Consider the following 72,089-nt stretch of genomic DNA (forward strand, 5'->3'; position numbering starts at 1 on the left):
TCCTCAAATGTATGGGTATCTTAATGGCATTGCTTTTACAACCTTCTTTGTATGGAAAAGTGCCACAGTCTAATGATAAATAACTTCACTTAATAAGGACATATTTTCTCTCTTGTTATAGTATACTCTTCGTGAGCTTCCAAATCACTAAAAAGGAGGCACTCAATTCTAGGGATAACACTCGTATAACATGTTCACTAAAAGCAATCTCTCAACATGAATACAATATGTGAAAAGAAAAATAAGCCCATTCTTAGTCAACACGATAAAGCATTCAATAAGAAATATGCATCTAGTGTACTTGCTCGCGGCATCCCTTTTATAACACATCTACCAACATGAGGTGAGTAATGTGAGGTGAGTACATCAAATGTTTTCATTTATGCAATCTAGATAATAAGTGTACAAAGAAGATTCTTTAATGAAGGTTTATTCAACACAATATGAGAGCTAAAAAGAAGGATGCTTTTGGGTTCTCTCTGTTTTTTGAGGGACATCATTACAATGCATTATAAAAAGATGGTTCAAAGTGAGTTTTCCCTACATAACCTTTAGAAAAATTAGAATTCACTTGAAATCTATCAAAATTACTTTGATATGTATAAAACTCTCATTTATCTACCCTACAAAAGTAAAACCATCAACATTTTGAAGCACCAAAAGTTAGGGTATAGAGAAAATAGTGCTCACTTTTGTGGTTTCTTCATAATGTTGAAATCAATCAAATGTATTAAAAAAAATTCAAGCATATTTAAAATCGTGGCTATGTGTTTAAATCAATCAATATCATAACTTTTTCATAGTGCATATTGAAGCTACTACAAAATTAGTGAATCACTAAAATCTTATCAAAATCTTGATATAGCCACTTTTGTGTCTTGAGGCCGATTTTGTGGACAAGACTGGTGCTAACATCTATCACACAAGAAGAGTTGGATTCTTTGCCAAAATAATAAAACCAAACCAATGGCAGTTTTTTCCATTCGAATCATGTTTTCTAATTGTGTTTTATTTTGGAAAGCCATATCAACCATGTCATCTTACCTTTTTTTAAAATGGAAATGTCAAGTTCTATAATATAGAAAGGGAAAAAGCTAAATAGTGATAATGTTGTCATGCGAGCTTTTTAATTAATATAGCCTAACCCTTTACCTATTGTGCCTATTTCAACATATTAAACCTTTCCTAACTTTCTCAAAAGGTAAAAAGTCCCATTTCTAAGCACAAAGGTTTACTTTAATGTAGTTTGCTTCTAATATCTAGGAAGCATAGCTTCAACGTCTACATTCTAGGTTGTATGGAGGTTGTCAACGGCTTCATTCTTCCCCAATTCTCTAGTTTTTGTCTCTTTTTTCATATTAGTTTACGAGTATTTTTTCATGAATATCAATTTGCAACAACATCTCATTTCTTACTAATTGTGTAGGTTCATCTATATTGGAGTAGAAGATTTTGGTGGTATCAACTCTTGCAAAGACTACAACACCTTGACGTTAGCTCTATAATACACCTTGGGTGTAGCCTTGAACCCATCCCACCTCTATGGGATCTTTCATTTTTCCATAAAGTCTTGTTTAATCTTAACTATAAAAGCCTGACATTTTTTGTTGGATGGGTTGGGAGACAAATATGTACAAAGTTGTTTTGCCATTGTTGGAGTTCTAGCTCAAATGTCAACTTCTATTGAGCTTGTTGAATTGTATTTTGTGGGGCTAGGTGGGTTGTTTGGGAATGAGGGGATTGTCTATGGTTGCATATTAAGGAGATGGAGGAGTGATTCCTTAGGGGTAATCCTCTTGGATTGAATTGGCCTTAAATATTGATATGTTGTTTCAATAGATGGCTTGAGAGGTTTGTTCTTCCTTTGATCAAATGGATTTCTCAATATTTTGGATTTTACTTTTGTTTAAGTTGCTGATATATGAAACAATCTTTGGTATCCCATCCCATATGTATTTCAATATTTCATTCCTTTCTAGTGATCTTGTAGGCCTAATTCAATAACTATTGATCTATGTTATTATGAGAGATTCTAAATGAGATTAAGTCCTCTCTACACTAGTGTCAAATAAAAGTATGGTTGGTGCTAAGTGTTATCTCATCCTTGTAGTGAAACCAAGCTCTAGAGGCCTTTGGCCAATATGCTGTAGCCTTGGCGGTCTGAACCTAAATGTTGTTGAATCCTGCAATGATTACTATGTGGCCCTTCAAGCTATGAAATCCTACCAATCAAAAATTGGAGGAGCATGTAGAAGTACAGCTCAATCCCCCTCCTTATGGAAAAATCTCCTAACAATCCAATTGGCAACATAAGGGGGGGAGGGATTGTCTATGGTCTCATATGAAGGAGATGGAGGAGTGATTCCTTCCTTAGGAGTAATCCTCTTGGATTAAATTGACCTTAAATCTTAATGCATTGTTTCAATGGATGACTTGAGAGGTTTGCTCTTTATGAGATCAAATGCATTTCTTAATCTTTGGGATTTTACTTCTATTTAAGTTGTTAATCTATGAGACAATCTTTGGTATCCCCATCCCATATGTATTTCTATTTTTTCATTGCTTTCTAGTGATCTTTTAGGCCTAGTTCAATAACTATTTATCTATGTTATTATGAGAGGTTCCAAACAAGATTAAGTCCTCTCTACACTAGTGTAAAATAGAAGCATGGTTGGTGTGCTTAGTGTTATCTCATCCTTGTAGAGAAACCAACCTCTTTAGAGGTTTTTGGCCAACATGGTGTAGCCTTGGTCTTAACCTAAATGTTTTTGATTCCTAAACTAGTTACTATGTGCGGCCTTTCCACCTATGAAAGCCTATCAATTGGAAATTGGACATCATTGTTGCCAGAGACTATCTCGCCAAGTAGGTGGAAGCTCAAGCAACGCACAAAAATGATGCTAGGACCATGGCCAAGTTCCTTTGGGAGCAAGTAATCTCACGGTCTAGTTGTCCCATAGAGTTGGTTAGTGACCAAGGCACGCACTTCATCAATGAAGTGATCGCTCACTTACTATCCACCTTCTTGATAATCCACAAAAGGTCCTCATCATATAATCCTCAAGAAGCTAACGATCAAGCAAAGTCCATGAGCAAGATCTTGGTGAATGTCCTAACAAAGAATGTCACTGCTTCACACGTTGACTCTAGGACAACAAGCTCATGATAGCTTTATGGGCATATAGGACGGCCTACAAAACAACCATAGAATAGAATCCATTCAAATTTACTTACAGAACTAAAGTGATTCTACTAGTAGAATTCTTTGTTCTAAGCTTGAGAATAGCAATCCAAGAGAGATGAGAGAGCAAGGAAGCATGGGCAAATCATTTGGTAGAGCTAGAATGCTTTTCTGAGACTTGTCTCATTACAACCCATGTCCTAATCTATGAGAAGGTGTTATGCAAGAGTTGGTTTGACAAGCATGTCAAACAGTGGGACTTTGAGAAAGGAGACCTAATCTTGTTGTACTCTCTTAAGGGACACAAGAAAAATATGAAATTCAAGGGATTGGGATCTTTCAAGGTTCACAATATCATTGGGATTTTGAGCAAGAAGACCTAGTCTTGTTGTACTCTATTAAGGCACACAAGCAAAAGATGAAATTCAAGGGATTCGGACCTTTCAAGGTTCACAATATCAGTAGAACAAGCAATGTCAAACTTGAAACCTTAGATGGGGAAGGCATAGGCTTTTTCAATAGAAGTTGCATAAAAAAGTATTACCCTCCATTAATCTTCTCCATGAACTTCCAACAATAGAACCACCAATGAATGTGAGAGTTGCAATCATCATTGAAATAGAGGATGAGAATGAGGAAGAAATAGCACCAGCCTACCTATATATAACAGTGACTGTTCAAAAGGCATGCACCTTTGATGTGGAAATTGATGAGAGAGATGACTCTAACATCTTAACATATGTTCACTAGACTGCCATGGGTCAGCCACAATTGCAACCAACCAATGCAAAACTTAGCCTGTTTGGGGGGGCAACCCTATTCACTCTTGGGAAAATGCAAACTAATGGTTTCTATCAACACTAAGAGTCTACCCATCATCTTTTATGTGCTACCTAACCAACAAAGTGTTGGTAAGGAACCACTCTTAGGTCACGTGTTCAAAAAACAAGTTGATTGTAATGTTGACTACCACACTCGCAGGGCATCCACCTTGCCATAGGCAATGTTAGAATAGTAGCAACTTACAACAAGGGTGTTGGAAGAAATGAAAAATGATGTATGCTCCAAGAAGAGATGTCATGAATCCCATATGCACAGTGAGGAGAGTAGAACAACCCAACTACTATAAAGCATTGTACTTGACTATCACTTTCAAGATGAGTAATGCAATATCATGATGCTTTGTACTTTCAGTTAGTGTCATTTTCATTGTCAGTCTGTTACACAAGATTGTGTTTATGGCAGCCATAGCCAAAAACTGGACTAGTAGCACTTGGAGCAATCCAATCTCCTTATACAAGCCATATCTCAACTAACTTGCTTCTGAGGATTTGTCCCTCTGCTTAGGGCGCAACTACCTGACACGTCACAATCTGTTGCTCTATGCACCAACATTACAAAAATTGGAGATTGATGCCTATTCTGCATCGTTTTCAGTCCGTACAACTGTTCTCCATGCACGCGACGTGATCCTCCCTGCAACTATAGGGCTTTTAAAGCTCCATATCCAAGCTCTCTCCCCATAAAATATATTCGAGAAATTCTTCTCCTACAAGCTGCACCAGAAGGAAAACCAATCGCTGCCTGCAAACCCTAATAGGGAAGCCATAGCTTCCTCATTTCAAGCTAAAACATTTCTTCAATTTCTCACCTCTCTTAGCTCAAAGAAGTTCATGCTACTTTGATCCACTGAGTCACTGAAGTTCCCAGCAATATTTGCCCTCCAAGTCAGCAAGAAAAAGATTCAAGAGAAGACCAAGTATCCATAGCCACCAAACTCAAGCTCTTCTCCCACTTCAAGTCAGTTGGAGTTTCTATCACTTAGATTTGATCATTTCTAGCAAGTGCAAACTTCAAGAAGAAGATTTGAAGCAACCTACCTGAAGATTAAGCATAATCAAGATCGACGTCAAGATAGTATCTCTTGATACTTATCTAGTGCTTCTTGGTACTTGTGTTTCTTAACACATCCAAGAACAATTCATTTGCTAGTTTTACTTTAGTTCTTGCAATGACAAACATGAATATTTTTAATGTGGAATGCCCAATTGATTGAATCCCTTGTAATCTTCAATATCATTGTAAAAGGATAGACACTGCCTGAGTATACTTGAGGTAATATCTCCTTCAAAATGTCTAAACTTGAACAAATAGCCAAATTCAATGGTGAAAGATTTCACACCTGGAAAGAAAAGACAATGTACCATCTCATGAGGAAAGACCTCTAGGATCTATTTAAGGAGGAGGATGTAGGAGATAGAGATAGCAAGAAGGAAGATGATGAAGATGGGTTCATTGAAGAAGTCCAGCTCAAGACAAAAGAGTGGAAAAAGATGAACAACAAGGCTCTAGACATCATTGCCTAGGGAATATCTGATGATGTATTGCACCATATCTCCAATATCAAAGATGCAAAAAAGGCATGGGATGAGCTTGATAGGATCTTTGGAACTCAAACTAAAAACTCCAAGGTAAAACTACTCATGCAATTCTACAAACTAAATGTAAAAGATAGTTCTTTTATGACCATGCACATTAATAAGTTTAAGAGCTTAAGAACTCAACTTGCTACTCTAAAGAAGAACATTGATGAAGATGAAGCCATAGTAGTATTACTAGCAATTGTAAATCAAGAGCCACATGAGAATCTTGTATCTACCTTAAGTAATGTTCCAAATCTGTCACTTAAGGACATTAAGCACTCTCTACTTGATGAAGAAACTAAACATAAAGACAAAGACACAAAGGGAGTTGTCTCAACACAGAAAGACAATCTGTTTGTACGCCAAAGGAAATTATGGAGAAAAAGGCCAAGGCCAAGGATTCAACTCTGACAACAAAGATCATATGACATGTCATTATTGTGGTAAGACTAGCCATATAGCCAGTGAATGTTTCCATCGTAAAAGAGCACAACAGGTGCAAAATGGTAACTATCATCAAAATCAGTTCATCAAAATTATCTTTCCCATAGTGGATCTTATGTTTTGCCATAGTGGATTTTGTTTCCTTAGTGGATTTTTCTTGTAAAACAAAACCCTTGCCAAAGATGTAAAGTTTCAAGCTTTAACTTGACTAGGCCAACAAGTATGTAGGAACTCATCGTTTGAGGGTGGGTGTTGAAAGAAATGACAAATGATGTATGCTCCAAGAAGAGATGTCCTAAATCCCATATGCACAGTGAGGAGAGTGTAACAACCCAACTACTAAATAAAGCATTGTACTTGACTATCACTTTCAAGATGAGTAAGTCAATATCATGGGGTGCTTTGTACTTTCAGTTTAGTGTTCATTGTCAGTCTCTTACACAAGATTGTGTTTATGAGTCCAAGCTTCCATCTTGGAACCTAAGTTACTTGTGTAACAGTTGGTCTATTCATTGTCCATGTCACTATGAATCTAGTTTTCATCTTTCAACCTCCATAGCTACCATTCTCTAGATCCGTCTTTATAACAAAGGGTACCATAGATGTCCAAAAACTTAGAGTTCCACCGATAGTTAACCTTAGTGTCAAGCCTAAGGAAGGGAGTAGTACACCACAACATACACCCATTGTGAAGTCCCACCACCATCTAAAAACCATAACCAAAGCAATGGGCCAAACACTCAAGTGAGTCCCCAAGTGTAGGCCAGAGCCTTACAAATGCTAATCATTTGGAACTCATAGTCTTCATGCCTCAACTTTAGACCTAAATGGAGGAGTTGGCACTCTCGTGTTTTGCAAGTGACTAGGCAGTGCTGGGTCTCAAAAACCCTATTGCGTGCCCAAGGTTACTACGAAGGTAACACCTTGGTGTGGTTGCCTAAACTCAAAAGTGGCATATATGATCCTTAATATCATGCTCTAAAAATAAGGCCTAGAAACATAAATCAAAACAAGATAGGAGAAAAATCAAGAGGAAGGGTGCTCAATCTATGAGTGCTCTAATGGTCTCTTGATTAAAAGCTCAACGTAGCAGCACTAAAAGTAACCACTCATTAATGAGCTTCCATATAATAATTCTAATGCGATCACCACTACAAAATCTAACAACAAAGCATCAACTGAACCCCAAACCCAATCAATTGCTCAAAACATGCCTCACCAAACCCAATGAGAATCCCAAAGTGGAAACACCACATACCAACTTATCTAGTCCAACTAAACGAAAGCCACCAATAGGCATGAAGCCATTGCAGCAACAAGCAATGAGCTGTTCTTGAAGTGGCTTCCAACATGGCTATGGATATGGGGGATGACTTAGTAATGTGCATCCAACAGTTAGAATCAAATTTCACATTGTTTACTAGAAGTTATGAATGCTTGGATACCTAGACCTACTTGATAAACACATAGCAAACAAGGTACATTCCTTGCTATGTTCTTGGGAAGAATACAAACTCATCTTCATAAAGGCCTCCACCATTGTAGAAGAGTTGATTCCTAATGAAATTTTCAGAGAATATGCCTTAAGCCAATGATTGATCACATTCTTCAAGAATTTTTTTTTTCATGCCACCACAGGAACTTGCTAAGCTCAAATGATTAGTTGAATCTTAGTCCAATTTCTTATGCAAGTGGTATAGTCTGTGCAATTCAATGGACACAAGAGGATTATCATCTCATGACCAATGGTAAGAAACAACATGCCATCAAAAGGCTATGAGTATGACCTTACATATATGGCCCCAACTTCATTTAGGGTATTAGCCATGATCATGGCTAAGAAATCATCCATTAGACGACCATATCATACTACATCCATATTTGGATAGGATCCTAATGGAGGAAGAACTCCACATTGCAAGCTGAATCAACTCATGTGACCTCTTAACTAATTTATTGAGTTATATCACACAAGTGGGCATTCTTCCATAGGATATGGATTGTCATGCGATATTAGAATATAGCCCAAAGTTTTACAACTGGCTCTTGAAACAGTAAGGCACACCAAGGATGTACTAAAGGCCCTTCAACCTTTACTTTCACAATCCTAGGAAGGGTTTTCATTGTTTCCAAGGGGAAGGGGATAAAGTGAAAGGTGAATGAAAAATTGAAATAGGAGTTGAACTTCAAAAGAAAATGATGAATGAAATTTTCTTCTTCTTTTAGTAAAAAACTATTCATGAAGTTCTTGCATGGAATGTATGGATTAGTTGATGTGAAAATTGTCATTTTGTGATTTACACATTTCATAATCTAGTAGTGTTTCTTCCTAATCACTTTACCTTCTATGCAAGAAATGTCCTTTAAGGAGAACTTATTGTAGACTATTGTGAGGTGATAGGAACCCAAATGGTAGGGCAATAGAATAAAACCAACAAGCTCCCATTCTCAGAGGAGGAACACAGGAAATATGGCTTAGCCATGGAGATATGCGCCTTCAACCAGCTAAAATACTACAGCATCCATAATATGGGGGAGCTGATGACATCAAAAGAGGCATTCAGACGGATAATAGAACAATGCAATCTTGCCAAGTACTTGGAGAAGGTGGGACAAGACATAGACCATAGCAAATGCACATAATTTCTAAAGATCTTTAATGCCCAAAAGAACAGTGGCATGGTAACAATCACATAAGAAGATGCCACTAGAACAATGGAAGTTGAACTTAGCTCTAAAATCATGGAGAAGGCCTCAAGGCTAGTGGACAAGAATTTAGAGAAGAGGCCGAAGAGAGACGTCTACGCGAAACTGGGAATGGGCAAGAAGAAAATATACACGAATGACAAAAGCAGCTTTGTTGATATTCCCGAGCCCACCATTAGACTACAAGTGAAGATGGTCCACACCCTCTTCTCAAGTCAAATATATAATGCCCTCATGACCAAAATAGGAGTGCCCTTGCTTGAAAGCCATGTAGTAAATGCATTGGATGAGGTGAACTGGAATGCCTACATCCAAAAAACAATCCAAGCATCAGCAAAGGTCCTAACAATAGCACTAAGGGTAGCGAAGGGGAGAGTCTTTGGCTACAACATCAGAATTAGGGAGGAAAAAACTAGCATCCAAAGTGTCAATCGTAGGGTTTAGAGGTGTGCTAATAGCTATAATCCAAGAAGCCTTGGGGGAGATGGAAATAGAAAAATTAGAAGAGGAGACCCCTAAACAATCATTGATCCAAGAAGAGCATCGCTCCCCCACTCCATTGAGCCCTCTCGCTTCATTCTCAATATAGGGAATGAGGGGGAGTAAGAATTCAACAGAGATTAGCAAGAGAAGGAAAAACAAGCTAGTAAGCACAGAGAAGCTAATCGTGCCACTCAACAATAAGGAATGTCTAGTGAAAAGATGATCAGAGAACAACAAAACTTAGAGCCATCAAGTTAGGGAGAAAGAAGAAGAATCACGTTGAAAATTCCTATTAGAAGAACTAGGTCCACCACAAAAGAAAATAGAGAACTGTAGAGGGTGGAAGAGGAATCCAAGAAACTTGAAGAGAAGCACAAGAAGAAATAAGAGGAAGAGGAAGAAGGATTGAAACAAGAGGAGGAGGAGCAGATAGCTTTGGCCATTAGAAGATCAGTGGAGCAACCCTCTTGATCTCATGAGTTAGCTGTGACAAGCTCCACACATGAGGATGTGTAAAGCACAAGTGCTGCTACAAAAGAGATGGAAAAAAAACTAGGGATAGCGGAAGGCAAAAGAAAGGCTCCTCTGCATGCAATCCTACCAGCCATGGTCACCCCAACAATCACTCCAATGGAGGGAGCCACTGAAGGGGAAGTCAGTGAAAGTAATGTCATTGCTTGGATGCAATATCTCATGAGAAAAGTGTAAGAACTTGCACCTGCACCAAACAAAGGAGCCTCAGTCTTGCAAGAATTAAAAGGCCGCAACAACCAGCCTGATGCAGATCACACCAAGGGCCGAAGGTATCCCACCTTGAAGTATCTACTATTTAGGTGCCCTCGGCAGTGTGCAACACAAAAGAGTACAATAAGCTAATAGAAGAACTACAGATCCAACTTGACAAGATGATTGAAGAAAAAAAGATAGCACTTGTTGAGTTGGAAGAAAAGAATGCCTTCGTAACCTACTACTTAGAAAAAACAAGGCAAATGACCATAGTAACTAGAGATGTGATGGCATTAAAAGAAACTTTAAAGGCAGGGTAGGGCAAAGAAAGTCTAAAAGACTTGTATGATGAAGAAAGAGAGAGCCACATTGCTCTAGAGGCACAATGTTCTCTTGTATCTCAGGATAGGTAACGCCTTGAAGGCCCTGAAGAAGCAGTCAATAGGTTGAATAAAAAAGAGAACATCTATCAAAATAACTACAAGAAGAAAACGCATAAAGTGAGTAAGAAGTAAGGAAAAAGATGGAAAAATTGCATAACCAACTCCCTGCAGCTCTCCATGAGCAAGGAATCCTAAAGGAACAAGCAGAGCATCATAACTAAAAAAAAGAACAAATGAATATATTATGGAAAGAACAAGACTATAGGCACCACCCTAGCCCAGTACCAGAACCAAGGTTTGGACCAGATGAAAGAGAAGATAGAAGAATGGGCAACCAAGAATAAGGATAGAATTAAATATTTAGCTTACTGACTAGCCCATTCAGAGAGTGAGCACATTATGGTGGAAAGAAAAGTTGTAGCATTGGAGACAGGGATGCTAGAGTAGCAAAAAGCCTTCTTAAACACAATACTAAATGTAAACTAGTCAAGAGAGGAAGAGACCATTGAGGAAGTCTAAAGGAAACTAGAGCTAGCAAGGAGAGTGCTTAAACATGGACTCTATGCCAACATGCGCAAACCTAGCACTAGCTTAGGAGTGGAGGAGCAAAGACCCCATTTGATCATAGCTGGATTTAGGGTTTGGGGATTCGGAGCAACGAGCACAGTCTCTCCTTGAATATCCAAGAGAGCTAATCCATGAAGAGGGATCACACTTTGAGCATGATCACGTTAAGGAATAGCGATTGCATGAACCAATCTTCCCTCTGCAAACACAAGCACAACTAGAAGAGCAAGGGGAGGAAGCCATATCCCTTGAGAGAATGGTAGAAATGAGGCACAAGCAGAGGGATCAAGTAGAGCTAGCACAAAAAAGAAAACTCCAAGCCACACTACTATAAGTTTCACATGTGGCCATCCCTCAAGGAGGAGAGTGTGATATTGTAAGCTAGAGCCATGAGCTTGTAGTATGGGAGCAATGGAAAAATCACACCCGCCCCTTCAAATTCACCTTCACCTTCCCTCAAACAGTGGGATAGGGTATTATCTCTTAGGGTAGTGGAGGATGTGATAAAGCTCTTGGTGAGGTTGTGGTTGGAGGAGAGAATTAGACACTCCACAAGGTGGCATTGGGAAGACAAGGTGGTGGAGGTGCCCAAGAAAGTGGAGGCATATGAAACACAACCTACGTGGTGCAAAAACATGTGCGACTCTAACTTAGATGCTTGGATGGCTTTCTATAGCACCATACCATACAAGAGGAATGATCCTACCCACATGCCCCATCCACGAAGAATTAGAGTTGATTTCAACTAGGAGGTGCATGGTAGGTATGATTTTCCTATTATCTATAACATGAATGCCACGTCTCCATAGGAATGCTTAACCTTCACTGAGAGGGACCTCTACCCATCCATAGCAAGGTTCCTCAGAGAATTCTCTTCTTGTCTCGATCATACCTTCATCATCACTTGTAATTATCTCTGCCTTTTGCAAATACTACTAGAAAAAATGCCTCTACAAAGGAAGGGTGGTTATCTCCCCTCTTTTTTGACATTAATGCAGGGATAGATAGCTCCATAATGACTTGCCTCATGATGAGAGCTACCCTCTTGCCAACATTTTGTATGAGCTTATTAGAAGATATGAGTGATAGTACGTTCATTGGTGGCTGCAACCACCCGTTTTTGTCCACCATGCCTCTCAATGTAAGAATTAACTTGAAGAGCTATATGCAAAGTAGGGCCTTCCTAAGCAAATCCCTTAAGCCTTCCCGCAAGCTTGGTCCTTGCCCATGAATGGGATGCCACTTAACATGCTCCCTTGTAATTTACAAAAAAAAGAAGAAAAATTTGAGAAAAAGAAAATGAAAAAATAAAGAAAAAAGAAGTGCAACAATAAAGAAAAGAGAAATGAAATCCCTCCATTTGTGCTCTATGAGTATCACAACCACTGCATCTAGGGAAATCCCTAGCCCCTCCCTCACCTCACAACTTAGGGCACATCAAGAGCATGATACTTTAATAGACATGTCTCTCTAACTCACTCACAACACCTTCCTTTACACGAACTAGGTCCTCAAGTGTGGACAATACCTTAGGGCGGTGGTTTGACCCATCTCCTAGTTTCATCATCACTTGTACATTGCACTGTATGGTAGGGAGACACACCCTCTAGGAAGTGCACTCTTCTTCTTTTCAAGTACATTGTGTAGTGGCACGGTAAGCCAACAACTATGGAAGCCTTCTTCAACCACCCAACTATCTTCAACATTGGCAATCTTCAAGACTTGCTTCACAGAGCATCTCTAACATGATCTACCTCCCTAAAGGCCCTAAGAACCATTCCAAACCACCCCTCAACATCTTCGGCCCATACTATCAAGTGCCATGGGATTGGCATAGGAGGGGGATAATGTTAACCCTTAGAAAACCAATATGAAAAAGTCTGAAAATTTCAAAAAATCAGAAGTGAAAGAAAGTCCCAATCCAAGAGGAAGATGGAGGACAAAGACACAATAAGGAAAATTTGAAGACATAAAGCATAGAAAATAATCTAAACGTAAGAGGAATGTGCACAAGAATAAGTGCACCTTAATATTTTTGCAAAAAGAGTGTTAGATACCTTGTAATTTATCTTGTAAAAGAGCACCGAGCTCTCTCTCATGCAACTTGGATGCGAGGAGGCATATTCCACAGTGGATTCCGTGAGGTTTTGCGGTGGATTCCATAAAACTATATTTATTGGCTGGGGCTCCTACACAAGGTGGATTCCTTGTGTGAGAAGTTGATGTTGATACCTGTGTTTTTTGGGCGTCACGTTAATTTAATGTGCATGTGGGTGATTCCACAAAATACATATTTAAATTAATGGACTTTTATGAGTTTAGAGTGCACACTCGTATTAAATTAAGGTTAGGACAGAGTTCCAACCTATTTATTTATTTTGTAGCTGAAGACTACTAGGTATTCACTTTTGTCGATTTAATTTTATTATTTTCTAACAATTGTGAATGCTTCAGTTGATGTGTAAAGCAAGTGGCATTGGCATTAGGAAGCACTGGGCGATAGCGTATATTCAAATTACTTAGAAGAAATTATCATTTTTGATGGACGCACGTCTTATCATTAAAGGCGGGGTGCTAATATTTATTTAGGTGCACTTATTTATTGAAGCACTTGACAAATGTTTATTATTTTGTATGTGCATGGGCGCACGGTTTAAATATTCATTATTGGACATTGTATTTGGGCATAGCCCAACTCTTGAGTTGCCCAACCACTTTATTCTTTATTCAGACAAAAGCAAACACAAAAGCTAAAGCATGGTAATTGTAAAATTGGGCTATTTTTGAGCTTTGAGATGAATAAATTTATAAATACATGCCTTGTGGAGCGCTCACACAAGGCATGGGGGGAGATTGTACCCAATTGTTCTTTTTGCCTCATGTTGTGCAAGTCTATTTTCTTCATTTTTGAGCTTAAGAAGAGTTCTTTTGTTCTTGGGGACCTTCTGGCGCTCACTATGTACGCATTCCGCATCCAATTTGCGCAGCAGTGGTATCAAAACAAGGTTGAGATCAAGGGCTTCCAATCACTTACCATCTTGCGCGAAGGCGAAGCTCTTGGAACAAATGGGCTCTATAGTCAGCAATCCGTCAATACCAGCATGTTCCTGGCGGTGAAGAACCCCCAGCTGTGCTGTTGAATCACGAAGGACTAGTCTTTGTTGATGGAGGACCATCCGAGAAGCTTCTTCATCAACATGTTTTTTTTTTCTTAGAGCAGAGAAGAGAGATAAGTGAATTTAAGATTAAAATCTTAATAAGATTTAAAAAGAAGCTTAATCTCATCAATCCAAGCAATCGTGGTGGCAGCATGTACTCTTTGGCGGCGATGTCCACGTCAACATCCTCTTGTCCCGTCACAGTAATTCGATTTGATTCAAGTTTTTTTTTTCTTCAAAGCTAAAGCTTAAAGTCTCTAAGCTTTTTAAAGCTTTAAAATTTCAATCTTTAACCTTTCCATAGTCGGTGTTCACACGGAGTACTTCTACAAATCAAACCCGAACCGGTTCTATAACTTCTTGCAAGCCTCTGTTCACACTTGTGCTGTGACAGAGATAATTTCCAACAAGCAGATTGCTATATGCAGTCTACACGGGCAAAGTATTCATTGAAGAAGGGTTTCATCAATTTCGGTATCCGCAAAATGAGAAAGATCGCAAAAAAAAAAGCCATTAAAAAAAAGAACAAGCCTTGTAAACTTGACTTTGAGCTACGCTCATCCTGCTAACAAGATTTCGAGTGTGTGAGGTTGTTTGAAATTTTGCAAGATGACCGATCACAATATCGAAGATTTTATGACCGAAGGTGATTTATCAGAACCAATGATGGAGCAAAAATTGGATCTAATTATGATGTAGCTCCAAGAGGAATGAAGAGCACGTCAAACTTTGCAAGCTCAATTGGCCACTCTTCAACGATCTACTGCCGATCAAGATGGACCGCAACCCCAAGATGTTATACGAGTACGATCGATGTGACACTCAAAGCACAATCTATTCGGAAAGAAGCCACGATAAGTAAAAGAAATATCAAATTCCATACTTTTAATGGGTTACACAATGAAAAAACTGTTCTCACTTTTATCAGTCAGTTTGATGATTATTTCCATGAAGAACAGTATGCCGAAAAAGACAAAGTCAAGTGTGTCACTAATCATTTAGTGGACAGAGCATCACTATGGTGGTGGAGTGTTGTCTGCAAGAGTATTTATTGTCTTACTAATTGGGAGACTTTTCAAAAGATTTTTTTGCAGAATTTTCTTCCACCTCAATTCCACGAAAAAGCAATAAAAGAGTGGGATCTTCTACAACAAAGAGATCGCAAGCCTATTTTACAATATATCGAGCATTTTTGGAATGCCTTATTGCAACTTCGAATGCTCAAAGATGTAATTGAGGTGACCCATAAGCACAATTTTATGTTTGGTTTGCTTGGCCACTTCTATGCGGAAGTGAACATGTTCAAGCCAACGACTCTCGAGGATGCGATTTCTTTGGCCCATGACGTTGAAGACAAAATTCGAGGATGAGAGAAGTGACCACAACAATTCCCAACTAATGGTAACTTCGGTACAAAGCAATTCAATTCTAACTTTCGAAGATTCAATCAAACGGCTTTGTTCTATCTTCATTTCATAAATCTGGGACATGACCCCTGCTTTACAATTAAACACAGATCCAAATCCTAAGCCATCTTTCCAGCAAAATCCCAACATTCCTAAACTCCTTGCTATTACCAATAATGTTTCCAAAGCCAAATCCATGGTTTGCTATAAGTGCCATCAACCTGGACATCTAGCGGTGAATTGTCAATCGAAAAAGTCAACTGTTCACATCAACTACTTGGGAGCGACTAAAGATGAAGACCATGAAGAAATGCCAGATTTCACAGAAGACGATGACGATATCGGTATTACTTCAGATACTTTACTAGGTATGCCAAATCCTCATTCTTTATTAATGATGAAATGTCTTGTGCATGGTAGAGAAAAGATTGTTTTACATGATGACGGGAGCATACACGATTTTATTTCTACAAAGTTGGTCAAAGGATTGAATTTATATATTGTTTCAACTCATTATCAAGGCTGCATTCTTAGGCAGTAGATACAATGGAACACAAGAAGTGAATGACTTAGAAATTAAAATTGGTGATTATGTTGAGCGCAAAAATTTCTTAGTTGTGCCTTTGCAATCTAGTGACATTATCCTAGGAATGCCTTGGCGTCATAAATATAATCCCGATATAGATTATTCCATGCATTCAATGAAGATTCATTCTAATGGGAAACAAATCACATTGCATGGTACGCACACCCTTGATAATTTTCCATTACTTAGTCATACATAGACTAAACGTGCATTAAGAAAAGGTAGCAAATCATACTTAATATGGGTGAATGAAATTGAAGCAAAGGAAAACCAAATGTATCCTAGGCATGCACAATTTCTTTCACAATTTAAAGATTGTTTTGCTGCTGATTTACCACCTAGCTTACCACCTACACGTCTTGAAGATCATAAAATAGACTTAATTCTAGGTTCTCAACCACCATGTAAAGCACCTTATTGACATAATCAAATTGAACAGGAAGAAATTCAAACCCAAGTTGAAGAATTGTTAACATGAGGACTCATTAGGCCCAGGAGTTCTCCTTTTGGTGCACCTGTCCTGTTAGTCAAGAAGAAAAATAACACCTATAGGATGTGCATTGACTATCGTGCCCTAAACAAGATCACTGTAAAAAATAGATATCCGATCCCTAGGGTAGACGACCTCATGGATAAACTACAAGGGGCTAGAATATTTAGCAAGATAGATCTTAAATCTGGATACCATCAAGTACGACTAGACACATTTGATATTTTCCATTAGGAGAAATATGGACTCTCTTTTTTGCCCCTTAAGGGGTTTCTCTCACCTCTCTCTCTCTAAAAAGAGATTCCAAAATAATATTATAAAAAGAGATCTTCTACAATCAAGAAAATCTCGTTTTTGTGTTTTCAATAGATTTCACCTATTATTTTATTCCCAAACTGCAGGATAAGGTCACTTTTTCTCAAAATCCTCATAACTAAAAAAATACAATTCTATTTTTTCTAAAAACGCAGCCAATCATTCTTTAATGCCCTCATGACTCTTTAATGCCCTCTTTAGTGCCCTCATGACTTTTCAATCATTCTCATTCTCGCTTCTTAAAAGGGCGGAAGTTAAAAAACGATATAAAATGACGTACACATCATATTTTAAGATTATTTTTTACCCAGAGACACCTTTTTGACTCAAGAGTTTCCTTGTAAATTTTCGTCTTTTTTGGACAAGTATATACCTATTTCTGGGCATTTTTTCATTCCCTCAGAAAGCTCTAGTTTTGTCCCAAATTTTGTGCATTCTTCTCTTTCCCTCCAGAATATGGTTTCTTGCATACGAGTTCTTCTGAAGCAGCATTGAGGAGTAGTTTTGATACCATTTGTTGAAATCAAAGAATCTCTATCTACAACACACTCTACCCTGCTACAAGCCATCTTCCTCTTCAGAAATATGCAGTAAGAAATCTCCGTCTTCAACAGTCTATACTACAAGCAATCCAGTGATAATGGAGGTATCTTTATTTTTTAAATCTTTGTGATGTTATTATTCTTCACAGTTGTTGTTCAGTCCTTAAGCATCAATTCATAGAGAGAGAGAGAGAGAGAGGAGGGGAGAAGGGGGGGGACAGAGAGGACTGTGTGAGATGAACAAAGAAAATAAGTGATAGAGTGACAGATAGTAAATTAGGGTAGAAGATAAGATGATGTTATTGTTTTCCACTAGCCAAGCTTCAGTATGAATGTGTTTAGGGTTTCCTTGATGAATTTTTGTTGAGAGAGAGAGAGAGAGAAAGAGAGAGAGAGAGAGAGAGAGAGAGAGAGAGAATATTTTGGATAGAACAGAAGATAAGATTTGATGCTAATTAGAGGTAGATTAAAAGCCAAGATTACAGGTTGATTAGGGGTTGATTAGGGTCTATCAAGACTGAAAGCAAGAGAAAGAGACAAGAACCAACTGGGTTTTAAAAAAAACACAGATATAGTGAATCAAAGGGGTGTAGTTCTGCTATTTGAATGTTAATCCAAGTTAACATTTGCATACTTTTTTTTTTGCAGAATGCAGGTGCAGGATGTACCAAGAGAAAGAGAGATATTCACTTTCAATTGGAGGATGAATATGCACCAATGTTCAAAAGAACTGTGGAAAGAGATGATGCAATAAGATGCAGGATGCAACAAGAAAGAAATGCAGGGAAAAAAAATGTGGACCTTTGGGTTGATGGGTGCATTTATCCACCTGATCCACTCACTCGAAGGCCACCACAATTTGAAGGGTTTACATCATTTGTAAAGTTTGCTTGTGAAGGCAATGAAGGATTGTATGGATACACATGCAGACTTGTCACACAAGGAATAGCAGGGGCTCATCAAACCTTGACAAATATGCAGACAAGATTACAAGGGAATATGCAGTCTTTGATGGAAAAGGATAGATTATTGGCTGAGAAGGATAGAGAGAACCAGAACCTACAACAAGCAATGTCTGTCATTGAAGATGCTATGCATGCTACACACGTGCAAAATATGGAGTTATAGTCTAAAGTCAATGACTTGGAGAAGGAGAATCAAAACATAGAGAGGAAGCTCACAAAAACTTTGGAGATTGGGCCCACTTTAAAAACCAAAGGGGCACGTTGGCGCATCCGATCCGTTAAACCAATTGGCCAATTAGCCAAAGGAAGTGGACAATATCATAGACGGATATATGCTCAATCTACTACAATGAGAAATATGTTTCCTCATGCAGAGAATGATACTATTGCCAAAGTCCTTAGCAAGAATATGGTAAAAAATGCATTGGAAAATCGTAAATTCAGGGACATTGTGGATGGTGTTGCTAGTGAACGTCTTAGGGATGTGAGCAACTTGTTTACTGCTACAGATGCTCAGGGATTATGTGACAAGGTGGGAATGAGTTCTGAGTCATATAGTATGCTCTATCAACAATTGGATACAGGTTTTAAGCAAGTCTTCAATACTAAGCGAGTAATGCCTCTGCCAAAACCATTTCACGTGAAGAAGGCTCGAAAACAACTAAATGAGAAAGTTTTAGAACTAATTGGTGAGCCTACGCATCTGGAACACACACACATATTGAAGTATGGTTCCAAAGAAGTTGCCTTTGTATTGAATGCATCCAACAACTTTGTATTGGATATATGTAGGGTTCAGATTGCTATGGTCAAGTTTTACAATATGTCTATGGAAGAATGTAGAGGCAAGCTTAAGTTTGTCCTCAAACTTGATGAGAGTGAGATTATCAAGGGGCAAAAACTTGAGCGTGTGAGTATAACACTTATGAATCGAGCATTGGATCCCAACATCAATGAAAAACATCCTTTATACTTCAGTGTACAATCGGAGAATGAAATATGGTGGCTTGCAGCATTTGAAGTACCAAAGGAGGACCATGAAGTACTTAAAGTTTTTTTTAACCTCACTAATATACCCAGTGTTATTCAACAGCAAAATAATGGAGCAGTTTTACATGTTGAGGGGTTTGGGGACTATCAAGTTGAATGGCATCTTGCAGGTGATTTAAAAACATTGAAGTGTATGTTTGGTTTATCAAATGCAGCAAATGCAAAATTTCCGTGCATATACTGCATGCAAACTAGGAAGAAAGGGAAAGATGGAAAGAAAGAATGGCTTGCCAAGGCAGGACAACAGGGTGCTCCGACACGTGATCAGAAAGTCATGAGAAATGGAATGCTAATTCCAGTGGATCCAAACTGGCGCCCTATTTTGGAAATACCACTAACAAGGGTTCACTTTTGCACATTGCATTGTTTGGTTAGAATAATTGAGAAGCTAGTATATGAATATATATGCTTTGCATACAAGATGCAGCCCGTGTCAGAATCTGATGCTACATGCAAGAAGGTAGAACAAGTCCTCTCTGAAGTTGAATTGCACGGAGGCCAAGTAGAAATAAAAAAGGACGAGAAAAAATCAGGGAAGAGTGGAAATGTTCCTTGTAAACCATGCTTTGGCGGACCCAAGGCTAGGAAGTTTTTATCTCCACCTCGAGATGAGGAAGGCAATATACTAGTAAAACAACCAGAGAAGTACGAAGCATGGAAAAAGTTGCACCTTGCTGTTTCAGATTGGAGCAATGGGGGACGAACGAGGATTGCGAAGGCAGAAGTGTGGATACACCTAGATAGATTAGCAGCTCTCTTACAGAAGTTGGGGTTTATGGATGGTGATGCCAATGCATTTAAAGAGACAGCTGCTAAATTTCATAAGTCCATGGTGGAGGCATGGACTACAAATAGCATAACACACTACATGGTCAGTATTATCACCATTGCAAAAAAAAATCATCATTTCGAATTACTTTGTGTTTCTAATCTCTTTTCTTGTGCAGCATATACTTGAAGCACATGGTCCATACTTTGCAGATCAAGGAAGTTTGGCAATATGGTCAACTCAAGGCATGGAAAGATCTCACTGGCAAGCTCGCTGTGCTTTTCAAAAGGCAACTGATCATGGAGGTGGCATCAATGATTCCAATTCTATGAGGCAATTATTCCAATGGTGGTATAGGAGACTAGAGATACGATACGAGGAAAAAGAAAAGAAGTCCAAAACATCTCAAGCAGAATCTATAAGTAGGGCAATATATGAAGTGAGAAAAGCAAGATATGAAAACAGCACAGCTAGACAACGGCACGCAGAATGGTTGGAAACCCAAGAGAGAGATGGCAAAAAATGGAGACCTAGATAAAGATAATAATTTTGATGCATTTAGAGTCCACAAGAGAGCACAAGTCCCAAGGATATGACACATCAATACTCATATCTCTAACATGAGATGTCTTATAAATTTTCTTTAAAATTTCAAAGGTTTGTCACTATATTTTTCAAAGTTGATTTCGAACTTTGTTTTTTAATTATGAAAAGTCCATTTTGAAATCCTAAGACAAAGATATGAAAATTCTAAACATTGGAACATTCATTGGCCTAGAGAGAGAGGGGGGGCATGAGGGGGGTGTCAGGAGATAGAGAGAGGTAGGGATGGGGTGGAGAAATGAAATGAAATGATAAATTTAAAATTCATTTACACCACAGTAAGTTTGAAAGTTTCGTATTTAAGTCGTCTCTCCTTTCATTTTTTCCCATTGCTCTCCACTCTACCCTCCACCTTTCTATCCTTCATTATCACAGCCATGGCACGTTCCAAGCTTCCTATAAAAAAGGCGCCTGCGAGAGCAAGAGCTCAACACTCTTCCGAATCTAGTGAGCGTACTGTGAGTGACAAAGATCCCCTGGTGACCGATAACGGTGGCCCTACTGCAGCCAATAATGGTGGCGCTACTGTGGCCAACAATGGTGGCCCTAGTATGGTCGATAATGATGGTTCGCCATTGTCCAGAAATGGTGGTCCACATGCTCCAGCTGCTCCACCTCCCACTACTGCTCCAACTCGTAATACACGCCCTCCAACACATAAAAAGCGAAGATGGAGACCAGGCACAGCTGCGCTACGCGAGATAAGGAAATTCCAGAAGAGTGCCGACTTGATTATTCCTAAGGCACCATTCTCCAGGTTGGTGCGAGAAATACTGCAAGATCTACAGTCAGGGCATCATCACAAGTTCTTTTCGAGGAACCAGGCAAGGAATGTGGGGCGATGGTCAAGCCAAGCCTTGCTTGCTCTCCAAGAAGCAGTTGAAAGCTATTTGATTGATCTAATGAGTGATGGTCAACTTTTAGCCATTCATGCCCGACGTATCACTATTAAGCCCATAGATCTGGTTCTTGTTCGCAGGATCCGCAATAACAAGGATGCATTTAATCTTAATGTCAACAATATGCTTTGAGAAGCTACCTTGTAATTGGATCTATGTTTTTAGCTCAGGTTTGGTTGTAGATTGTAAGGATCTTAGTTTTGGGTTATCTTTCCAATAGACCTTCAAGTATTTGATAGTAGTGGCCTGCAAAATGGAGCTAAATTTTCCCTAGCTCTAGTCGTACTTGGTGCGATGCACTATCTACCGTGTATTTCATAGTTTCGCATTGCTAAATCCAATATGTGATATTCTATTTTGACCATGTTTCGCATTGTGTGAATTTTCAAGTTTCCAATTTTGTAAGTAGTTTTGTTGAGGATAAATTCAATGTGCCACCACGTACACGTCGGTGATCAGTTGTACATGGGCCGATGCACTATATCCTTACTATATTTAGTGGTTTGGCAACAGTATATCTGATGCGATATTCCATTTTGCCCATGATTTATTTTTTGTCAATTTTTAAGTTTCCAATGTTTCGCATTGCGAGGTTGACAATACATTTAATCTGCAGTTGCACACACTCATTATCAATACATTTAATCTACAGTTGCGAGGTTGACAATACATTATCAGTGCAGTATAATGCAGTTAACGCATTTTCAAAAAAAGATTGAACCGTCAAATTTATAAATCGGAATCTGGTGAAACTTCACCCTCATGCTGGGCATTAGAAAAACTCATTTATATTAAAAATTTGGCCCCATCAGAAGCCTCTGGGTCACCTGTCCGGAGGCTCGCGTCTGGGGCCCTGAATCCCCAGATTCAGGGCCCCAGACGCGAGCCTCCGGACAGGTGATCCAGAGGCTTCTGTTGGGCCAAAAAAATTTTGGATGGTTGATGTGTCCTTGAGGAGCCTACAGGTAAAATTTCATGTGAATCGGAGCACTGGTGATATTTTTCCTAAGCGTGGATTCATTAATTGAAATTTTAGGGTTTTTGAAAAGTTTGGCTATAAGTTTAAAGTTTCACCTCATTTTACACATTTCACTTTTGAGTTCTGAGTTCTCTCTCCTAGAAGACATGGTACGCACCAAGCAAGCGGCCCAGAGATACCCCCCTGGAAATTCCATACGGCAGCCACGTCCTCCAGCTCCACCACCACCACCACCACGCCAGCATCGCAAGCGTCGATGGAATCCAGGCACAGTGGCTCTTCGCGAGATCCGCCACTACCAGAAGACCACTCACCTCCTGATACCGAAGGCTCCATTCCAAAAGTTGGTGCGGGAGATCATGGAGGGCATATTGATCATGAACAACAGGAACCAGTTTCCAAACACATCACGCGCGAAACAACCGGATCGCTGGACTGCCCAGGCCCTCCTCACACTACAAGAAGCTGCTGAAGCCTACCTCGTAGACTTATTTGGAGACTCAGTCTATGCAGCGGTGCATGCAAGGAGGGTCACTGTCACCGAGAGGGATCTGCGGATAGTCAGGTTCTTTCGGCGATGGAAAGATAGTCCTCGCGGAGGTCAGCAAGGATAGAGGTGTACAAACTCAAAAGCACATGGAATGTAGCTTCTGAAGACATTTTGTAAAGCCTTGGTCCTAATGGACCCCATGTAAAATTATTATTAATACAAATACAAAGTTTTTGGCGTGTCTTATTTTTGTTTAGTCACTTGATATTTATTTTATTTACGTCGTTGAGTTATCGTTACATGCGTTCGAACAAATACATGTTGCGCACGAATTCGATAAAGCACTGTGTATTAAATTTAGGGTACGAATCGTGTTACGTATAAATTCGATAAATAAATGTAACATTCAAGTAAAAAAAAATAGTAAATGACACGTATCACAAACTACATTGCACGCGAATCCAACAAACATCAGTTTTCATTACTTGAAGAGAAGATTACAAAGTGCACTACATCAGTGATGCGATATCAGTAGGCAATAAGTACATCTATTCTCTCCTAGGCTTCTTGGAGCTAGGCTCCCCATGGTCAGAGCTATTCTTGATCATAGGCAACAATACATTTTGCCCCAATAGTTCCTGTCTAATGACAGTGGGGTCTTCAACACCGGCAACCATGCCACGGGCCATCATGGAGAAAAGTGGGCCAGACCTAATACTCGTGAATAAGTAGAGAAGCTTCGAACGTCGAAGAAACACTACTTTCTCCAAGCTGGAGTTGGTCGGGATGGTCTTGAAGGGCCCAGCCTTTGTTAGTGCCCTCAACTTCAAGAAGTTCTCTGCAAAAGCAGGGGAGCATGTCTTATGAAATACAATAATGTCATTGACAAGCTGCCCAACATACTCCTTCAATGCCGAGTCTTGCACCCTTCCTTGGCTACCAGATCGGCCACCCTGCCTAGATGAAAACTCATCTATATAGACAATCTCCTGCAACACACAAGTTCAGTATCAGACTCACTATGCATGGAGTGTGCTGAAGATATATAAATCATATTCATATGAAACTTAACCAGTAGGGCCTCTAGGGCATCGGGAGCACACACATCTGTTTTTGTCGGGATCGGGCCCCCAGAAGTGCCCTGGCCGGAGGCTCGCGTCTGGGGGCCTGAATCTGCAGATTCAGGCCCCCAGACGCGAGCCTCCGGCCAGGGCACTGCAGATTCAGGCCCCCAGACGCGAGCCTCCGGCCAGGGCACTGCAGATTCAGGCCCCCAGACGCGAGCCTCCGGCCAGGGCACTTCTGGGGGCCCGATCCCGACAAAAACAGATGTGTGTGCTCCCGATGCCCTAGAGGCCCTACTGGTTAAGTTTCATATGAAACCGAGAACATTACCTTCTCTGCATCATCTATCTGCCGATGTAATGGAGCATCCAGGTCTGCTCCTGCCACTGGGCTGCCCTCATCTCTCTCCTGGGTAGGCACTGCATAGTCGGGTCGAGGACCAAAAAGGCTTTCCTGCAACCGCTCGAACTCCTCATCAGAGATCTGATACTGTGGCGCCGCATTCTCAATCTGCTCCTGGATGCTCACAATGGCAGAGATGTCATCGATGCTCGTGCCATCATAACGAGCCACCTCATCAACATGTGGTGGGGCATCCTGTAAATCAAAATCTATGAAATCACTAGGTGCATCACGCACCATGATACAGTATAGTTCTTCTTCCCTAAGCTCCAACAACTCTAGCACATCCTGCATGAGTAGATATTCCACCCCCTCGATGGTGATAGCATGGAGAGAAGAGAGGGGTGGCTCTTCGCTCGTGGGCATCTCATCAGGGCAGGGAGGTGGGTGCACAATGGCCAGGCTCTGTGCTGCCTCAACACTCAGATCGAGAGTGATCTCCTCAGGCTCCCTCTCAAAGTACTCTAATAGTGGCCGAGAAGGTGCGTCGATGTCCTCGTCACTGTCCTCTTGCACCTCAGTGCACATAACATATATGGCAAAGGCGGCATCCCTCTCAATGAGATCCATCGTGACGTGGTCCTGTGACGAGGTGGGCACTGCTCTAGCGCGGAGATGTTGCCCCACATGCACCAGGGCTCGACTTATCACCTTTGCATGGCTGGATCCGGCACACAAACTATACAAAAAATCCATGGGAACCCACCTGAGAGTGGAGTCAGGAATAGAGCAAGTGAGAGGGTTCACTGCATCACAAAACGATGCTAGTATACTAGAGTCAGGGTCTACAGCGGAAAGCGAGCTCTCTAGACTCAAGGTCACGCAAAACCTAGGGTATATCTGGTCCCCTATGTGCGCGTAGCATGTGGAATTGATCCATGCGGCGAAGGCGGGAGTGGTAGCCATGGCACACAAAGAGAGAAGGAATGAGAGCACAAGTGTAGGGAAGTGGAGAATGAAAGCGAAAATGAGTTTGGAGTTATAGCTTTTATGTGTCTAGGGTTTTAAATAAAGATTCTTTATAAAGTTATTAATTCTAAAGTTTCAAATTAAAACTCTTACCTTAGTTTCTTTATTTCAGTACTTTAAAGTCACTGTTAAAATTACTCATACAGACAAATGCTTTGTTCTACATTATTATATCCTCGAATATGTTTGGGTCGCTGAGTATATTCAAGTCTAACGAGAGAAAATATATAATTTTTTAAAGAAAATAAATCTAAAAGGCCTTGAAATTCCCTTTGGATCCAATTTAATATTAAAATGTAATAAACGAGCAGCAGAGATGCGCTACAATATATCATTGTGCAAAGACAATATTCTCTAGATTATAGACCTCTAACCTGCAATTTAATTATGATTTTTAACTGCACGATTGAGTAATTACAGTATGTATTATCGCACGCTTGGATCACAGTAAACTAAAATTTAAAGTACTCAGAAGTTCAAAAAAGGTATGTATTCGCTCTTTATAAAGTTTTTTTACAAGGATTCCACTATCTCAAGGATATGTGGAGAAGCACATTGTTTACATGTCATGGATTGCTCACTACGAGTCCTGACTTTTCTATTATCTAACTTGAAATAGAAGTTGTAGAGGGGCTCACTAGACATTAATTGGATTTCTTGTCTCAGAAAATAAATGGGCCAATGACTCTCTGCACTGACTATGAAAGGATTATGACCACTCCACAAGATTACCACATCTACGAGCGCTGTATGTGTGTCATCTCGGATATCTTGATCCAAGCTGATCCACTCCCCTCGCAAAAGTCGCCATCTTCTATATCGAAAGCGAACGCACAGAGTTTGTCTAGCAATGAAATACATGTAATAAAAACAAAAATAATGGTAAGTGATCAATGCGACTAACATAACAATTCATCTAAGCGAGACCTATGTCAATTAAATCAAGGTATGCAAAGTAGTAAAAAAGTTTTACCTGAATGTAATATCAGATTGGTTGACCCTGCACTCAATCGTCTCATCAAAATGTGTTCTTTTGACTTCCCAAGACTCACCCAATAGCTGACTCATCCATTCCTCGGATGGACACTTGCATTGATAAGTAATCTTTGTTTTCTTCAAAACATCACATGAACCAAACAAATGTGCAAACAATGAGAATGGAATAAACCAATTAAGATGCACATCTTTGGAGCCTGTGGTGGGTTTCATAGCACTATTGATGTCAGATTTTATCTTCGACTTGCAAGCTCCTGACAACTCCAAGCTACCAATGAACCATTCACCACTAGACAATGGCGGCAATGGGACATGCTGCAATCTCTGGCTTTCTACCACATACAATGAATTATAAAAAAAGATATTTTGAGTGGCAAGTTGACTTGTAGAGGTATTATCATAGATCAAAGAACCTATCTCTTCATGCCAAACATGTATCTTGCCGCTTAAACATTCCACATTCTGCCATTCATGCAAAGTCGATGGATATAGAGCTGTCAATCAAACAAGACTGAATTAGAATACTGCAAAGACTTTTAAAAACAACTCTGATACAAAAGAATAATCAATGATAAAATTTAACAACTTACTGTTTTGTTTATAATTTGCAATGTTGTTCTCGTCGTGTACAGAGATTTGTTTATGCGTATAAACATGTTGAATCAACACTTCTGTTACTGCACTTGTGCCATTAAACACTTTTCTGAACTCTAGAATTCTACCTTTCCAATGTTTGCTAGGGTTTGCAACATCCTTGCGCTTGACCTTGAAACTCCCTCGAGTACTTGGGTGCATCAAAATCCAATCCAACTTATAATACTTATCACAAATCCAATTACCGCCATTATCTTTCCTATTGAAGACCTCCACTGCAAGTATGCTACTGATATTTTTCCTCCGTGAAGACATCTGTAACAACCAAATACAAAAGTTACCTATTAACATGTGTATAATTTGCAAATGTTATCTCCAAATGAAATTAAATTTAAATGGATCAATTTAAAAAAGAAACATTATACCTGTAATTTCTTTCACAAAGATCCCTAGATATGTTGAACAAGAAGTTGACTTATAGCAAGACCATTGTTCCTTCACTGACAAATTCCTGTAGTACAAAAACAAAAGAAATATTGGGTCAACACATACATATAACTTATATAGGCTTTGTCCAAATGCGTTGAAATTTAACCATGGAACAGTAGTAAAAAATGGCAATATACCTGTGGCTTTCTCTGCAAAAAATCCCAAAGATATTGTAGAAGTTGAGTTCTTAATAAATCATTGTTCTTCACCCTCGGAGATTCTTGGAGTAAAAAAACAAAGGAAAGCTCAGTATGCATGTAACTTGTATACATTTTGTCTAAACGAGATAAAATTTAACAGTGGAGCAACAAAAAAACAAGACAATATACCTGTAACTTTGTTTACAGAGAAACCCTAAGATGTTGAAGAAGAAGTTGAGTGTTCAAAATCCCAAAGATGTTGTAGAAGTTGAGTTCTTAATAAATCATTGTTCTTCACCCTCGGAGATTCTTGGAGTAAAAAAACAAAGGAAAGCTCAGTATGCATGTAACTTGTATACATTTTGTCTAAACGAGATAAAATTTAACAGTGGAGCAACAAAAAAACAAGACAATATACCTGTAACTTTGTTTACAGAGAAACCCTAAGATGTTGAAGAAGAAGTTGAGTGTTCAAAATCCCAAAGATGTTGTAGAAGTTGAGTTCTTAATAAATCATTGTTCTTCACCCTCGGAGATTCTTGGAGTAAAAAAACAAAGGAAAGCTCAGTATGCATGTAACTTGTATACATTTTGTCTAAACGAGATAAAATTTAACAGTGGAGCAACAAAAAAACAAGACAATATACCTGTAACTTTGTTTACAGAGAAACCCTAAGATGTTGAAGAAGAAGTTGAGTATTCAAAATGTCACTATTATTGACTGTAAGAGACTCCTAGAGCATCAAAACAAAAGAAATTACATGTCAGAGAATGCACATAACTTGCACAGGTTTTCTCCAAACGAGATAAAACTTTACCATAGAACATCTATGGAAGAGAAAAATATACCTGTAGAGTTTTGTGAAGAGAATCTTAGGGCTTTGGTAAAACAAGCTCTGCTCTCATGAAACACATGAATCTCTCTCTGTGCTTGTGCAAATCAAATGAAATTTTACAGGGTTACAGACATGGCAAGAAACAGTGAGGCTGTAAAATTTCGTCAGGAAAGAAGAAGCGGGGAAAGAGATATGACAAATTTGAGTTCTGCCTAAAAAAGAGGGGGAAACTGAAAAGGGGAGAAAAGAAAAGTCAAACATAAAAAATAAGAAAATGAAAATTCGAGGCACAAACTTCCAAGAAGTGACAGCTTTGTACTCCCCTTTTTCCTTATTTTATTGCTGAGGGAAGATTTGGTCCAAGATATGGCTAGAAGATTCATGTTACATGAATCTGGAATCCCAGCTCTCTCATTGGTTAGGCCTATATTTGTTTATTCACTCCTTAAGGGGCAAAAAAGAGAGTCCATATTTCTCCTAATGAAAACTGCATTTAGGACTCAATTTGGACATTATGAATTCCTTGTTATGCCATTTGGTTTAACTAATGCACCAACCACATTCAGTCATATGATGAATCGCATATTTTTGAAGCATCAGCATTATTTCATTGTTTTCTTTGATGACATATTGGTTTTAAGCAAGAATGAGAATGACCATTATGAACATTTATCCTTGGTTTCCAAATTATTGAAAGAGAATCAATTATATGCTAATCCTAAAAAGAGTGAATTTTTCCAAACCCACATTGAATACTTAGGACATATTGTTTCATTTGATAGTATTAAAGTTGATCATAAAAAGATAGAAGCAATTTTGAATTGGTCGATACCTAAAAATGTCCATGAACAGCGTTCTTTCTTAGGTCTTGCTAGCTTTTACAGAAAACTTGTGAGAAAATTTTCATTACTTGCATTGCCTTTGACAAAATTATTAAAGAAAGTTATTGTATATCTTTGGTCTAAAAATCAAGAAAAGTCTTTTGATTTACTGAAACATGCCTTAACACATGCCCCTGTATTGGAGCTACTTGACTTTAATAGACCATTCTTCCTAGTAGTGGATCTGGAATAGGAGCTGTCCTTATGCAAGATTCACATCCCATAACCTACTCTAGCTGCAAACTTGAACCCTATGAACTCAAGTATTCTACCTATGATAAGGAATTGCTAACTGTAGTACAAGCCTTACAACAGTGGAAACACTATTTAATCGGATCTAGATTCATGATCAAAAGTGACCAACAAAGTATCAAACATCTCCTTAGTCAGCCACAAATCTTTGACCGTCATATTAAATGGGATGCTTTTATTCAAAGTTTTCACCCACTTATCCAATATCAACCCGAAAAAGAAAATGTTGTTGCCAATGCCTTAAGTAGAAGACCAACTATTCATAATATCTTTGTGATATCTTTTGATTCCCTTATCCCTATGAAAGCTACTTATGATCAAGATCCCAGTTTTCAAGCTAATTAGAATAAATTAGTTGCAAATAATTGGATTCCAATTGATTCATTGTCTTATGTTGATGGATTTATGTTTTATGCAAAAAGGTTGTGTGTAACTGTTCCATTTAGATCATTTGTGTTGCACAAAATTCATTGTCCCCTATACCAAGACCATAGAAGTATTATTTCTACTTTACGTACATTGGTTGAAGATTTTTACTAGCCACATATGGAATCTGATGTTTTAAACTTTGTATCTGAATGTTTAATTTGTCAAAGAATTAAGCATCACCATGGTAAGCAATATGGTTTATTAATGCCTTTACCAATTCCAGAACTACCATGGGAACATATTTCAATGGATTTTATTACTAGTTTTCCTAACACCCAAGCTAATCATGATATGATTTGGACTATTGTAGATCGATTTAGCAAATAAGCATATTTCATTCCATGCAAGAAAACATTAAGCTACATAATTATTTTTGAAGACTGTTTTCGCTAACCATGGTTTGCCAAAAGTTATTATTTTTGACCGTGATTATAGATTCTGCAATAATTTTTGGACTATTTTGTTTGCTAATTGAGGTACAAAGATTGATTTTTCATCTGCATTTAATCATGAAACAAATGGGCAAACAGAAGCTACTAACAATACAATTTTGGATCTTTTGCGTGCATACACAATTTCAAAACACAAACATGGGATACACAATTTCAAAACCACAAACATGGGATACACACTTGCATTTACTTCCATTTGCATACAATAACACACCACATACAGCTACACGGAAAGCACATTTTGAAATCATTTATGGATATAGATTGCCTACACCTGTTACTTCATTGTCAAACAAAGTTAAAGCTGCTGATGATATTGCCAAAATGCATGCTACTATTTTTGATGAAGTTAAAGACATGATTGTGAAAGCCCAGCAATCATATACAAAACAAGCTAACAAGAAAAGAAAAGCTATGAGTTTCAAAATTGATGATTATATTTGGTTACACATTGAAAAGAGAAGATTACAAAGTGTTGAGAAACATGCTGTTGTTAAGTTAGCCCCTAGATTTTATGGAGCTTTCAAAATCATTCACAAAAGCAATGACAATTCATTTAAATTAGAATTACCCCAACACTGGAAAATCCACAATACTTTTCATATCAATTTGTTACGACATTTTAAAGGCCGATTACATGTCCACCCTGTCTATAAAAACCCTCATTTGTTAGAAGAAGATACTGAAATCCTTGAACCTGAAACTATTCTAGACATTGACTTCATGACTACTCGAACTAGCTGTAAATATTCTAGATATTTGGTAAAGTTTAAAAATCATCCTATTAAAGAGGCCCAATGGATGCATGCTCGTGACCTAAGTGCTTATCCCTCACTGCTCGCTCCACATTGAGCTAATAGCAATTGAGGACAATTGCTATTCCACCCTGGGGGTATGATGCTAGGAGGCATATTCCACTGTGGATTCTGTGAGTTTTTATTCCACAGTGGATTTTGTGAGGTTTTGCGGTGGATTCCGTAAAACTATATTTATTTGCCAGGGCTTGTACATAAGGTGGATTCCTTGTGCGAGAAGTTGATGGGGACACATGTCCTTTTCGGGCATCACATTAATTTAATGTGCATGTGGGTGATTCAATAGCCGGTGATTCCACAAAATACATATTTAAATTAATGGACATTTATGAGTTTAGAGTGCGCACTCATATTAAATTAAGGTTAGGACAGAGTTCCAACCTATTTATTTATTTTGTAGCTGAAGACTGCTAGATATTCACTTTTATCAGTTTAATTTTATTATTTTCTAACAATTGTGAATGCTTCAGTTGATGTGTAGAGTAGGCGGCATTGGCATTGGGAAGCATTGGGCAATAGTGTGTATTCAAATTACTTAGAAGAAATTATCATTTTTGATGGATCCGCGTCTTATCATTAAAGACATGACGCTAATATTTATTTAGGCACGCTTATTTATTGAAGCGCTTGACATATATTTATTATTTTTTATGTGCATGGGTGCACGGTTTAAATATTCATTATTGGACATTGTATTTGGGCACAGTCCGACTCTTGGGTCGCCCAACCGCTTTATTCTTTATTAGAATAAAAGCAGACACCAGAGCTAAAGCATGCTAAATTGTAAAATTGGGATATTTTTTATCTTTGAGATGAATAAATTTATAAATACATGCCTTGTGGAGTGCTCACACAAGGCATGGGAGGAGATTGTACCCAATTGGTCTTTTTGCCTCATGTCGTGCAAGTCTATCTTCTTGATTTTTGAGCTTAAGTAGAGTTCTTTTGTTCTTGGGGACCTTCTGGCGCTCGATACATATGCATCCAACATCCGATTTTCATACCAAGTTGTAAAGAATGGGAGGCACAAGTTAAGGCCATGGTAATGAGAAATGAGAAAGTAGGAGGAAAAAGAGTGGAGGAAAAAAGGCAGACAAAAAGGGGATGGCTGCCCAAGGAAGAGATAGGGTATGTATATAAGTCAAAAAGTGAATGAAGAAGCTTATTCTTGGTGTGTGGCCAAACTTTCTCTCTTCTTGCTTCTTGCTCTTGGGTGACTATGGAGCTTGAAGCTTGGAGCTTGGAGATGGAGCTTACTTGACAGCGCATCTTGGATCATGGAGCTACCAGCGAATTTGTGGAAGGAGGCAACTCGATTGCATTCAAAGGTAAGTTTACTACATTTTTGTATATTGGAGAGTACACATGATTATGTGAGAGGTAGCCATAGCACTCGGCTTGAAACACTTGAAGCAATAAGTGGTCCATGGGTCTTCACGGTGTGCTCGCAAGGGCAACGATATTGTTATTCTATGGAAATGTAATAATTTCAATTTTATAGATTTGAAAGGAAACTTGCTTCACAATGGCTTATAAGTTTGTACTGAATAATATCTTTTTAACAATGTCACTCAACAAGATGATATCTTATAAAGTTTTTATATTTATGGCTCAAAACTTACAATTGTGGGAGACAAACAACTGATATAAGAGAAAGAGTGTTGGGCTCTTTTTTCAATTGTTGTACCATTGACTTTGAACTTATATTCGAGGGATGTACTATCTAGTAGCTCCAAGGTATTCCTTACATCCTTTAGAATCCAATTGAAAGTAATATTTACCTCCTTTGCATTTTCATGTGCAAGTTATTGCACCTTAAGTTTAAAAGGCATGCAATTTGTATCAGAATCCAAGGGAGCCCAAATACCCAATTTAGTGAGTACGTTGTTCAAATCCTCTTGGGAAAAATTAGTAAGATACCTTTGTCCTTTGTAAATGTGCTATTTTGAAGCAAGAAAAAAATATATGTAGGGGTATAAACCATGATTGTTGGGAGTAAAGGCGCCTCTGCCTAGCCGCCTGTGTATTACTACACTGACAGTCACCACCACTGCACACTGTAGGTGGCGGGTTCCCGTCACCGTCACTTTATTCTTTATTCTTTTAGTGACAGTTTGAATAAAGGAAGGCTTGGTCACACATTGTGACGGTTGGAGTTCCCATTTCTAGTCTCTCCCTTTCTTGCTCTTGCTCTCCCGCCATAGCTCTCGAGTCCAACCCTCGATCTGTTGCTCCCTTTCAACTGGTATTAGAGCTTTGATTTTTGACTCTTGAGCTTGGTTCGTGGCATTCTCAGCATCCCATGGACTCCCTACTTACATTGGGTCTCCTTCCCGGCAGCCATATCCGACTCCTTCGAGCTCTCGTCACTCCTCGGCTTCCCAAGCACCTTCTCGGCATTGTTGGGCACCTTCAGGGCATTACATCAGAGGTATTTGATCATTTTCTTCAGGGTTTACTTCAATTCTCAGGTCTCACAGGCTGTAAACAAGATTGGGGCAGTCACCATTGAAGCTCCCTTGCTTCATATCTTACTTGCCTTTGAACAAGACTTGCTGGAGCTTGTTTGAGCCCTTCCTTGGCTTTAACCAGACCCCTCCGAAGCTTGGCCACCATTTTTTGCAGCCCCAGGACCAACATTTACAGTTGGCAGAATCACATAGCCCTCCCATATGTGTCTTCCACATTGATAGTCACAACAGTAGCTCTCCCCCTCCATTGGCACTTGGAAAGGCTCCATTTCGGGCATATGAACATGCTTTGATGCTTGGTTTTGATGGTTGATATATTGGCATAGCATTTAGACTAATTTAACATTGTTTTGGGACTATCATAATAGTCCACAGGTAGTTTATGACAGTGTTACACTGACATTTGATGCTACAGCTTGTTTGGCATTGTCATTTGATACCCGGTTGGTCCCGTTTGATGCCCGGATGTTAGGGGAATGTATACCTATTGTTTGGTAACCATTTGGAGCTGATTTTGGTGCTGAAATTCTTAGTTTTGAACAGTAAATCACTGCTTACACAGTTGGGCTGAAGTCATTTTAGTCATGTATACTTATGCCTATGCTTTTTGGGCTATGTTTTGGGCATATATGGTGATATATTGACACTTGGGGTTCGACATAGAGATTGGTTTTGATTAGGGATCATTGGTTGAGCTTGAACTCACTTTGCAAAGCATTTGGATGCTCTATCTTGGATGTACTTATGGCATGTATGTTGCTTATGTCTAACCGGTCTTGACATGCTTAACCTATGCCATTACTACATGCTAGTTACATTGTTTGGAGCCTATTGCTACTAAAGACCTTGGATTCTTGAAGATTACTTGAGCTATTTATTGGCTTTCCAGAGTTTTATCTTGGGATGTACTTGATGTCTTACATGCTTATGGATGCTACATACGGATGCCATACCGCCTACATGTTCGGGATGTACTATTGATGTATTGTCTTGGACTTATGTCATTGGCACTGTGTCTTGCCTTGGCTTGAGCTCTTGAGCTCGTACATATGGATTTTGTGCCAATGGGAGCATTCTTGAATGCTTATCAGACATTGAGCAGATGGTGCTTTTATGCATTGAGCCGTTACATGCTATTGAGCAGTTTTTACAAACACTTGAGACTTTGGGACTTCTTACCTTTTGGGATGATACATCATATGTCTTGGTTCACTGTATGCTTATGAGCTAAGTCTCAGTTTTGGATCCGTATCTTTGTGAACTGACACCTACTTGTGTCAAGTTTTGGTAGTGGCAGGAACACTTTGCCCCGTTGCCTGGGGAGTGTGCCTACTCATTGGCAGATGTTTGTATGACATACTTGGGTGTTGGATTCATGATTATCGACCGTCAAATTTTTATGCTATGCCCGCATGATGTCGGCTTTGGTCTTGGCAGTATTTGATTACCTTGGGATCCGATTTTGGCACTGTTAGCTCTCTTTTAGTGAAATCTGAAACTTATTACAACAAGCATATATGTATGGACTCACATAGATTTTTCATGCTGAAAAACTCTGAAATGATGTACTTTCACTAGTACTTGGTGGGCAGCATCTTTGGTTCCACTTTCTTCGCCATTTTTCCTCGATTTTGGTGATTTTTTGGTCATTTTCTGCAGTAAACATCAAGCAGTTTTGAACTGTTTACAGTCTTCCAGCCTGCATTATGGCGAGTTCGTCCACTGATCATGCTATTTTCAACATCACTAAGCTTGATGGTATGAATTACTCTTATTGGAAGAGCCATATTTGGCAGGTGTTGGTGCACAAATCGCAGATCAAACCTTTGAGGTTAAGCAGGCATCCGCCTGCAACTATGCCAGATGAGGAATGGCTTGAGCTTGATGAGTTATGCAAGTCCACTATTGTATTGTCTCTCACAGAAAAGGTTCACTATAATGTCTTTGAGGAAGAACAGAGTGCATGGAAGTTGTGGGAAAAGATAAAAAATCTCTATGACAAGAGAAGTCCAGCGAGTCAGATGTATTGGCTGAAGCAGCTTATGGATCTGTGCATGAAGGAGAATGTGACTATATCTGCTCACTTGAGCCAGTTCCATGCTATACTCAAGAACTTGACTTTGCAGGACATCACTTTTGCAGAGGATGTCACTCCTCTTTTCTTGCTTGGTACTCTTAATGAGTCATGGGATGTATTCCGCACTGCATTATGTGCCTCTACTACTACCTTGAAATTATCTGATGTTGAGAGTGCTCTTCTGCTCTACAGGAAGAGGTTAACTGTAAGAATTTGGATGCCACTCATGTGTCCCATGCTATGACAGTTAGAGGCAAGAATGATGGATATGGAAAGCATGGCAGTGGTAGTGTCCGTGGACGGGATTCTCAGAAATCTCGGTCCAAGTCTTGTGGGAAGTCACGTAGCAAATCCCGTGGCAGGAATGTAGATGTTACTTGTCACCATTGTGGGAAAAAGGGCCATATTAGGCCACAATGCCATGAATTGCGCAATGAAAGGCACAAAGATAAGGGGAAAGACAAAGTGCAGGATAAGTCTTCTGATCACAGCATAGTACCTGCAGAGTCCAGTGTTAAAATTGAAGAGATCAATGTTATGCAGCCTGAGAATGTTGATGATGATGATTATATCCTAGCAGCTTCTTCTAGTGCTTCGCAGATGACAGAGATACACTCTATGTATGCACAATGTTGGATCTTGGACTCAGGTGCGTCCTTTCATGTGACACCTTGTCGAGAGTGGTTTCATTCATACCGTACTATTTCAGGTTTTGTGCACTTGCGTGATGATAGCTCTCTTGATATTGTGGGCATTGGTGATGTTAGGTTGCAGTTTCCTTCTGGCAGCAATTTTGTTATGCAGGATGTACGTCATATACTTGCTTTGACACACAGTCTCATGTCAGCTGGATAGCTTGATGATGCAGGATATCATGTATGTTTTGGAGACTTTGCATGGAAGATCACTCGTGGCAGACGTGATTGCGAGAGGTGCCAAGGCTGGTAGTCTATACCCCTTGATTGTATCAGCTTCTTCCCTTGATCATGTTTTGTCTGTGGATTCTATCTCACATGTATCTCTTTGGCATGCCCGTTTGGGCCCTATGTCTTTGAAGGGAATGAAAATGCTTTCTGGTTTGCAGAACTTACTGCCCCTTGATTATACATGTTTTGATTCATGTGAGCATTGTCTTTATGGCAGGCAGACTAGGTCTAGGCATAAGAAGTCTCGTAGGCCACGCATGAGTGAGCCCTTGGCATTGGTACATTCGGATGTCTGTGGGCCCATGCCTTGTCAGTCTATGGGTGGTGCAAAGTATTTTCTTACGTTCATAGATGATTTTTCACGAAAAGTTTGGGCTTATCCCATTAAGCTAAAATCCGATGTCTTGGTTGTGTTTCAGAGATGGCTTGCATTGGTTGAGAGCCAGTCTGGGTATAGGCTAAAATTCCTAAGGACAGATAATGGGGGTGAGTATGTCTCACGTGCTTTTGAGCAGTTATGTGATGAGAGGGGTATTAAGCGTCAATTGACTGCCCCCTACACCCCCCCCCCAGAATGGTTTGGTTGAACGGATGAATAGAACCATCCAGGATCATGTACGCAGTATGCTTAGCCATGCGGGCCTACCACAGAGCTTTTGGGCTGAGGCAGTTAGTACAGCTGTGCATGTCATAAACAGATCACCCTCTAGTGGTTTGGATTCTAGGTTGCAAATGAGGTATGGACTGGAAAACCTCCCTCTTATGCGCATCTTCGTGTCTTTGGATGTGAGGCATTTTGCCATGTGCCCAGGGACAAGAGAATTAAGTTGGATCCCAAGAGTGTCAAATGCATTTTCCTTGGTTATGGGGATGCAGGCGAGATGGGTTACCATCTCTGGGATCCGTAGGTGCGGAAAGTCATCCGCAGTCATGATGTAGTCTTCCATGAACACAAAATGCATAGGTAGCCTGAGAGAGTTGTTGAGATCCACAGGGTCATATTTCAGGAGGAGCCGAGAGCTCCCGCACAGCAAGTTGGACAGCCTACAGCTGCAACAGATGCTCATGGTCAGGGTGTTGGACAGGCAGCTAGGCAGGCAGTAGAGCCTGCTCTGAGATGGTCTACTAGAGACAGATGTCCACCTGATAGATTTCAGCCCTTGATGCTTTATGTCTTGGTTACAGATGCATGAGAGCCTTTCACCCATGATGAGGCTATGAGCAAGGGTGACAGTCACTCCTGGGAGAGGTCTATGTGTTAGATATGATCAATGCCCCACCCTCATTAGGTGCCACCAATGATCTATGGTGCTCAAAGTTGTAAGGCCCCCATTATGAGGAGAAGCCAAATGTGAGCCCGGACATTGGTTGAGTCCTGGCTTGTATATCAGATGAGGTCTATGTGATCGGATGGCAAAAAGGTGATCGTTGTGGGTCTAATCTTTGGGTTAGGTTGAGTGGTTAAGCTGGTAGTAACTCGAGGCGCATTGCATCGAGTTGCAGGGTAAGGGAGTTAAAAGGGGCCCCTGGCTGGGGGGGTCCCAGGGGGGCCAGCGACCCCCTAGTAGGGGTTCGGGGGCAGCGCTCCCAGCCCGATGGTAAAGGGAATATTCCCTGGCTGACTAGTGGATGCTTATATGGTAGGTCGGTCAGGCCGACCTAACGGCCTTCGCGGGCTATAAAAGCTAAACCCCTTCACAACCATCTATCATTCATCTTTCACCCAATCAGAGTTGTTGTTCTAGCTAGCCTTAACCTCTTCACCTATCTTCTGTCTAGATCGCCATCTAAGCTTCACATAGTGGAAGCGCATTGGGTGGACAGAGCCATCTTTGTATCAGTTGTTTGGAGCTAAAGAATTTACTGATTCTCCTCTTATCCATTGTGTAATCTCTATCTCTTTCTCAGATTCTGTTTGCTACGCTGTGTAATTTTTTTACATGGTATCAGAGCCCAGGGGGCTCTAGAGATCGGAGAGTGTGAAAGAGGCAAAGGCTTCAACAGCAAAGAGAAACTATGTCGACTTTCGGAAGCGGTTCTGGTGCATCAAGAAGCGGTGCAGGAGGTGGTGCTGCTGTACCAGCTATTCAAACACTGAGGATTCGTCCACCAACCTTTAGCGAAGGCAACTTAGATGGTACAATCTACACCTTGTGGAAGTTCAAAATTACAACTATCCTTGACTCTTATGAGCTTTTGGAGACTGTGTTGGGGACTGACGCTGAACCATAGCCTACCCTTGACCCATCAAATTCTAGTGTGATGATTCCTCCGAATGCAGATCTTCTACGATCATAGAAACGAAGGAATGCGGATGCATTGTGTGCCTTAGTTACAAGTTGTTCTGACAGTGTTCTGACTTTGATTCAGCATACAACCAAAGCGTCAGAGGCTTGGAATGTACTAAGGAGTCAGTATGAAACAGGAAACCAAACAAGGATTCAAAACTTGGAGAATCAACTAGCAGCGGAGAAGTTTGCTGAAGGAGAGACGGTTGAAGCATTCATCACTCGGATTAAGAATCTGCTTGACCAGATGGCTGGCACTAGGATACAAAAGACTAGCGAAGAGCTAGCTCGGAGGTGTCTTCGTATTTGTCCATAAAAGTTTGATGGACTAGTAACTGCCCTTAATACTTAGGTGAGACCTCAAGCTTTGACTTTTGAGGAGTTTTGTGCATTATTGATGGAGGAGGAGTTGAGACTGAAAGCTCGAGAAGGAAGCAACAATGGAGATGCTGCATTCTCTGCCAATGCAAAAGGCAAAGGTGGTTCCTCCACAAAAAATGATGGTGACAAAAAGAAGAAGGGCGGCAAGAAGAAGTTTCAAGGAGAATGCTTCTACTACAAGAAGAAAGGACATGCAATTGCAGATTGTCGTGTCAAGAAGGTAGATGAAAAGAATGGTACCCTTAAAAGTAAAGGGAAAGAGACAGCTAATACGACTAAAGCAGAGTTGGAATTATTCATGGCGACCATTGAGGAAGTGTGCTCCTCGGCGCAAGAAGAATCTACCACTAACTCATGGGTGTTGGATAGTGGGGTCTCCCACCGTCACATGACCAACAAGAAAGGTCTATACAATTCTATGCAGCCTCTACAAGAATCCATCATTGTGACGGTTGAAAATGATGCTAAATGCCCTGCTGCGGGCACATGTACTATTTCTTTTGTTGATGCAAATGGTGAAGTCAAAAAGCTTTCAAATGTGTTGTATGTTCCCGAAATCAAGAGAAATCTGTTATCAGTTGTTGCCATAACTTATCTTGGTCATGAAGTGAGGTTCAAGAAGACAGGTGCAGAAATCCTTGATAGTGCTGGCACAATTTTTGGCAAAGGAGAAAGAAGGAACAACCTGTATGAGCTAAGTGCTCTTACAGCCACCGCTGGAGTGGGCACAAGTAAGCTTTGGCATGAAAGGTTTGGACACATCGAATTTGCAGTGTTGAAGGAGATGCAAAAGCAAGGTATGGTTGCTCACCTACCTACAATAACTGAATTGAAGGAACCATGTGAAGCTTGTATGATGGGAAAGCAACAGAGAAAGGCATTTCCACAAGAAAGCAAGAATAGAGCACAGACTCCTCTAGAGTTGGTGTATGCTGACTTGTGTGGTAAGATACCTGCACAGGCCTTGGGGGGATCTTCTTATTTTATGTTGATTTTAGACAACTACAGTAGAAAGATGTGGGTGTACTTCCTTCGTGATAAGGCTCAAGCTTTTGGTAAGTTTAAAGAATGGCTAAAACTTGTTGAGAATGAAACACGGAAAAGTGTGAAGAAATTTAGAACAGATGGTGGTGGTGAGTTCAACTCAAAGGAGTTTGAAGACTTTTGCAAGAGCAAAGGGATCAAGCGTCAATTGACGACGCCTCACACACCTCAGCAGAATGGTGTTGTGGAATGTAGGAATCGCGCCATTGTGGAGATGGCAAGATGCATGCTAAAGGGCAAGGGATTGCCTAACCATTTTTGGGCTGAAGCTGTTAATACTGCAGTCTACATTCTAAATCGGAGCTACACAAAGGCTCTCAAGGGAAAAACACCTCATGAGGCTTACACTGATAAGAAACCATCTGTCTCACATTTCAAAATTTTTGGATGTGAATGTTATGCATATGTTCCAGATGAGAAGAGAAACAAGTTAAAACCAAAAAGCAGAAAATGTATCTTCTTGGGTTATAGTGATGAGCAGAAGGATTACAAATTATATGACCAAGAGGCAAAGAAGATCATCACGAGCTGTGATGTGGTGTTCAAGGAGGAGCCATATATAGGGGAGGAGGAGAAGGCAAGTTCTTCCACTTTATCATCAAGGGAAGAAGTAGTCCACTATGAACCTGTCCCGAGAGCTGTCCCTATCCTTAAGGAGGAGGAAGCATCATCTTCAGATGATGAGGAAAAAGTTCACCAACCTAACATCACCCGACCCGAAAAGCCATTGCCACGCTGGGTGAAGCAGCTCTATGACCACAATAATCCTATGCTTGCATCTGTTGAGGAGAAGGCAGATGGACCAAGGAGGTCTCAGAGAATAGAGGAGCAAAGGAGGGCTTCTGCTCACATAATCAATATGGCCTTAATGGTTGAGATTATGAGAGAAGTAAAGGAGCCAATTGACTTAGAAGAAGCACTTGCAGATCCATCATGGAAGGTTGCTATGCAAGCGGAGTATGACAGCATAATGAAGAATAACACTTGGGAGCTAGTGGATTGACCAGCAAAGCGGAAGGTTATTGGCACCAAGTGGATCTGGAAGGTAAAGTACAAGGATGATGGTACTTTAAAAAAGTACAAAGCTAGACTGGTTGCCTAAGGATTTTCACAAGTTGAAGGGTTTGATTTTCAAGAGTCATTTGCCCCAACTGCCAGAATGACCACTATTCACACGGTACTTGCAGTGGCTGCCCACAAGAAGTGGCCAGTGTACCAAATGGATGTTAAGTCAGCGTTCTTGAATGGTGACCTCAAGGAGGAGGTGTACGTGGCTCAGCCACCAGGGTTTGAGGCCCCCCATTCTAAGAACAAAGTGTATAAGTTGAAGAAGGCACTGTATGGGCTGAAACAAGCCCCTAGAGCATGGTACCAGTGGATAGATAAGTTCTTTTTAAACCTAAACTTCAAAAGATGTGTCTCAGATGCTAACTTGTATGTTTACAAGGATGGTAAAAATTCTGTAGTGATTGTCCTATATGTGGACGACCTTCTTATTACAGGTGACTATGAAGATATGATCAACCAAACTCGAAAGGCTTTGAGTTCTGAGTTTGAAATGACAGACTTGGGCTTGCTGCACTATTGTTTGGGGATTGAAGTCTGGCAAGAGCCAGGAAAGATCTTCATCTCTCAGAAGAAGCATGCATGGGATATCTTGAAGGCATTTGGCATGACCGAGTGCAAGGAGATAGCTACACCTATGGAGGTGAATGCAAAGTTATCCATCGAGGATACATCAGCACTAGCAGACATTGGGAGGTATAGGAGGTCTGATCTACTTGTGTAACACCAGACCAGATATCGGTTTTGTTGTTGGTGTTTTGCGCAGGTTCTCAAACAAACCTCACGAGAGTCATTGGAAGGCTGGGATGTGGGTGCTCACATACTTGAAGGAAACTCTTGACTATGGTATCACATACAATTTCGAAACTTCTCTTATGGGGAATTGTGACTCAGATTGGGCAGGAGACAGTGATTCCAGGAAGTCAGTTTCTGGTTATTGTTTCTCTTTGGGTTCAGGAATTTTCTCTTGGATTAGTAAGAAACAACCAACAGTGGCAATGCCTTCTATCAAAGTAGAGTACAAGGCAATGTCTTCTATCGAAGTAGAGTACAATAGCCAACAGTGGCAATGTCTTCTATTGAAGTAGAGTACAAGGCAGCTTGTTTTGCTGCATGTGAAGTAGTATGGTTGAGAAGGATTCTATGGCATATGGGAGTGCAAGATGAAGAACCAACTATGGTGAGATGTGACAATCAGAGTTGCATCGCCATTGCCAAAAATCTAGTGTTTCATGCACACACCAAACATATAGAAATCCAGTATCACTATGTGCGTGATATTTGATGGAGAATGGGATAGTGGAACTGGTCTACTGTCCAACAAAGGAGAATGGAGCAGATATCTTCACCAAAGCACTTACGAAGGATCTGCTTCAAGTTCATCTTCAGAGACTTGACATTGGGCCGAGGAGATAGTTCACCTATGGGTGAACATTGAGGGGGGGTGTTAGATATGATCAATGCCCCACCCTCATTAGGTGCCACCAATGATCCATGGTGCTCAAAGTTGTAAGGCCCCCATTATGAGGAGAAGCCAAATGTGAGCCCGGACATTGGTTGAGTCCTGACTTATATATCAGATGAGGTCTATGTGACTGGATGGCTAAAAGGTGACCATTGTGGGTCTAATCTTTGGGTTAGACTGAGTGGTTAAGCTGGTAGCAACTCGAGGTGCATTGCATCGAGTTGGGGGGTAAGGGAGTTAAAAGGGGCCCTTGGCGGGGGTTCGGGGGCAGCGCCCCCGGCCCGATGGTAAAGGAAACATTCCCTGGAATATTCCCTGGCCGACTAGTGGACCCTCATATGGTAGCTCGGTCAGGCCGACCTAATGGCCTTCGCGGGCTATAAAAGCTAAACCCCTTTACAGCCATTTATCATTAATGTTTCACCCAATTAGAGTTGTTGTTCCAGCTAGCCGTAAGCTCTTCACCTATCTTCTGTCTAGATCTCCATCTAAGCTTCACACAGTGGAAGTGCATGGGTGGACAGAGCCATCTTTGTATCAGTTGTTTGGAGCTAAAGAATTTACCGATTCTCCTCTTATCTGTTGTGTACTCTCTATCTCTTTCTCAGATTCTGTTTGCTGCACTGTGTAATTTTTTACACTATGTAGTCTGAGATAGACTCCCTACATAAGAATGACACTTGGGATTTGGTTTCCTTGCCTACGGGCAATAAGGCTTTGCCATGCAAGTGGGTGTACAAGCTAAAAAGTACCCCTGGACACCCCAAGCTGGCATACAAGGCTAGATTGGTAGCAAAGGGTTTTAAGCAAGAGCATGGTGTGGACTTTGATGAGGTCTTTTCTCCTGTGGTTAAGATGACCACCCTGCGCTTAGTCTTGGATTTGGTTGCTCAGCTTGACTTGGATTTATACTAGATGGATGTCAAGACGGATTTCTTACATGGGGACTTGCATGATGAGATTTATATGGAGCAACCTAAGGGCTTTGCAGAACCTGGCAGGTAGCACCTAGTGTGCAAATTGAAGAAAAGTCTTTATGGCTTAAAACAGGCACCTAGGGAGTGGTATCATAAGTTTGATGCCTTTATGGCTTGAAACAGGCACCTAGGGAGTGGTATCATAAGTTTGATGCCTTTATGCAGTCACAGGGCTACAACCGCGGAGTGCTATGGATCCCTGTCTTTACACGAAGAAAGCCCATGATGGTTCTTTATTGATTTTGGTAATCTATGTGGATGATATGCTCATAGAAGGGAAAGCACATGATGAGCTAGATCCTCTTAAGGCTCAGCTTAAGAAGAGATTTGAGATGAAAGATCTGGGACAGGCCGCTCACATACTTGGTATGTGCATTAGAAGTGACAGGCATCAGGGACTCCTCTACTTGTCACAGAGGGAGTACATTCATAAAGTCCTTGAGCGCTTCTGCATGCAGGACGTAAAGCCTATTGGTTGTCCATCACCTTCTTATGTGAAGGTATCACAAGCTGATTGTCCGCAGATAGATGATGAGCAGAGGGCCGAGATGGCCAAGACTCCCTATGCATCCGCGGTGGGAAGCCTTATGTATGCCATGATAGCCACTCGTCCAGATATTGCCTTTGCAATTGGTGTTGTGGCATGATATATGGCTACACCTGGCAAAAAGCATTGGAATGCCGTGAAGGGTATCATGAGGTACCTGAAGGGCACTGCAGACATGTGCATATTCTATGGCAACCGGGATACAGGAGTCGTGGGGTACACTGACTCTGATTATGAAGGACATGCAGATAGTAGGAAGTCCACTTCCAGCTATGTATTCACCTATGCTAGAGGTGCTGTTTCTTGGATGTCCAGGGTGCAGAAATGCACGGCCCTTTCTACTATAGAGGCTGAGTATGTTGCAGCCACTGAGGCTTGCAAGGAGTCCATTTGGTTGGGTCATTTAGTTTTGCTGACCTTTGTATTGATGCTATCCCTACATTGCATTCGGATTCTATGAGTGCTATTCAGTTAGCCAAGAATCCGGTCTTCCATGCGAAGACGAAACACATTGAGGTGAGGTATCACTTCATATGTGGGGTCGTTGAGGACAAGTCTGTTGATCTTGTCAAGATCTCAACTAACTAGAATCTTGCAGATTTGCTCACGAAAAGCCTCTCAGAGCGCTTTGCCTTCCTCAGGAGGTTGATGGGCGTGGGCTGAGATGATGTCTTTCCTCATCCCATTGTACATGTGTACATGTTGTACTGTCTTTTTTCTTTTTCTTTTCACTCCTCACTAGGGAAGAATCGCCTTTAAGTGGGAGGTTGTTGGGGGTAAAGGTGCCTCTGCCTAGCCGCGCATGTATTACTACACTGAAGGTGCCTCTGCCTAGCCGCCTGTGTATTACTACATTGACAGTCACCGCCACTGCAAACTGCAGGTGGCGGGTGCCTGTCTCCATCACTTTATTCTAGTGATAGTTTAAAAAAAGGAAGGCCCGGTCACACATTGTGACTGTTGGAGTTCCCATTTCTAGTCTCTCCCTTTCTTGCTCTTGCTCTCCCGCCATAGCTCTTGAGTCCAACCTTCGATCCGTCGCTCCCTTTCAATATAGGCATATTCTTCTTGAGATTCTTCCAACCATCATGCACTTTTGAAGATTTTGAGATATTTTGGATTTAAAACTTTGCATCGTTGCCCTGTTAAGAATCTCCCAATTCAGAGATGAAAGACTTGGCAATTACAAATCCTTGATATGTCTATATGTATCTGCTCTAGAGGGAATCACATACTATGCATAATATATAAAAACCCTATCCTCACTAAAAGAACCCATAGTCTAATCAACATAAATAATGTCTGCGAACATTTTATGAATCACATGAAAGGTTCTACATAGGCTTTCCACAGGTTGCCATTCAACACTTATTGATGAAAATATATCTACAACTAAGAATTCAGTATTATTACTTGCTTAAATGAAAAATATATTACATATATTATTCAACTAAAGACTTACAATGTGTTTGATAGGAAACACATTCCTTTGGAGCCAAGTACATATCATTGGCCATGTAAACATGTTACATTTTAACAAACCATCCTTCAAGCATAATTTTGGCAATGATACATCCCTTCTAGTGATGTTTATATCCTCTTATTTTCTTATTTTCACCTTATGAGAGCCTTACAAGAGGGCAACATGAAAACCCAATCATTTATGCTAAAGGTTTTAGGTTTCTAATTTCCATATGCTCCCTAATTATAGACAATGCAAGAGTTTACTAAATGAGAAGGATGTCTCGTGGATGTCATAAAAAGAATGAACTCGTAGAGAAAGAAGCTCAAAGAAAAAGATGGATGAACTAAAAAGCAACAACAAGAAGACTAATGAAAATATATTGAGCACAAAAAAGAATATTAAATATATCTCTTGACTTTCAAAAAAACTATTATTATTTTTACCCCATCTTTATCACATATTTTGTTAGATTTTATAAGTAAATAAGAACTTTGGGACTACCAAAACATGCCAAACTTTGGGGATTTCAACTAAAAAGGAGAAGAGAATCATGAAATGGATTGTACTATCTTTCAAAAAGAGGAGATAAGAACACCATATTCTTGGACATGTGGCAAACTCTCTTTGGTCCTTTTCTTAATCTCTTGATGAACAAAAGTGTATTTTTTGAGGCATTTTTGGACCTAATGTGGCATAACTAGAGAGCCTCCTTGCAAGCCTTAGTAGTTGCAACATACTTTGCCTTTATAGTAGATAGAGCCATGCATTTTTGCATCCTAGACATACAAGAAACAATATCTCCCAAAAAAGTAAAGATATATCCAAAGGTAAACTTCTTACTATCTACATGTCCTATACAATCAGAGTTAGCGTATCCCATAACTCTTGTAACCCTTCTAGCATCCCAATGCCCCTTTCTAGGTATATCCATATTTCATGCCACAACCCCCATTGCAAATGCTATGTTTGGACGAGTGGCTAGGCATACATCAAAGTATCCACTGTGGATACATAAGGGATCTTGGCCTTCTGCTCATTAAACGACAGACAATTAGCTTGAGCAACCTTCACAGCATGAGAAGGTAAAGGATAACCAATAGGCTTAACATCTTGCATATGAAGCCACTCAAGAACCTAGGCTAGATGTACTCATTCTATGTCAAGTAAAGAAGACTCTCAGAGTGATCACATGTGATATAGATCCCAAGAATATGTGAGGCTTATCCCATACCTTTCATCTCAAAGCTCTTCTTGGGATGATTTTTCAAGGTATCCAACTCATTATGAGCACTCCCAATGATCAATATATCAACATAGAATACCAAAATCATATGATTTCCATCATGAGCCTTCTTCGTACATAAATATGGATCCATATCACTATAAGTATCTCCCTATAAATGCATGAAAGCATCAAACTTGTGATACCATTTCCTAGGTGCCTGCTTAAGGGGGTAAAGGCTCTTTCTTAACTTACACACTAGGTGCTCCTTATCTTTTTCCTCAAATCCTTTAGGTTTCTGCCTATAAATCTCATCATGTAAGTCTCCATGTAAGAAAGTTGTCTTGACATCCAATTGATAGAGGTCCAAATCGAGCTATGCAACGAAAGCCAAAACTAAGTGGAGGATAGTTATCTTGACAACAGGAGAGAAGAATTCATCAAAGTTAATATCATGCTCTTGCTTAAAACCCTTAGCAACCAATCTGGCCTTATAAGATGCCTTGGGAAATCCAAGAGTACTCTTCAACTTGTATATCAACTTGCATAACAAAGAATAATTTTTAGTATAGGCAAAGAAACCAAATCCGCATATGATTTTTCAACTATGAGTCATACTCTAACTGTGTGGCCCTCTCCTAAGAGTGACTATCACCTCTACACACGGTCTCATCATAGGTAAGAGGATCACTAGCATCTGCCATTATAACATAATTCATAGAGGATACAAACTAATTAGATTGATGTCTATCTCTAGTAGGCTGTCGTAAAATAGACTGTAAGGCACGTACCTGCTATCTAACATCATTGTCTTGGGCCATTGGAGTATCATCTACTGCAAGTTGTCTAGCTAGCTATATAGTAATAGGAGGTTCCTCTTGAAATATCACATGGTGAAACCCAACAACTTGCTCATGCTACTTATCTATTTTCTCTCATGGAAAACAATATCATGGCTGCGGATGAGCTTTTGAGCCTATGGACCTCATAGGTGATAGTCTATCTCATCTATATTTTCATAACCAAGAAAGATGTAATTTATAGACTTAGGATCCAACTTATTATGCTTGTCCTTGGAAACATGGTAGAAAGCCTCACAACCAAAGATCCAACTTATTATGAGCATATGGTGGAGGTTTTCTAGACCATACCTTCTCTACAACCTAATAGTCAAGAGAAGTGCATGGGCATCAATTAATAAAATGTATGGCGGTAGTAAGTGTCTCAGTCCAAAAGTTACGGTAAGCATACTTGGCTAAGTACACTATGAACTAGCTCCTAAATCATCCTATTCATATGATGTTGAGTCTCCATACCATTCTAGGGTGGGATATACGAGGTGGTCAATTGATGCTTAATATCCCTCTTAGCATAGAACAACTCAAAGGATTTAGATACATACTCACCCCTATTATTAGATCATAGGCATTTTAGCCTATGCTTAGATTGGTTCTAAAAAAAAGCAAGCTGATCTTGAAAGGTAGCCAATACTTCCAATTTTTTCTTTATGGGATATTCCTAGACCTTATGCGAGTAATCATCAATAAAAGTAACAAAATAGTTTGCACCATCTAATAACTTGGAGGGCATAGATTCACAAACATCATAATGAACAAAAACCAGAGGCTCACCTATATGTGCAATGCTAGACTTTTTATGTGAGTTGTGAGTCAATTGCCTTACATAAGACAATGATCAAAAGAATCAAAACACTTATAGTCAAGGAGTGGAAGATATTTTCCGAGGGGGTCTACCTATAAGAAATCATCTATATAGCATGCGCTCAAAGGATATTAAGAAATATCCTTTCTTTACATGCTATAAGACCTTTAAATGATCCCCTTTACTTTACTAAATGTATGATTTTTTTTTCAAATTGTAATTTAAAAATTTATTTTATAAATATAATCTTGTAAATTTTACTAAATATAATATCCTTTCTTTTGAACTCATGTAGTATCTTACATGCTCTATAAGGTGCACTCCTTGGGGATATTGTAAATGGGTAAGCATTTTCATTCCCTTTAGTGATATGTACCCAAGATGACGATGCTATAATGATACATATAGTATGACAACCACTACCAAAGCATAGTTGATAGACCTGCTAGACTTGGCACCTCATGCCATGATAAGATTCCCACATGTAAGCTTCCATGAGAAATCACCAAAAGATAAAACATATCTTGCACCATCCAACTGTCTAGCTAAAAGCAAGCTTTTGGTCAAAGCTAGAGCATGGTAGATATCCTACAAAGTAAACATATTGTTGAAGGAGGACATCTTCAATACCAATAATATCCTAGGCCAAGTCATTACCCGCTAATCGGGCAGATATTATCATGTTGTGATAGGACTAGAACCACTCTCAATGAGGGGTGATATATAAAATAAATCCCTTGAATCAAGTAGCCAACATTGAGCATGGGTGGATGAGGCATCAGTCATCAAAACAATGAAGCATTAAGAGAAGAAGCTACAAGTATGTAGTCATTATCAAAATCAATTTTCACGATATAAATCTCTTTAAACTTGACACTGGACTTACTAAGGACAATGCTACGATCATTATTCTTTTTTTGTACTCTACCCTTTTCCTTTTCTTTATACTTGTTATAATACATTTTATGGTACTATGGCCAAATATAACTGTTGTTGCCCTATTTATGCAGAACACATAACAGGACAAAGAATGGTTCATGGGGTAAATACTTGATATCGCATCTAGAAACCACAGAAACTCAGAACTAACCATACAGAAGAATATACATACTATATTCAGCATTACATATCAGAAAATAAGAAGTACAACACATAGAACATGCTGCAAATGAGACAAAGACACCATAGATGATGGCTCCAACTAGCAGATTCTCTTCATAATTAGATAAATCCATTATACATTAGGCATAGACATCGCATATGACCAAATCTATTAGAATAATACACAAAATATCTTATGAAGTATAATTAGAATAATCCAAAACTGCACTTCATGAGGCAGTGAACTTCATAAGACATATAAAGGCTGCTTCACATAGAAAATGACAATGACTAAGGTAATACACCATTCTAAGGGTAAATGTGGTGTCAAGCCAATGGCTAACAATAACCCTACTTCCCACAATAGTGAGAAGTCAATGAGGACTTATGGCCACGAGATTTACTGCAAGATTGTTCATGTGACTAAGAATGAGACTTGTGAGAGTCTCTCCCATGGCACTCGTTACCACTCCTACAATTATTATCTCTTTCTATTAACCTTTTCATTCAAGAGTCCACCCTCCACATCCTACAATTTTAACCTATCATGTGGCATATTTATGCACATGGTAGTACCAAATGTGTCCAATTACTCAAGCAATGTAACCACTAAGAACAAAAGAAAAAGATTGTTCTTAAATTCAATTCCTTGTAAAAACAAGTAGCTGAAAATAGAATGAAACTTATTAAAGTGGGTGGACATGGAGGTCCCCCCTTTCATAAAAAAGTCCATGAGTTGCTTTAGCCAATATACATCTAAGAGGCAGGGTTATCATAGATATTGCAAATTTTATCCCATAATTCCCATGTGGTTTGCCCATCAAAGACAACATTATAGTAGACCTGCTTAAAGAGTGACAAAATGATTGTAGATTTACATAACTCATCCAATTCAGCCCATCCTTTGTATGAAAGAGTTTGATCTTTACATCCTCATATCTCAATGGCTTAATATGTAATTTTTACACTAGAACTTACTAAATTTAAACCTTCCAATCGCTATAATTTGTGACATCCAACTTCATATTGTTAATTATAGCACAATCATTCGATCCGCATCCACAATGCAAGAGATGAAAGTAAAATCCAAGATAAATATGCTACTATAAATGATGGCAAGTTGTCTCAAAATCATAGCCAAATCAAGCCTGGCTAAGTAAGAGAAACTGCGTGAAGAATGAGATATCCACTACCTATAATCAAGTAAATTTTATCAAATTCAAGTGAGTGCCCTCAAATAGAATGCATAAAACTTAAATGACAAGCTACTATAATAAATTGTAGCAATATACCAACAACCAAATGTGAGTAACCAAGAAATAATGACCAAGAACAATCAATACTGAAGGCTATCACAACTATAGTGTGTTAGTAACCATACATGTTGTAGGCATAGACATCATGTACATAAGAGATCTCAAGGTAAAGAGAGGAGAGCTACCAAATGTATAACCTAGTAAGTAAACATCAATGGATAACCCAGAAGCATATAAATATCACTAAGAATACACTAGCAGACATAAGTGCTAGGTCCAAAGTAAGTGATCAAATCAACCCGTGTAGGGTAACTACATCCAATACGTATCAAGAGAGCATGTATAAGAAGTAAGTATCCCATGGTCTTAGTGAAAGCAAGCTCAAGCTTAATTGCATAAATCCAAAGCTCTATGTAACATCCAAAGTAGTTCATGTAACTCTTACTAGAACAAATTCGAATGCCAAATGAGCAATGCAAGCTCAAAACATCAAGTATATGACATCTAATTATCCAAGATACATAAAGTATAAGCCTAGAGTATAAAACCCAATAGATTCTTCAAGCTCATAACTATGGAAGCCACTAAAGTAACCAATGAATATAGCCACAACCAAGATGAATGTTATGGAGCCTAAATATCAACTCAAAAGCATACCATATCATATCAAGAAGAAGTAATACATAACAATTAAAGTAGCAATACATCCCCAGCATTGAACACTATATTAGGAAATTTGGAAATCTCCATGCACTTTGGGAACCCCCAATACTTTTATTATTTGACCACATAGTTAAATTGTATTGTCTTACTTAAAGGTGGAGTCTACTCGAAATAGTATATAAGCTACCTTCTCAATCCCACTTTCAAATATGGATCAAGATTTAGCCTTGTGGTTAAATATTTATCACTTATTTGAAAATGAAACCTGGGAATTTTCTAAATTCTTTAATATGGTGTTACTGAGTATCCCGTAAAGCATCAATGAGTATAAGGCATAACCTTTTCACTAATAAATGCTTAGTGTCCTATTATTAATGCACTAAAATTGCATTGAAATCAAAGTTATTTCAAGCTTAAATCAGTCCCAAAAGCACAACCATACCATCGGGCACCAAAATAGAACCCCAAAGTATCAAACATGCATTATGGAATTAATGTTTGCTATCCAAACTAGAACTATTCTATTCTCTTTGAAATAGACAATAGAAAACTACATACGGTCAACTCTTTGAGTGTCCAAATCTATATCTCTCATTGCACTCTTCATTTCTAGCTATAGAAAGCCTAAATCCAATATTGTATGCAAATGTATAACTTCTATAGCATAATATAGCTAGCATAATATAACTTCTATAGCATGCTCTATATCTACAAAAAAATAGATAAAAGGGCTTCTTTTCAGCTCAATAAGCACTCAACAAGGCTCAACTAAGCCTTGTAAATCTCCTCAACTAGCATGAGTAAGTTGGAACAAGTTGGAAGAAGGAAAGACTCAATGCATACATCAACATGAAGAAATAATGGTTGCCATGAAACCTCGAGTTGAAGCATTGAATTTAGGTTAAAGCAAAAAGATAAAGAAGGTTCTTGAATAGTTGGTTTAGATACCAATTGAAAGGTACAATATCCTTACCTGCCTCATAAAAAATTCCACATTGCAAAGTGGACTTAACATACCTCGACATGCGTCTAATTATATCCAAATGAGGTTTTCTAGGCATCTACATAAGTTGACTGACAAGGCTAATAGCATTGTGATAATCATGCAAATCAAACTCCCCACTATGATGACCAAGCTTGCATCTCCCTTTCTCACATAAAGTGAGCAATCAACATAAAAAATATAAAATCCAGCATTAACAAGGTACTCTCTAATCTTGTCATCCCATACTCTAGGTGCTTGCTTCAACCCATAGAGCGCATTCTTTAACTTGCATGTATATGTGGGATGCTCTAAATCCTCATAACCTATTGGCTACTCCATATACACCTCTTCTTACAATTCACCATGCAAGAAATAATTCTTGACATCCATTTTCTTCAAAATCCAACCTTTGGCTTTTGTTAAAGTAATCACACATCTAGCAGTTGCCATTCTAGGCAATTGGACTAAATGTCTCTTCATAATCCATGCCATATGTTTGAGCATAGCCTTTTGTAACAAGCCTAGTGTTATACCTACTAATAGAACCATCTACATTATGCTTTATTTTGTAAAACCACTTACAATCAATAGCTTTCTTGCCCTTAGGCAATGTTCCATTACTGCATCCGAATGAGCATGACCAACAACATCCTTAAAAAAAAAGGGCTCAACATCCTCAACCACCTTTACCATAAAAGCATAATAGTGAAGTACATAATATTTCAAACCATTTCTTTTAACTAGGTATGTAATCCCACTAGACCTGTGTACCATTAGATCACTCAGTGGAGCCTTTACATTACCATGTTCTCTTTGTACACTTGGTGTCCAGACTAAAGGAATACCAAGCTCATAATCCAAACTCTCTAAACCATTGTAATATCAATCAAATCCCAAGTGACTAGTAGATGCATCATTACCATCCAAAGAAGACCTCAATATGAGGTCATGCACCGGATTGAGGCAAGTCGTGCATTAATGAGGTCCACCATGCAACGACGAGCTACTTGGTTCTTCTCTTTTTCTTTACTTGCAACACTTGTAGATGTAGTTGAAGATATGGGGCTACTCCTTAGTCTCCCAAACCAAGGGCTAACTATAGATGTAGTACCACATGATGTTTTTGGCCACTAAGGCTTCGTGATTCTTGCTTTTCTTTCAGCACATAACTATCATGATCATGATTATCATCATCATCATTCAATGCATCACCACTAGATGCATACCAATTGCTCATCTCATAAAAAATAGCATCCTTGCTCACTTTGAACTTACTTGTGACAGGATTATAAAAATAATATTCTTTTTTCCCTAAAGAGTATCTAATAATAATACATTTTTTAGTATTTGTATCAAGTTTCTTTTGTCGCTCATCTAGCATATGAACATATGCAATACAGCCAAACACTTTCAAGTGTGACACATCAAGCTTCTTGCCTATAAACCATTCTTTGGGGATCATCCCATGAACTATAATTGTGGGAGTTCTACTCATAATATAGACATCAATATAAATAGCTTAAGACTAGAAGCAGTTTGGCATATTCTTTTCAGCTACTATCAATGCTTGCTCATGCAACTTTTGAAATATGTCAATTTTTCCTTTCTATAACCCCATTTTATTGTGGCATATACCTGCAACAAGTAAAGTGTCTCTTTATCCCATCAAACCTCAAAAAGTCACTAAACTCTTAGAGAGGTACTCTCCCCCTTCATTTGGCCTCAAGCACTATAAATTTATGCATGTTTTCTGTTTCAATAGTAGCCTTGAAAGTTTTGAAGTGCTCAAATATATCACTCTTTTCCTACATTTCAACCTTTGCACATTTGCATGTCCAATACATTTGTGCGATACCTGTAATAGCATGCATCATATGTTGTATAATAAATAGATACTCATTTTTGTCTTCACTCTATCGTGAAGAGGATGCATAGTTTTCTTGTTGTAATTTACCACTATAGATATCATCCTTCTTAGCATAATAATGGGCTGCAATATGACCTATTTTGCTAGAATAATGACAAAAAATACTAGAATTTCTAGGATCTTTGTTCTACTATCCATCTCTTCCTCTAAAGCTCCCCCTACCACTACAGTTTCCATAGCCTCCTAAAACTTGCATTTCATCAAACTACTAATTTAACATGTTTTGCTAGTTATCACTAGCACATCCCTTACCACAGCCTCTTGAAGAGGATCTGTCATATCCCTTTCCTAAACTTGAGTAAAATACTTTGACCTATTCACCACTTCTTTCAGATGATTCACCTTGTATGTTGATCTCTTTAATGATCATGAGAGAGACTAGCTCATAAAAAATCTAGAAATGGCTTTCGTATATACACAAAAGTAACAAAAGATTTTCAAGTCTTTTTATTACTAAGACCACCCAAAGTAGATGATACCAAATCATGATCATCGAGCATTGCATCAATTGCTACCAAAGAATCTATAATGCTTATTATATTCAAAATATACTCATTGACAAATATTTACCCTTTCTTCAAAGTATTCAACTCTTGCATAAGTTGAATCTTCTATGCCTTTGTATTTATAGAAATTATATTTTCAAATGTGATCCGTGATGTATATAAACTTTTTGCATTTTTGATATGTCCCAATATACTATTGTCAATGATTGAAGATAGCCAATACATCACCTTTTTTTCATTTGCATTTTATTCTTTCCATGCCTTTAATTCACATGTAGTCTTCTAGGGTTACTCAGGTTTAGCTCCTTTTCTTTACTTGAAATGAACTTGTAAAGTCATTTTCTAATAAGGGAGTTTGTCACATGAAACTTCCATGATGGGTAGTTGCTTTTGTCTAGCTTCAAATAATGGAGATTTCACTATTTTCTACCATTATTACAAAATTGATACAAATTAGCAAGCAAGTCTTCTGCAACCTTTCACAACAAGTGCACAATAATATATAAAGCAGCCTTTTTCATTGACTACTCAATAGTACATATAATATGCAACCTATATGTAGATAAAACTTGTGTTTGATTCCTTGCAAATACCTTAGAACTTACAGATTCAAAATTTGTAACTTGTGCACTAACTTTTAGTCAACGCAACTGAAATCACAATATGCCTTGAAACTACTGTCTACAATATTGTGGGTCTAAAACGGGATCCAAAATGGCCTCAGATATCCAAAATAGCAACGAGAAAGCCCTAAATACAATGCTTTGCTTGTACACCAAATCTCACAACAATATGAGATTTTTGCTTTGCCCTACTCTCAGTGGCCTCCACATGCACTATCCAAGAGAAAGAGTGGAAGAATGGAAGAGCTTCTTATCCATTGCTTTCTTGCTCAAATCCTTCCTTCTTCTCCTTCACTTTAGCCTTCAAAACTAGCCTCCCTTAGTGGCGCCACTTTGATACCATGTCATAAATCACATGATGGAAAGACTTGCTTGGGCTATTGCACCAAAATATATACCATACACACAAGAGGAAGCTCACTCAAAAACACAAGAAGAGAGCTAGAGGAAAAAATATTTTCTTGCTAGTTTTTTCTTCTTCTTTCTTATATAATATAATATACACAAATTATAGATAAGATAAAATATAAAAAAAGTGGCCTACTAAGTTAAACAATGCATAACTAACTATACTAATCAATTTGCTGGTACTATAACTATGCCAACAGCATGTAGGTGCAACAAATTGAATATAATAAGTGATAAGTCAGTGGCCATGTGAGGATCATAATGACTACCAATGTGCTAAGTGTAGACGTGTGGATCCATCTAGCCAAGTGGTCCATCATCAATGTCTGCACATGTTAAGCTTGCCATCTCAACACAGTAGGTGGTATCCCTTCAATTAGGTATATCTCTATGTAAATACATTCCTAAACTTCAATAAGATCTCCACATAACCCTTTTCCTCATTATCAAATCATATAGTGCACAATTTGATTTGGCAGTGATCATTAGGAGTCCCAAGGTCAAACTCTATCACATGAGTGTTACGGATCTAATCCTTTACCACTATCAATTCATTCAAATACAGTTGATAGGCTTCCTTCATGATAGAACATTCTTCAAAGTCACTATGTCCCCCTAGATGCCTCCCATTCTGTAGTGGGAGGAAATGCCCTTTCATTAAATGGGCATTCAGGGTAAGCATTGAAAATCTTCATTTTTAACCAATGCACATAAATTAACTGACCTATTGGGATGTCTACCAAATAATCAGAGTGTAAGATCCAAGGTTGTCTAGGCAATAAGTGATAGATTGGCCTCTTAGAAAATCGAATGCCATGGAAATCAAGAATGTACTCAATGTGAGCTACTGTCACATGCACTTGAGATACCATTTCTTCAGTTGTCTTAGATTGTCATCAACCATTTTGAGAATAGTTGTGATATCCTTTTGAATAGGCAGATCTAGCCTCTCTAATAAATCCATGCTCATAATTTTTATAGATGAGCTTGGGTCTACCATTGTGCTTTCAATTAAAATGCCATTCCACATAAGCTTGCACCCTAGGGTAGTGTTTTTCCATATGCTCCCACCATTCACTATCCACTTGATTGATACCAATAGGCTCAACAACTTAACTAGTTTGTAGGATTTTCTTGAGCTCCTTGCAAACATTTTTTTACAAATGAATTAAGTGTACCAAAGCATCCAACTTAACTTCACATAGAGCATTCACTAAAGCAAACTCTTGGAAGTTTGCCACTACTTTCTTCTCTTTCCACACCATCCTCTCTTTTGGTTTCCTAATGGCCTTAGCAACCTCCTTCACTTTTGATTTGTATTTTCTTTTAACCACCACAGACTCCTTTAAGGCACCATCATGTTTAAGAGGACCTGACTAGGTGTTGGCATCTACAATCTTCTTGTCAACCACATTAGACTTAAGGTTAGCTTTGCTCATACTAAGGTCATCCTTCTAATCCTCTTTCATTTTCTGACCCCTAGTAACCACTCTAACATTGCTAGAAGCTACATTCTCACTAATTGATACCATTTCTCAAAGCTAACCCCACTAGGCATTTCCTCTAGGAGGGTGGATTTTCTCATTTTCATAATTTTCTTAGGGCCCTCCTTGCGATTCCCATCATTGGCATGATGATTCACTAGCCTAGGTTATTGACTACCTTGCTAGAGTGAACTAATCCTACTCCATCATTTTTTGGCCATATGTCTTGACTTTTCACATATGACTACCATGCCATTTGCAACTAAATCTTGATGGACTTGCATCATCGAGCTTCCTAGTGCCCATCAAAATTTTCTTCCAATTTAAGAAATTGACATCCATTGTTATCTATTGATATTATTTTGTGATCATATCAATGTATGAGAGGAAGCACAAGTAAAAGCAAGAGAGCAATGGCTATGGTAGTTTGAACTCAAGAGAGCAAGATCAATGAGTTGAAACTCCAATAATCACAATGTGAGTCCCAATGTGTGACCTACCTTCCCTTTATTATTCCATAGTAAAGAATAAAGTATAAATATGATAGTGATGGGAGGTTGCCACTTGCAATGTACAGGTGTGCAGTCACCAAGTATAAGATAAATATAGGTGGTTAAGCATAGGTGGAATTTAACCCCCAACACATAGAGGGGTAAGATATTGTTAGTTATATCTCACACAAATAAATGATGTACAATCATATTTATATGAATCTTGAATCTTGTTCCCATCCTATATTAATATTTTTAATACTCATTTTGTTATATTTTATTTGGTTGTAGGCTAACATTAATGGGGGTCATGAGCATGATATTCCCAGATCTTGTTTGTAAACCTAGAATACTTTGCCATGTTGACCATGAAATGCTATGGGGAACCTACAAGTCTATCAACAAGGTAACAACTCTTTTTCACTTGGTATAAGGTCCCATTAATAACTACTATTCATGTCATGTGAAAGGACATTCTATTCCATGCATAGTACATATAACTTATTTACACTACATTAGATGTTCTATTTATGACATGTGGTTATTCACTTGTGAGACCATGTATTGGACTATTCTATCACAATACAAACAATAATAACAGCCAATACAAAATGTTTTCTAAATACACAAAAATATCTACATTGCCATTGGCATATTTTTTGAATAATGAGGCAATAGAAAACAACATTTAATATTCAAAAAAATGGTATAAAAATTAAAGGAAATGGTATAGGGACAATTTTTTTTCTAACTTATGAGATTCCTCAAAAACATGAGAAATATCAAGCTAAACTGAAACATCAACAACCTAATCATTCAATGCATGTAGAATAACCTCCTAACTTAGAACATGAGAAAGTGCCAACTAAGCATGCAAATCAATAATTTCATTATCCTTCTCTTGTTTTAGTAATGCTTTCTCTTCTTGAAGCTGACTAATTGACAAATAAAGCCTCAATCATTGAATATTTGATGTGTTCCTCTCCTTTTCAAGATCAAAAGAAAGAGCACTAAATCATCTCAATTGGAGCTTGATTGATGGAGTATATCTTATGTGAATCTTCAAGAAAACCACAAAAGCTCATTTGATTTCCACAATTCCTAAGATTCACCCAACTATTGTGACTTAAAAATTATTAAAAATTGATCATTTACTGTCCTAAAAACTACTCATATGGGTAATCAACCTAAATATTTATGACCTTAGAAACTTATTGAACTTCTTCAGGCTGGATGGTTCACTAACTTAAAATAGTATCATAAATGCTGAAAATATTGATATCCTAAACAAAAACATCTAGAAATGATACACTTTGCACTACAAATAGTGGCATTTCAAGTACTTGCAAAGTCTCTTCATTGAAATCCAACTTACAAGCTACATTATCCTCCTTAACAAGACAATAAAAGAACCAAGAAAATCATCCACAATGACATCTTCACTGAAAAACCATCATCTTGAAACTAATCATCCATGAATATATAATCTTATTGAATATATAAATGATCTTCTTGATCACTTATTGATCATATTCCATGTTAGCAGCTTCATTTCTTCTTCTTCTTTTTTAAGTAAAACTGATTAGAGATTGATTTATGATAGTTGCAAGATATTAAAACATAGCAAATACCTTCAATTTATCATTTAAGATGTGTGTGCCCCACTCTCCCAATAGTAAGCTCCTTTGTGGGGTACTCAAGGATTCTTGGTTGTTTTTGCTCTTGTGCTCTCTCACTCCCTCAGTCTCAATATTTGGCAAAATAAGAGATAAAGGGCACCAATCATCATCATCATCAATCAAACTTGAATCCAAATCTAAATCTAAAACATCTTCATATTTTAACTTATCTAAGAAATATTTTAGCATGCTTGAAACTTGACCCTTTCTTGTCTTCATGATCATCATGCCATTCATAAGCATCATCAAGAGCATGCTCAAAAGAATACAAAATTTTCTATACTTTATCCATCCTTGAGCTCAAACCCTTCTATACTTTATCCATGCTTGAGCCCGAACCATTCTTTATTGCTAAAGAAAACTCCTTTTGAGTACCATTGAGCTCCTTGCATAAATCAACTATATAAAAACTTGCATGATTTTCCTTTATAACAAGATTTGTAAATATATGGACATAATTTTGAGATATGACCATGCTTTTCAAAAACATTACACTACTCTCCTTCTCTTGGCCAATTGCAAAGTGATCCTTATTAGATGAGTGCAAGATTATTGATAGAGATTGTTAGGTCATAGGTCCCTTAGGTCAACCCTAATGGGCTAAGACCAAATGTTCTACTATGAGGTAGACTTAGAATTCACATGACTAGCTAAGTTTGTGAATCCCAAGGGATCTTAAATAGTGTTGCTCATGAGAGGTGTTCAAGAGACTACTAAACATCCTCCCCTTAGCTTGGCTAGGGGTAGTATATCATAAGAAATGTGCATGCATTGATGCAAAATTTCAAATGACCATAGCACATGATAGTGAATTTATGATGTTGCATTTCCAAGTTGATCCACTATCAAAACTGGTGTTGATGGTATGGGAATGATAGACACCCAACAAATTGGCAAATGGGGAGGATAAAGGAGATAAAGGATTTCAAATAGCTAACTCTAAAATGAAAAATTTGCGATGAAAATGCCAGTATAGACAACCTCAATCTAGGGTAATGACAAGAGGCATTCTCTTAGCAGCAACATTTTCTCATGGAGATTAGATTTTCATTGTTGGGGGGGGGGGGGGGGGGGGCACCTTGGTCAAATCTAATAGGAAATCTACATGGTGCTACATCTTACAATATGGACATAGCTTGGTGGTTCAAATTGAGAGGGAAGGAGTGCCTTCAAACCTAATCAAAGTTTATGAATATAATGAACCCTATCTTAGGAAACTCTATCGGATTCCTTGAGAGAGCTAGGAGTGGCTAGAGGAACACATGAGTCGTACTTGGAGCATACTATGCTAAAATGATCTCATACATCTTTCTATATATGTTTAAAACATATGATAAATATATGGCCAAGTATTCGACTATAAATTTAAACTAAGAAACACTCTATAATCATATTATTAGCAATTAAGTACAAAATTATTAGCTCAAAATCCTTTTGTGTCATAGGGGATATGTGTTAAGCCACAAACCACATGGGTTCAAGAAAATAGACAAGATGGAAGAAAGAATCAAGAGAACAAAAACTACTATTTATATTACTTTGCAAAAGACTTTGTACACTGCAGACACCCTCTTGGATTACAATCACTCTTTTGATAGCCCAAAGCATCCACCAATAGTAGGTGAATAGAAACCTTAAGAAAGAAACCCTATATCCAAACCATGAGGAGTGTAGTCTTGTCCTGAACTTATTGCAACTTGTTTTTGCCTAACTTAGAAAATAGACATTTGGTACTCAAATCGATCGAAAGAACGTGGTCTACTAGTCAATGTAAGCCACTTTTCATAAATCATGTTGATTTTTTGTATTTTTAGGTTTGGAAGCCCTATAGCGCTCAAGATAACTCCATGCATATATTTTTATCCACCCAAAATTATCATTAAATTAATAGAGCTCAATAATGGATATTCAAACTATTTTGGAGACTAGTTCTAAGAAAATCTATTAGGATCATGTGAGTAAGTATCTCATAGACATATATATGGAATATTTTTATGGATGTATTTTTCTTATTTTTCCTTCATTGAACGTGTAACCACATGATATCATGTGAATGTTATTGACAATATCATCATGAATACTTGCACATATAAGGGCATCCATGTACTCATATGTTTTTCATACTTCCATCTATAAGGGCATTCGTGTAGTCATCTATCTTAGCATCTGCAAAAGGATGCATAATCAAGTTGTTTAGGCTCATCAAAATACTTGCACATATAAGGAAATCCAAGTAGTCATCTATATTAGCATCAACAAAAGGGTTATCTAGAATAATGTCCTTAATGTCAATGGACAGATCATCAAGCTATGTAGGTTCATTAGCAATATCTATGAGGAGATTATGCAATATGCAACAAACACTGATTACTTGAAGAAGGAAATCAACCTTGGTAGCACACACCTTTCCATCTAGACCTTTATTCATCCAAATGCATCTCCAAGAACTAGTCAATTGGAATACTTTAGGAAGTCATAGCAATCAATGCATTCATTAGACAACATAGCATGAGAAAATGGTCTCATGTGCCATGGAAGAAGTAAGATTCCACTATCTTAGGGATTCAAGGTTTCCGATCATAATAAAGAAATGGTCCTAAACCAATAGTGCACAATGATCCTAATCAATAAAATCCTTTTGGGAGTGGCTATAAGTCTTTTATAGGGCCTCTTGTTCAATCATAAGCCTTGCTAAAATAGAGATTAAAGCATTGATCACCCAAAACTAGATAGCTAGTAGAAGTAGATTGTAGATCCATTGAGGATGGCCAAGTGTTCAAACTACTTTTGGTATACCTATGGGCTTTGGAATAACATTAAAACACAAGTGGAAATGGGTACTGAATAGATTTTTAAAAAATATAATATTTAAAAGGTCTCCAACTCAACTTTGGAGCAAGAGTGGTAGTACTAAAATATATATTAATTCCCTTTGTAATTTGTTTTTCATCCTCCTAGACACCCTCAAAGGTTGGAGTGAAGTAGCATGATATCATAACCAAGAACATTCTATGGGTAAGGAATGAGGATAAATTCAATCTAGCTAAAGTTGCATGTTATTTTAGCACAATCCCTACAGAGAATGGAGGACTAGGGATGTTTAACTTAACTATATGGGAAAGAAGACTTATTGCGAATTGGATTGTTAGGAACTTTTTCCATGAGGAGAAGGATTGGGCCCTACTTTTACATGCTACTTGGCTTGTGAGTATTGTGCCGATTTGACCAAAAGTCAATTATCCATTTCTCAAAGTCATCCACCCAATACTGTGTGAGATCTACTCTTAAAACGTTTCTTTTGTCTCATTGGACATTCTAAAAAGATGTGCATCTAGTAGGTCATCAATGATGCCTTGGTCTAGCCACTTCACCTATGGATAAACGAGACACATGATTTTCCATATAGTGTTGTTTACCTTTGTGTACTACCACATAGAAGTCAAATTCCAATAGCAAAAGTGACCATTGAGAAATGTGTCCTATTGCACAAGGTTTGTTCATAAGATAGAGCAATGCTTGATGATTAACAAAGAAGGTAAAGGATGTCGCTACCATTGAGAAATGTGTCCTATTGCACAAGGTTTGTTCATAAGATAGAGCAATGCTTGATGATTAACAAAGAAGGTAAAGGATGTCGCTACTAGAAGATAGTGCCTAAACTTCTTTACATCAAATACCATGGCTAACCCTTTCCTTTTGATTGTGGAATAATTCATTTTCATATTAATGAGTTTTCTACTAGTAAAGCTTACTAGATAATCAAGGTTATGCTCACCAGGTTGGCACAGCATTGTCCCCATGGAAAACTTTGATGCATCGATGTGCACATGGAAGATAATGGACCAATTTGGGGCTCTTGGGATATGAATTGAAGCTAAAGTCTATTTAGGACCTTCATTGTTGACATTCTTTGATCCACTTGAATACTATCAATTGCTTTTACAAAGATCTAGCAATCAATGCATAGTTCAGCATAAATAGCAATACTACCCTGTGTGTGGCCTAAGAAGCATTGAACTCCCTTGAAGTTGGTCAAAGGAGGAAGGTCTACAATTACCCTAACTTTTGAGGAGTCTATGGATTTCCCATTCCTTGACACAACATGCCCTAAAATATACATGTGCTCCACCCAAAACTGGGACTTTAAGGGGTTTAGTGATAGACCATATAACCTCCATCATTCAAAGACTATTCATAGATTTTCTAAGTGCTCTTCCCAATTGGTGTGGACACACAAGTCATAAACAAATACTTTCAACTATTTTTTGTGCATGTCCTTAAAGATGACACACATAAGGTGCTAGAAGGTAGCAGGAGCATTGGTAAGCCCAAATGGCATGACTATCATAATCAAACACCTTCCATTCAGCGAAAAATGCCGTCTCGCGCCTATTGTGCAGATGGACTTGTACTTGGTTATAACATGAGAAGCCACCCAAGAAACTGTAGGCTTCTTTTCCTGCCACTCTCTCTAGCATGTCCTTTGTCTATGGTAATGGGCAGTTATTTCTCTTTATAGTTGCATTAATCTTTTTATAGTTTACACACATTCGAATCTTTTTATTCTTTTTCATGAGTATCGCTATGGGTGATACCCCATCCGTGTGCTCTATCTCATATGTGAATCCTGCATTTAGTAGCTTATCAATCTCTTCATTCACTACATGTGCATGTTTAGAATTCATTTTGTATGATCATTGCTTAATTGGTATTGCATCAGGGGTCATGGGAATATTATGAGTCATGATACTCAAATCTATTCCTTTCAGCTCATCTAAAGACCATGCAAACACATATGCAAATTCCCTTAAGAGATTTATGAGATTAGTCTCTTCCTCCTTAGTTAGGTCATCTACTATGTACATAGGTTGAAGCTTGTCCCCTGTCCGCCTGGTTCCTACTAATCTACTATTTGATCACCCTTCTTAAACTTTGTGAAGCATTTGGGTAGGTCCTTGGGTCTTTTTTTTTGGGTAGCTTCTGAAGACTTTGACTATTTCCTTCTCTCTTCCTTTAGCCTCTTATGCCTTAGGTGAATTGGGAGGTCCCCTTGGGTGTGTTTGGCCCTAGGTAGTTGAGGCATTTCAGGGTTGTATTAGAGCTCAACTCTCACTGAGAGTTATACTTGCAATCCTCACTGGAAGAGGTTTTCTCCCTTGGTGGTCATAGCTTTGAGGTTGACTCCACTCCAAATAATGATGTGGTGCCATGCTAGATTAATCCAGCTTACTCATAATCTAATACCTCTAGGTGTTCTAGCCAAACTCAGTTGCAGTCTACCTTGATAACTCCTTCGTTCACTCTAAATGTGATGACCTCTTGAGGTTTAGTGTCTACTTTGATTTACTCAATCACTCTTCCATCTGTGTCATATTCTATGGTCTCCACTTCCTCTTTGCTTTCCTCACTAATGGAACAACAGTCTTTGTACTCATCATTAGAATTCTCATATTCAGACAGTGCATTGTTTTTAGGGTTCTCATCCTCAATTTCTTTCCCACTTGTAGGGCGAGAGTCTAGTTGTATGAAACAATTAAGTCATGTACCTTAGTCCATTTGCCACTCTTTGCTCTCCAAGAGATCCTTGAGGGGTTTTAGATTTGTAGCTAGCTGGGTTTCTAGCTAGCTCACTTGACAAGCACTTGAGGATTCTATGGAGTTCCAGTTTGTTAGTCAGGACATGAAGGTGATTGGTGTTGGCCAGCTAATGGAGCTCCTAGCCATCATGCATAGGGGCACTGTGGGTAGGTTAAAAGTTGTGGCTTTGTTGGGTTTGCTAGTAGCTAAGTCTATAATTGGCCTATATTCATACTCATCATTTGAGAATGGGAGATCAATGGTTGCCACTACACGCATCAAGTCTCACTCATCCTCAGGGAAAGGAATATGCTTGGTTAGGGGCCCATAATCTCTTCTAGCCTTTGAGTCACCCTTTAGCATAGTAGATGTGGCATCTCGGTCCACTGGTGAGGTTTTCCAAGTATCAATCTCTACTCAGGCTACTTCTATTATCTAAGAAAATCATGCCATTACCCCAATCCTCTATCACTTGGGCATTCCTCTTCCAAGGTCTTCCTAACAAGATATCATAATCTACTCCCTTCATGACTATGAAGTTCATGAAGAATTAAATACTTGCTATATTTAAAGGTGAATCCTTCAGGATTTTGAAGGGTCCAACCTTCATCCTATTCACTAGAGTGACATTAAACCATGTTGTTTCTACCAGTGGTGGGTTTCCACGAGCTTGTAGGACTAGATGGCTAAGTATACTAACTCTTGCTCTTGTGTCTACTATCCCCTTCTCATTGTATCTCCTAGGGCAATGATAGGTAAGATTGCATGTACCGTAGTGCCTTCCCAAAAGGAATTTACTTGTGGGGATGTAGACATTGGATTCAACATTAGGATTGGTATGTGCATCACAATATCATGGTTGAGTAAATCTTGCAATTCATGTCTATTGATTCATTCTACCCATTGTTTCAAAACTTACCATAGTGCATGGTTTTTCCTAAGAAATTATCCTAGTGGCAATATCACAAGAGTTGATATAAGTGTGGAGAGCACATTGCCAGTTGTCTTTTCCTCCTCTACTTCAACATTTGCCACAGTGCAGGGTCTTGCCTAAACGATTCTCCCAATGGCAATGTCATAGGAGTTGATATAAGCGTGGAGAGTACATTTCTAGTTGTCTTTTCCTCCTCTACTTCACGGGCTTCCTACCAATGCTCTTGTGGGCAGGTCATCTATTCATGGCATCCATGTTCTGCCTATGAGACTATGCATGTGGTGATGTTGCCTCTCCTATTCTCAAGTACGTGGGAGATATTGGTGGACTCATGGTTGAGAGCTCATTAATCTTTTCCTCAATGATAGGTGTAGCATCTTGCAAGTGAAATTTTGCTTCTTTTATCCATTCTTTGACCTTATCCATAGCCTTTAGTTCTGGTGGGTTCTACATACTCTCCAACCTTAGTGCTTTCCTTCTCCCTCATCTTAGGAGAAGATGCTTCTACTTCTACATCACTAATATTCTTTCCCTTTGCTAAAGTGGTTGCGCTCTTTGTTTCAAGTATTATTTTTGCATTAGTCCTCTTTCTTCTCCTTCACAGGCTCTTCTTCCCTATAGAGACTGCATTGAGGTTGCTAGATCTAGGCCGGCAACACAAAGGTGTCACACAAATTTGTCCATTTTTTTTCGGAATCTATTTCAAGAAATCCAGATGGACCTCGTCGAACTGTTGCTCCAGCTCCTTCAAGTACCACTTTGAACCACTGCACATCGAATAGTATCATGGAGAAGCTATGGTAATCCACCGTAACAATACTTTGCAAGTTCCCAAAATACTCCATCTCATCTATAATCGTGTTTGGATCCGTTGCTCGTCGCCGGCTCTCCTGCTTGAACCTTGCCATGATACCACAGTCCATTGTGAAGCGCATTTTGTCAATACACTCCACGCGAAAATGCCGTCTGTGTGACCACGCTGCACTATATATTTTGTACTGTACATTGAAACACTCAAATTAGTTATCTCATATAAAATATAGATACGACAAATCCTAAACACCTCATCACCTTTGGACTACATCCCCTTGAGAATTCCCACTCCTCCATTGAGACCTTTGCCCCTTCACGAGATGTTGCGGTCAAAGCTCCATACAACCATCACGTTGACATGAACCGCGGCATCTCCTCCATGCCCTCGGGATATCGAATCGGTCGATGATGCGTACTACGTTGAAATTCATATCGCGCTTCCTCTCGAACTTGCCTAGTGATCTGGTACTTGGCGAGCCACGTCTCCATAGAGGCATGGTGCAACATACGACTACGTCCACGACCACGACCATGGCCACGACGACGACGACGACGACGATGACTATGACTATGACTATGACTACAACTACGACCACGACCACGACCACGACCACGACCACGACTACGACTATGACTACTTATATAGAGATGAAGAGAGAGACAAGAGTTAGGGAGAGAGTAAAGTTATAGAAGAAGAGGAGAGAAGTGAGAGAGGTAGAAATAGAAAGAGAGATAGAGAGAGAAAAGAGATAGGGGAGATAAAAGGATTTAGGGAGAGTATAGGAAGAGAGAAAGAGTGAAGATTGAGGGAGAGAGAAGGGTTGAGAGAAGAGAGAGGAGAAAGAGAGAGAGATCCGACTAGAGCATTTGACACCCATAGTCAACACATCGTGGAAAACACAAGGACAAAGTGACATTGAATTATGGCACGAAAATCCACCACAAAACAATAGTTATAATAATTGAGGTAGAATTTCAAAGTCTTACTGATTTCAATCGGTCATGGATGCCATACTATGGGTAGGTTGCACTCACTAAGAATATAATTGGCGATTCACCTCATCTTCTCTCCATCATCAATAGAATTCTCCTTTACCATTTACAACTCACCCACCTTCTCTCCACACTATTGCACACTACAATCTCTATGAGGGCATGAGATTGGGATCTCCACAGATACCAAAGCATGATCTCTTGCTTGATGTTTGCATATATACTACTACTACTCATGGAATAAACCTTAAAATAGTTATTATGCTCAAATATATGCCTGTTAGAGCAGAAATTTATTCCTAAGACTATTCTGAGGAAGAAAGAGGGTTAATGATAAAAGAGTGTCCTTTCTTGCAAGTGATTTTATATTATATTTTTAATTAAAATTGATAGTTAAAGATGAGTTTCCTAAGAGATCTTGTGGTGATGCTGTTTTAGTTTTGCGAAGCATATGAATGATGTTGTTTTAGTTTTTTGTATTTGTCTTTTTAAGAAGAGATTGATTTTTATGAAATATCCAAAGTTATTTTTGGATTTACATTATGAAAAATGAATGCTTTTCTAACTGATAGGCTGATTGCCTTCATTGTATACTTGTGTGGTGGAGGCTAGGACAAACCCCATGTATGAGAGGTCTCTTTGTAGGGAGACATTATGCTAGGAGGCACAAGTGTGCTAGGGTACTCTAGCCATATATCCCTTAGGTTTGTTGAGGATCAGCCTAACCCCTATGAGCCTAGGATGAGCTTATTGTAAGGTCTTATTTCCTTTTCTCTCTTTCTCTCCCTCTCTCATTTCCTCTCCCTCCCTCACCCTCACCCTCTGTTTCTCTCTTTCCCTATTAGATTTACTAATTTTTCTCTCTTTTTCTCTTTCCTCTCCCTCTCTCATTTTTTTCTCTCTCCTCTCCCTCTCTCATTTCCTTTTCTCTCTTTCTCTCCCTTTCTCATTTCCTCTCCCTCCCTCACCCTCACCCTCACCCTCTCTTTCTCTCTTTCCCTATTATGTTTAACATCTTTTCTCTCTTTTTCTCACTCCTCTCATTCTCTCTTTTTTTCTCTCTCCTCTCCCTCTCTCATTTCCTTTTGCTCTCTTCCTCTCCCTCTCTCATTTCTTCTCCCTCCCTCTCCCTTTCTCATATCTCCCTCTCTCATTTCTTCTCCCTCCCTCTCCCTCTCTCATTTCCCTATTATGTTTAATGTCTCCCTCCCTCTCCCTCTCTCATTTTCCTATTATGTTTAATGTCCCTCTCCCTCTCCCTCTCCCATTTCCTCCCTCTCCCTCTCCCTCTCTCTCATTTTCCTATTATCTTTAATGTCTCCCTCCCTCTCCCTCTCCCTCTCCCTCTCCCTCTCTCATTTCCCTATTATGTTTAATGTCTCCCTCTCCCTCTCCCTCCCCCTCTCCCTCTCTCATTTCCTCTCCCTCCCTCTGCCATTTCCTCCCTCTTCCTCTCCCTCTCTTTCTCTCTTATTTCCTCTCCCTCTCTCAATATACACAAATTATACAAAAAAAAAGTAAAAGAGAGAGAGAATGCACTCACTGTAAAGACTCGAAGGAGGGTTTGGTGGCTCCTCTTCACGACGGTGGCTCCTCTTCGCCCTCCGTATACCTCCTCCTCTTCTTCGCAAACTGTGGCGGCGGTGGCGGTGGCGGTGAGAAGCCTTCTTTTTCTCTTTCTCTCCCTCTCAGCAAGATGGTCGCTCTTCCTCTCGCTCTCTCTCTCCCTCTCTTTCGTGAATGTGTAAAATGTAACGCACTCGGGTTTCGACCTGCATTTTTTTGCTCTGGGTACTGTCACTATTTGCATTGATGATGCAAATAGTGACACTGCTATTTGTTGTCACTAATCGGCGTCACTATGGGCTGATATCCTTGTAGTGAAGGATTGGTTTACAAGGTTGCTTGATTTTAGAGTTGTAAAATTTCATAAAGTGTATGAAGCATGTCAGCTTCTTAAGCAAGCAAGACAACTTTTTTTGCATGATAGAGATGTAAGAAGCAATATGCTTGATGTACTTCATACAGATGTTTGAAGGCCTACACAACACATCTCTCTTGGTTTTAGCAAAAAAATCGTCACATTTATTGATGATTATTCAAGAAAGTTGTGGGTGTATTATATGAAGGAAAAGAGTGATGTATTTGGACACTTCAAAACTTTTAAGGGTATTGTTGAAATAGAGTTTAAGGCTACTATTGAAATAGAAACATGCTTGAAAGTTAAGTGCTTGAGGTTAGATGGGGGGACAAGAGGGAGAGTATCTCTCTGATTAGTTCTTAGGTCTCATGGAATAAAGAGACAATTTACTTGCAGGTATGTCCCACAACAAAATGGGGTTTCAAAAAGAAAAGATAGATATATTGTAGAAGTTGCAAAGGCATTGACGGATAAAAAAAAATTACTAAAATATTTTTGGTTTGAAGCTATTCATACTTTTGTCTATATTATGAATAGAACACCCATAGTTGCAATTCAAGGAATGACCCTCGACAAATGCTTTACAAGCAAGAAGCCCAATGTGTTACACTTGAAAGTTTTTTGTTGTATTCCATATTTTCATATGCTAGATGAGCTACAAAAGAAGATAGATCAAAAGGCTTAAAAATGTATTTTCATTGGATACTCTTTAGAGAGCAGAAAGGGTGGGTATCACTATTATAACCCTATCACAAGTGAGTTCAGAGTGAGTAGGGATATTATTTTTGATTAGATGAGAAGTTGGTATGCATCTAGTGTGATGCATTGGATGACAATGATTGTGATAGTTATGTGTAGAAAGAAAAGAAAGAATCATGGAGCCTTAATGGACTAGAAATATCATTTGCTACTACATCTTGGTAGCCCTTGGTCTAGGAGACTGAGGAGCAATCCCACATCTTCATGTGCATCTACAAGTATTGTAGGTAAAGACAAAGGAAAATTATGAGGCAAGTAAGGATATATATAGATTGGGTTGGTAATATATTTGATAGAAGATCTACTAGTGAGTTCATTTTTTTCTTTGGTAGTGTAGAAGTTATGTGGAGCAACGAAAAGTAACCTATAGTTAATTTATCAAGTACAGAGGTTGAGTACAAAGGTGTTGCTATAGTAGCATGTAAGGTGGTATGGTTACAAAAGTTATTGGGTGATTTGGATATGCAAGGAGATGGTCCAGTTATCATTCACTATGATAATATGAGCAACATATAGTTTAGCTAGGAATCTAGTGTTCCATGCTGGGAAAAAACACATTGAGATGCATTACCATTTTGTGAGAGAGAAGGTGCTTGCAAGAGAGACTGACTTGGTATATATCAGCACATAGGATCACATAGCTGATATTTTCACAAAGGCATTGGGTACATAGAAGCTTCCAAAATTTTGAAGCTTGCTTGGAGATGTAGAGATATGGTTGAGTTTGAGAGGGAGTGTTGAGATGGCAAACTCAACACACATGGACATTGATGATGGACCACTTGATTAGATGGATTTGCACATCGACACTTAAAACATCCATAGTCATTATGATCCTCACATGGCCATTGAATTAATTATTATATTTGATTTGTTGCACCTACCTATAGCGGC

The sequence above is a fragment of the Lygodium microphyllum genome, chromosome 15 (genome assembly GCF_053477565.2).
Source record: "Lygodium microphyllum isolate KBCC chromosome 15, Lygodium_microphyllum_v1.1.10, whole genome shotgun sequence".
In the NCBI taxonomy this organism is placed as follows: Eukaryota; Viridiplantae; Streptophyta; class Polypodiopsida; order Schizaeales; family Lygodiaceae; genus Lygodium; species Lygodium microphyllum.